Genomic DNA, 72,089 nt, shown 5'->3' with positions numbered 1-72,089 from the left:
AAGAAATTCCCCTATACCGGTAAGTTGTCCCACATTGAGGTTATGAATTGAATTAATACCAATTCCTTTTCCCGCAGTCGAAAAAGCCGTACCCTACCAGGTGAAGGTCGAAATCGATCGTCCAGTGCCAGTGTACAAGGAGGTTAAATTCGCCATCACCAAGGAGGTCCCGGTACCGGTCAAGGAGAAAGTATATGTGCCAGTTCCTGTCCAGCCGGAACATCATCAGCACAGCTTCCATGAAGAACCGAAATATCAGCACCAGCAGACGCAGCAGAGCGAACAGCACGTCCTGCCCGATCAGCAGCAGTTGGCTCAAAGCCACGATCAGCAGCACTTCCAGCAAGAGCAGCAACACCAGCAGCAGCAGCAGCAACAACAACAACAACATCAGCAACAGCAGCAGCAGCAGCTCCCACATCAACATCAGCAACAGCAACCTCAGCACTATCAGCAACTGCAGCAGCAGCAGCAACAGCAGCAGCAGCAGTTCCATTATGCGCAACACTAGAACTTTAGCAAATTCGCTTGCTGGCTTAGACCTAACCGACCGGAGATTTTCCTGCTTTGTGATAGCCTAATAATAGTTAATCCAACGGGAGTGAAATCACGAAAATGCTCTCGCTTCAAGAGCGAACGCTTGAAAACGCTGAAACTTTAAGGAAGATCTTGTTTCTCACCTCGGGTCGAACCAGTTAGGCAGATGTTCTTAAAGTTCAGCCTTTTCTAGTCCAACCAAAAGAAGAAAAAAACTGCCACTTTGCTACGTTTGCCAAACGAAACGAAGCCTTTGTTCGCGTTGTTGTCTAGTTATATAATTTGATTGAAATACATTTATTTGTGTAGAAAAGTAAAATCACTTTCTTTCTGTATTGTCATCTAGCAGCAGCATCCAGCAGCAGGCCTATGTTCGATGTCAAATTATCCGTTTACCGATTGGGAAATTGACCTTTGCTGGTCACCCATGCTGCGTTCCCTCTGAAAACGCACGTCGTTGTGAACAATAGCAGCAGGCAGCATCTTGGAAGCAACCGAAGGCTCGGAAAAATATCGAATCCGATCGAACGGCAGCCGGCCTGTGCTATTTGTTTTGCTGTGTAACCCTTGTCTATCACCTTTCGAAATCCCTTGGAAAGCCAATCGCTTTTCAAATCAAATCCCCGCACCAGCAGCTCGTCTCGATCAGGAGGTACAAAACCGAAGCCGGAAAAGATACGGAGAGTGCGGATGGAAATAAATAAATCTATTCCAAACGATAAGGCGTTCCTTTCTTTCCTGGTTGACCCCATGTGCGCACAGCGGAGCACAAATCAATACTCACCTCCTCCTCCTCCTCTCAGTCCAGGCTTGACAAGTTGGGCCTGTAAATGATACCGAATCAATTCTTTTTGCACTTCGGATCAGAAAAGATTACCCTTTCCTATGTAGCAGTCTGACAAAGACGGGGTTAGTTGAATCCAATAAAAAGTAATTTTATGGACAAAGTGAGGTCCTCGTTGGTTGTAAATTTGGTAAAACAATAAATTATACAAATCGTTCATCCGGTATGGTCTCGGCCTTGGGTTTGTTCGTTTCCGAATGTGCACGTGTGTGTGATTGCACTAACAGAAAATTCAAACTTGATTTATTCATAGGATTAGTGATGTTTACAAGCCTCGACATCACAGAATACGTGACATTTATTGACCGATGTTTCGATTGATGCTTGATTGAAAAGTTGTTTTTGAGTTAGGCAGCAGTGGCGTGCCCAGACATAAACGAAAGGTGGGCCACTTGGCCTCCCAGAAGAATGTTTTGGTTTGGAAAAAATGAGTATTCGTAGCATGGCGAAGTTATTATTACTAATCACAAAATACAGTCCGATTAGGTTGAAAACCCCAGACTTTCGGGTGCAACTGAAATTAGACGTGGAACTGGACTAGAAATCAAAGTTGAAATTTGATTTGAAATAGGACTTGATAAGGTCATTTAGAGCCGTGTGGTATCCGGCTTTCAAAAGAATTGATCCACGGGTTTTCCTGTTCTCTGTCGTAGAAGGCGACCAAAATAGGAGCTCCAAGCCAAGGTGTGATCCGTGCTGATGGCTGTGTGACTGGTGGAGCTTAAAATACCAGTGGCGAACGGACAATTATTGGTTCTTACCCTCGCTGTGTCACCGGGTCCCTGATACAGCGAGCTTTAATTTTACCCCCAAAATTATATCATGATGACAAATAAAATCAAGGATAGTTTATTAGTATTATCATTCACTTTTTGGTTAAACCAAGTGATATGCTTCTTAATAGATCCGTTTAAGCAAAACGGTTACTGCAGTTCAGATATTCTGAAACAGGGAATTCCTAGTAGATTCATTTGGTTTTTAACACAAATTTATTCTTTTGAGAATTGCTTCGCTCTACGCGAGTTTATACCTGTTTGGTGGAAAATCATATGCTGCTGTGCGTTTTGGGCTGGAGATGAGGTTTGTAGTATGCTGATCGATAATGGTTAGGGTACTGCAGATCAATCTCCAGCATAAACGTACAGCAACAATGAATCTATCTCGTATTTTACAAGAGGGAAAAGCAATTATTGCTTTGGTTCAAGAACCGTATTTCAAAAAAGGTAATTTTTATTCTGGCAAACTCTTGAATCCTGTTTTCCGTGTTTTTAGTAAAACAGGAATGGGAAATCCAAGGGAAATGCCACGAGCATGCATAGTTACAAATAGTGCAATAGATGTAAGCTTTCTGTCCGATCTTACAACTCGTGATATTTGTACTATCACAGTGAAGCTGACTGGTGAGCGTTCCGACAAAACCTATGTGTATTGTTCGGCTTATCTGCCCCATGATGAGCCATCGCCAACTGATGACTTCAAAAAGGTTGTGTCTTTTTGCGAGGAAAAAAACCTTCCTCTAATTGTAGGTAGTGATGTGAATGCACATCACGTTATTTGGGGTAATTCGAATATGAATTCGAGAGGCTCCGATCTAATGGAGTACTTAAGCAGTACCAATCTACATATACTCAATATGGGAAATCGGCCAACTTATGCGCATTCCGGTCGTGAGGAAGTGTTGGATATGACACTCTGTTCGCACAGAATTTCGCATGAGTTAGATAATTGGCGCGTACTAGATGAATTTGAACCATCATTGTCTGATCATAAGTATATATCTTTTGATCACATAGCTGTTTCACTAAGTATTACAACTTATCGTAATCCCAAATCAACGAATTGGGAACTCTTCAATGAAGGACTGGCAACTAAATTCCATGGCTATTTTCCGTCTATCGATTCTCCAGCTGACTTAGAAGAGGTCGTTGAGAAAACAAATTCCCTAATAATAGAAGCATATGAAGAAGCTTGTCCGCTTCGAACAGTGAGTGCTACAAGAGCTACCCCATGGTGGAACGCAGAACTTGCGAAACTTAGGAAGAAATGTCGAAGGGCTTGGAACCGACGTTACAGAGATGGTCAGGATGCCTACAAGTTAGCTCGCAAAGCTTATAAAAAGGCGCTCCGGGCCTCTGAGAGAACTGGGTGGAGAAACCTATGCTCTAATGTCTCGAGTACAAACGAAGCATCTAGAATTAATAAAATTCTCTCCAAGACGAAGGATTTTAATGTAAATTCACTAAAAACTGCAAATGGTGAATACTCATCGGATGAAGATGAAGTACTTAAGTGTTTGTTTGACACTCATTTTCCAGGTTGTACGGAGCCAACTCCAACGATTGATTGTGAAATCTTTTCAGCAAACTACGAGTCTTGGGCATTAGCCAGGAAACTCGTAACAACTGAATCGATTAAATGGGCAATCGAGAGTTTTGCTCCGTATAAAACTCCTGGAACAGACGGAATTTTCCCTGCTTTGCTTCAGAAAGGGTATGAACATTTCAAACATATTTTGAAAAAGTTCATTACATGCAGTATTGCTACTGGTTATATCCCGACACAGTGGCGGGAAATAATTGTGAAATTTATCCCCAAGGGTGGTCGCTCGTCTTATGAAGAAGCGAAAAGTTTTAGGCCTATCAGTTTGAGTTCTTTTCTTCTCAAAACTGTAGAACGAATTATTGATCACCATATTCGTGATGTTAGTTTGAGTGATTATCCACTTCATGATATGCAACATGCATATCAACGTGGTAAATCTACTGTAACGCTGTTACATAATGTCGTTTACAAGATCGAGAAAGCATTTTCTCACAAAAACTCCTGTCTAGGAGTATTTCTCGATATCGAAGGAGCTTTCGATAACGTATCTTTCAATTCTATACTGGAAGCAGCACAAAACCATAGAGTTCCATCTACTATAATAAACTGGATACGCCAAATGCTTAGCAACCGGATTCTTTGCTCATCATTGAGACTAGCAGGAATAAGGAAGCTGAGTATCTGTGGCTGCCCTCAGGGCGGTGTTCTGTCACCACTCCTATGGAACCTAGTTGCGGATAGCTTACTAAGCAAATTAAATGCTCTGGGTTATCCAACTTATGGCTTTGCGGATGATTATCATATATTGATCTCCGGTCTGTGCGAAAGTACACTGTTTGACTTAATGCAAGAAGCTTTGCATGTTGTTGAACAATGGTGTCGGGAAATCCGACTCTCAGTCAATCCGGGCAAGACTTCGATGATACTTTTTACAAATAAAAGAATAATAACTGGTATTCGTCCTCTGCAATTTTTTGACTCTGAAATCGTCATTACAGACCAAGTTAAGTACGTTGGGGTCATTCTTGACTCAAAGTTGAACTGGTCTGCTCACATCGATTCCAGAATCAAAAAAGCATGCATGGTATTTGGACAGTGCAGACGAGCATTTGGGAAAACTTGGGGTCTAAAACCCAAGTACATATACTGGATATACACAAGCATTGTTCGACCTATTTTGGCGTACGGCTGCCTAGTATGGTGGCAGAAAGGAGAAGTTGCTACCATACAGTCAAAGCTAAATCACCTTCAGAGAATGGTACTTATGGCAATGACTGGTGCTTTCACTACAACTCCAACTGCTGCTCTCGAAGCACTTTTGAGCATCAAACCTCTTCATGTTTTTCTGAAACAAGAAGCACTGTTATGTGCCTACCGTTTGCAGGTAACTGGACACTGGAATAGTAATTTATTATCTCGTAATACGAGTCATACACGTGTGTGGCCTCAATTAGTTTCCTGGGACAAATATGTTGTTGCTCCTAGTGATATTGGACTAAATTGCAGTTTTCCATATAAAACTTTTTATACTAAAATTCCTGCCCGGAGTGAATGGCAGTCTGGTTACTTAGAAAGAGAACTGGAACAACATATTGTTTGTTATACAGATGGATCACTGTTGGACGGTAGAGCAGGTGCTGGAGTCTACTGCCATGAATTGCGATTGGAAGAATCGTACCCACTTGGCAGGTACTGCACGGTATTTCAAGCTGAAATCTTTGCGATTATGTGCGGAGTACAATCGGCACTTCAACAAAACCTGTCTGGCAAAAGAATTTATTTTTGTTCTGACAGCCAGGCTGCTATCAAAGCACTAAATGCGACAAATTCTAAATCAAAAACTGTAGTTGAATGTCGGACTCAACTAGAAGTTTTGAGCAACTTAAATGCTGTTTACCTTATATGGGTTCCTGGTCATTCTGGTATATCTGGAAATGAATTGGCTGACGAATTAGCAAGAGCCGGAGCAGAAATCGACTTCATCGGTCCGGAACCGGCTTTGCCTATTTCCTGCTGTTGGATAAAGCAAAAGATTCGCTGCTGGGCTTCAGCTGAACACGCCTCCTATTGGCGAAATTCTGAAACATGTCGTCAAACTAAAGTATTTTTGGCAGAGCCTAATCTAGCGTTTTCAAAGAATTTATTAAAATTTTCTAAGCAAAATATGAAGATTCTTGTTAGAGCATTGACTGGCCATTGTAAACTCAATTATCATATGGCCACTATTCAACGTGCAGAGTATTACTCTTGTGATCTTTGTGAGTCCGATTATGGAACTTCATATCATTTGATATGTGTCTGTCCTACAAAAATGCAATTGCGTTTACGGGTCTTTGGACAACCCTATATAGAGGATCATTCTGTTAGACAGTTGAAACTAAAAGACATTCTTATGTTTTTGAACCAATGTGGGAAAGAACTTTAGTTCTCTCTGAAGTTTTTGACTCGAAAGAGAAAAACACTTCTGATATATGTATGTGCCGTCGTTTTCCTAGTCCTCACTATTCCCATATCCTTACTACCTATCCCTATCCTTCCCTTTCCATCAGGAAAATGATGAGAGAGCGCGGCAAGGCACAAATTTCCTTATAAGTATGGGGAGCGTGCCGTTTGAGCCAAAATATTCTGAGGTCCTCGTTGGTTGTAAATTTGGTAAAACAATAAATTATACAAATCGTTCATCCGGTATGGTCTCGGCCTTGGGTTTGTTCGTTTCCGAATGTGCACGTGTGTGTGATTGCACTAACAGAAAATTCAAACTTGATTTATTCATAGGATTAGTGATGTTTACAAGCCTCGACATCACAGAATACGTGACATTTATTGACCGATGTTTCGATTGATGCTTGATTGAAAAGTTGTTTTTGAGTTAGGCAGCAGTGGCGTGCCCAGACATAAACGAAAGGTGGGCCACTTGGCCTCCCAGAAGAATGTTTTGGTTTGGAAAAAATGAGTATTCGTAGCATGGCGAAGTTATTATTACTAATCACAAAATACAGTCCGATTAGGTTGAAAACCCCAGACTTTCGGGTGCAACTGAAATTAGACGTGGAACTGGACTAGAAATCAAAGTTGAAATTTGATTTGAAATAGGACTTGATAAGGTCATTTAATAGACTTGAATTTGGACTAATTTTGGTTTCAGAGTTTCACTTCAAATTAAACTGGAAATTGGGATTAAAATTGGATTTAAAATGAGACTTAAATTTGGAGTTATTAAATTAAGTTAGAATTAAATCGAACTTGCAAGTAAACAAAATATTGGACATCAAATTAAACTGAAATTAGAACTAATTTGAACTTGAAGTTTTACTTTAAACCAGATTTGGACGTGAAATTAAACATAAAATTTTACTTGAAATTTAAATTGACATTTTTCGTCTTATTTACACGTTTTACCTCTGTTCTGTTCCGCTTTTTCTCTTTTTCAATTCCGTCTTTTTTTTCTTTTTCTGTAATATTTTCTTATTTTTTGTAGTTCTCATCCGGTTTTCCCTTTTTTCTCCTGTTTCCCTTTTTTCTGTCCCGTGTTTCCTGTTTAAAGTTTTCTTTTTTTTCGATCCGGTTTTCCTTCATGCTATGCACTCATTTTTTTGTTATAATCTTTCCCGTTTTGGGTCCCCTTTTTTGCTCTTTTTCCTTCTTTCGAATTTTAGTATATTTAGTAATTTAGAAATCTATACCTACAAAAATGGATTTCTGTCTGTCTGTCGGCATGTTACTTATAGAATCGAAAACGACTAAACCGATCGGCGTGAAAATTTGCATGTAGGAGTTTTTGGGGCCGGGGAAGGTTCTTATGATAGTTAGAGACCCCTCCCCCTGAAAGGGGGAGCTTCCAAACAAATTAAACTCAAATTTCTGCATGACTAGAGAACTAATCTAGCAATTGGAACCAAATTTGGCATGTGGGTGTTTTTGGAGGCAAGAATTTTTTCTATGGTGAATTAAGACCCCTCCCTTCTTTAGAAAAGGAATTATGATTCCTCTCTCCTTTAATAGGGGGGGCTTTCATACAAATGAAATACAAATTTCCTCTTATCTCGAGAACTAATCAAGCAAATGGTACCAAATTTGGCATGTGGGGCTTGTAAGGGGGCAGAAATTTTTTCTGTGGTGAATTATAACCCCTCCCCTCTTTAGAAAGGTAATTATGATCCCTCTCTCCTTTAAGAGGGGGGGGCTCCCATACAAATGAAACACAAATTTTCTCATAACTCAAGAGCTAACCAAACAAATGGAACCTAATTTGGCAGGTGGGGGATTTTGGAGGCATGAATTTATTGTATAATGGTTTGAGACCCCTCACCCCTGTAGTAGTGGGATAAGGACTCTCATGCAAATAAAAATTTTTACGTAACTCAAAAACTAATCGAAGTCGAGAAAATTTAGACTCTTCCTTAAACATTAGTCAATAAGGCTACTACAAATATTTTATAAGGTTTTTGTCCTTTCAGTGTTGGGTAACTGAAGGGAAAGAGAATTTTTTAATCGAGCAAAAATAATGCATTTTTACCTAAAGTTTAAACGTGAAAACCAACTCTATTCTTGCTTTTCATATGTATAGTATTGTTTTCCATGCAAAACCTACGAAAAGAAAGAAAAAATGGCGATTTTTGCGAATTCTATTGTTCGAATTTCCATTTCGGTTTGGTGTTAGACGCTTTAACACTCCGTACACTCATTTTTCGTGTTCTTTAGGCTGTAGAGCCCACAGACAATTGATTTTATTTAAAAAAAATCGACTTGCAGCCCACAGATTATTTTTTGCTCTCCGATTTTTCAAGTCAATTTTAAAAACTTAAAAAATAATTCGCAATGGCTTAATAAGACCGCCAAAAACTATCTATAGTAAAACTAGATGATTCGGGGTGGGACGGCCGTAGTCCGCGAGTGTTGCACCCGCCGTCGGAAGTGCTCGCCACTGCGGGGGAGCTACCCCCACCTCAGTCTAGGTTTATTTGTTTTTCTAGGTCTACTGACCTCTATTACTTTCCTTCAGTAGGGCCCGAACGAGCGGTAACGAGTAAGGAGAGCATCACCCCTACGATATGGTACTTTCCACGAACAAGTTTTCCGTAAAATGATACATTCCGCGGAAGGTTTTTCGCGAAATGGTATTCGGCAAAATGTTATACAATCACGGCGAATACTGCTATCCGCTTTATTATCCGCTTTCCGGCTAAGCAATGGGGGGAGTTGTTTTCTACTTTATTGTGAGGAAAAATTGCAAATTTGTATATCAAACTACCCATGCTTTTATAGCCAAATGAATTATCTAAGGTTGAACTCCTCAGAAACTCAAAACTCGAGATTGTGCAAAGATCATCCGCGATTCATGATTTATGTACATTACAGTTTAATTTGTGGCAATACGAAGTTTGTCGGGTCAGCTAGTATAGTATATTTCTTTTTATTTATTTTCTCTTGTTTTTTGTCTTCGCCTGCTTCGTGTTTCTCTTTTTGCTGCTCTATTTTACCGTATTTTCTTTTGTTTTACTGTTTTGGTTCCCTTTTGTTTCCTTCCCTGTCCGATTTCCATTTTTCATCTTCCGGTTTTCGTTTTTTTTTTCTCTTACGTTCTACCTTTTTCTTTAGTTCGATTATCCGAAAAGTCCCATATTTCTCCATTCATATCCCGTTTGAACTCTTTTTCTCGTTTCCTCTTTCCGGTTTCTTTTGTCTTTTTCATTATTATTCTTTTTCCTTTTGATGTATCTTGATTTTGATTATTCTCTTGTTCTTAACTATTCTCATTTTGTCTCGTTTTTCATCTTTTTTCTCTTTCTTTCTTATTCGATGTTCCCTGTTTTCAGACCCGTTTCACTTCTTTTGCTGTTTCGTTCTTTTTGTGTCATGTTTCAACTTTTTCCGGTCCGATTTCGATTCGGTTCCAATTTTCGTTTTTTTTTTCTACTTTTAACTACTTTCTTTATTCCGTTTTTCGTCTCTTATCATGAATTCAACCTTATCTTCTATTTTCATTGATTTTTTTCTCCCCATTTCTTCTGCCCCGTTTCTCTCTTTTTTTGTGTTTTCCTTTCACGTACTCGTTTATTTTCTCCCTCTCTTTTCCTTCCTTTCTATCCTAGATTTTCTCCATTCTCCTATGTATTCTTTTCTCTTCCGTTCTTCAGCTGTTTCTGTCCAGTCTCCTCCTTTTTTGCTTCGTTTTCCGTATTTTACTATCTCATTTTCCTTTTTGCACCTTTTCCTCTCTTTTTACGTCCCGTTTTTCCACTCATGTTTTTCAATTTTCACTCATGTTTTTCCAATTTTCCTGATTCTGATTTCTAAAGTGCGTCACGTTTTTTTTGTGCTCTTTTTCGTCTCCTTCTATCTCCTTCTTTCTTTTTTGCACCTTTTTCTAGAGAGCAGCAGGAAACAACCTACTTCTAGATCCATCGATATTCCATTTGTGAGTATGTTAAGACGAAAATACGGAAAAGGAGAAAGAAAACTAAAGAGAACCCTAAAGAAAACTAATCAAATGAGGATAAAAAACTGGACAGAATAAAAGAAAAAAAAAACGGGACAACAAAAGGAAAAAATGGAATAGATAGGAAAGAAAGGCAAAGAAAAAATACGGGAGCAGGAGAATGAAGAAGCAAGAATAGAAAAATGGAAAAATGTTATAGCAAAAACATGGAGAGAAAAATTAAAATATTAAAAAGGATTGGCAAGACGTAATAAGAAGAAGAACGAGTTAAGAATCGATAAACAGGAAAGCAAATGGCAAAGAACGAAACAGGAAAAGAGGATAGATGAGCCTGGAAAGGGAGAAAAACGAAAGAAGAAAGCACGAATGAAAACGAGACAAGAAAGGGAGATCAAGAGACTAATCAAAACAAGAGAAACCAAACAGGAAAAGAAAACCTAAAGAGGGAACTAGAAGAGGTCAAGGCAAAAAGAGGTCAAACGGGACATAAATGGAGAAATTTAAAACATTTGCCATTTTACTGTTTATATGGGACAGAAAAAAGAGAAAAGTAATAAGGAAAAGGAAAAACGAACTAAATAAAAAGGTGAAACGGTAGCTAAAAAGATCAAAATCGGAAGGTTAAAGATGAAAACCTTAAACAGTATAAAAAACAGAAAAGACGAAAAAACGGAACGGAAACGAAAACCGAGTAGAAAAGGAGTTAAGAAGAAGAGAAGGAGACACGTGACAGGAAAAAAGGAAAACGATAACTGAAAAGTACAAAAATCAAGAAACCAGTGTCTCTTTTCTTGTCCCGCATTTTCTCTTTTTTGTCCATTTTGTAGCCATTTTCTCCGTTTTCTTTAGCATTCTTTTCCCTCCTTTGCTGTCATTTTCTATTTTTCTCTCCGTTCTTCAACTTTTTCTGTCGAGACTCCTCTTTTTGTCTCGTTTTATTTTTCCACATTTTTTTCTCTTTTTGAGTCCCTTTTTCCCTTCCATTCTATCACCTTTTTTCTTTCGTTTTTCACGTTTTTTGCATCATTTTTCGAATTAACACGGTTTTTTCAGCGATTTTTAAATTCGAGTGACTTTTTCGGTTATTTTTGAATTGACGCGGTTTTTAACGACGATTTTTGAATTAACGCTGTTTTTTTTACAACATTTTTCTAATTAACGCGGTTTTTTACAACATTTTTCGAATTGACGCGGTTTTTTTACACGGCACATATCCCCCGTGTAAAAAAGACTTGAGTATATTACCAAGGTGGGCATGAAACTAGACGTGAAATTAGATTTGAAAAAATTAAAGTGGAATGAAGAACAGAAAACCGAAGAAAAAACGTAAGAAAAAAAAGAGAGCATGGGAGAAAAAGACGGAAAACGAGGAGACAGTAAAATAATGAAAAACGGAAATGAAAAGCCAAAAATGAGATAAAAGAAGGAAGAACCGTAAAGAAAAGGAATAAATTTTAGTCAAATTGGACAGAAAACCAGTAAAACGGGACAAGAAAGAAGAAAAGAGGATAGAAAAGGATAGAAAAGGGGGAACAAGAGGAGAAAATACTAGAACTGCTGAATGTAGAAACGGGAATGACAATAGAGAAAAACAAGACAGAGAAGAAAATAAAATGGGGAGAAAAATGAAAACAGAAAACAAAAGGGATAGGGCAGGACATAATAAGAGGAGGAACAGAATAGACGAACAAAACGAACAACAAACGAAAACCGGAATAAAAAAGGAATTAAAAATTGAAAAACGACTATAATCTGTACCAAAAAAATAATTAAAATAGGACGGAGAAAAAACGGGCCCGAAAGCGAGGAAAAACGGAAAAAGAAAAATAGAGAGATAATGTGTCAAGAAAAGGAAGGGAAGAACAGAAAACAAGAGTAATTAAAAAGGAAGAATAACGAGAGAGAGAAAAGATAAAACCGGAAACGAGGAAAAGGTATTAAAAGGGATATGAATGGAAAAATATGGGACAAAGGTAAAAGAAAGAGGTAAAACGTATAACAAAGTTAATAGTACAATAAAGGTGCATAAAAGTACTGGAAATGAAAAAGAAAAACCGGAGGAAAGGAAGAGAAATGTGGGCAATGGACATGAAATTGAACTATAAATATAACTTAAAGTAGGAATTGAAATTGGATTCAAATTTCACCTAAAATTGTGCTCAGAATTGGACTTGAAACTAGACTTCAAATTGGACTTGAAATTGAAAACTTGGCATGAAATTTGAATTGAATTTGAACTTGAAATTGAGTTTAGATTAGGATTGGAACTAAACTTGAAATTTAATTTTAAACTGAAATTGACATCGGTCTACAAACTGGTCGGGTAAATGCAAAAATGAAAACTTTTGGGATACAAAAATTATTTTGTTTTACGATAAATTTTACAGAGAAGGGGGGACACGTGCCTCAGTGTATCCCAGCTTGGACAGGCGTTTCTTCAAACGAAATTCGATTTCAGCATAGGACTCTTTTCTTATTTTATTTTTGTTCCGTTCATATTTATTTTATAGTGCAATTTTTGATATATCGTTATCCAAAAAGACATATTTACGGATAGGAACAGAGGCGAATACCAAAGTTAGGTACTAAAAAATACGAATAGGAAAATGTGCCTTCCAAAAAAGACAGCTTTCAAGTCCATTTCAACGATAAACGAAAACGATAAGCGAGAATGCTCTTAGAAAAAATTTTCACCTTAAGATAAGTATTGAATTGAATCAAAATTGAAATCAAATAACACTAACGTTAATTTAATTCAAATTCATTCCGCCAAAACAATCTAAATATTCAAACAATGAGATAACTATTTATTGTTTTCGCTGCTTATTGGACCTTAACCCTCTTACTCGCCGCCGGAGGGCTAAAAGGTGCTAGCCAATGCGGAACAGCATCTTATCTGTCGGCAACAAGCGAACCAGCAGCGATAGACCTTTCAAAATCACTGACCCATATGGCATCAGTCTGGTGCCTTAAGCGTACACACTCGGCTAGACGATCAAAGCTGTCCTTTCGTTGGGCTTCAATTGGCCGTACAGGGACGTCTCGTAGCCCCTTTCAAGTCGCTCCCACCGTTGTTATTGCTTTGCTCCTTATCCTTTGAATCTTTGATTCCCATTCAGAAGACGCCGGCCGTTAACTTCTAGTCTACCAACCTTAGAAGAAGCATCTTAGAAATTTGTTTGAAAAGTTCTTACCGAAAGCATGGTTGTATTCACTGCTTCCACCCAGTACCAATTAAATGAGCAATAGTTTTTCCCTGTATAAAACTCTGTTTGCAGTAAAACATATCAACGTGAAGCGTCGGCTGCTGCAGCATGGCACTAAAAACCATTTGGCTTAATTAACTTTAATAATTTGTTTTGAATTTCAAGTTTCACGTGAAGAAGCGTCAGCAAAAGCTCAGCTGAGAACTGAGCATAACTGCAGAAACCATATACATATTAACCGGAGAAACACATAAATTTGGCCACCCACAAAACCACTTAGGTACGTTCTGAGGGCAGCTCGGCTGAGCTGGGCTGGGAGGATTCAAAAAAGTGTCCCATTTATTATGGTCGGAAATGTTTTATGAGTCTGCAGAGGGCATCATGCAAAAAAAAGGTTGCTTCACTGAATATTTACTTCTTCCTTGAACATCCAAAGGGACACCATTAAAACCGGCATAATCTGATGGGGCGAGCATTAAAAGTGTATGCTCCAATACTATCATGAACGGTTTTTAATCCTAAAACGAGCTTTATGACTATTGCAAATATTATTAAATTGCCTTCGGTGTTAGAATAGTGGTTGCTTGCTATTAAAATGACTGTGAGCTTGATTGTCTGTTTCTACTGTGGACATTCATATAATGCCTGGCTAAAGGTAAATTTGGGCGCATAGAATAATCTACTACTCGAGACTGGAGTGTCGCAGAAAAACCCATAAATGACTGGATTGCAGTATTTTTATTCAGCTTTTAGTTCACAGTGTTACATCATTGCATTTCTCTGGTTCTGATAAAATCTAGAACTTTTTCCTTAATAGAACTCATCATACCCTGCACAGGTGAAGATGTGGCTGAATTACCATGTTTTTTCTACTTTAGAGGCATTTCTTTAGCACTGTTTACTGTCCCCCCACTTCGCAGAAGTCGTTATCTGACAATTATCCAAAATTTTCCAATGGGTCTAAACTTCGAACTATTTGGAGGGATCAAATTTTTTGGCCCGAAATCGACATCAATTGCTGCATACCACCCAGGTAACCAATGAGCACTAGTATAAATCAATCGTTTATTAGCATCCCTGGCGTTTTATACTGCAGATTGCTGTTTATCAGCCTTTTGACTGCATAACTGTTGTAAATTGGTATCCACAATTCTATTTAAATTCTTCTTGTCGGTAACTAGCTGCAAATAAGTATTGACAGCACTATAAGAGGACCAGCAGTAAAGTAGCCGCATATTTTGCCAAAATAGCATTTAAGAATCATTTAAGGCAACTTAAATGCTTATTGACTTGCATTTAAAATGCATTGGAAATGCTCATTGGTTACCTGGATACTCTAGCATCACTTTAGAGTAATAACAGCTACCGTGAACGTACCATATTCTGCGCAGTTAAGACATTTTTATGATTCTTCCGCTATTCTAAGTATTCTAGATTTAAATTAACAACGTAGATAGCAGCAACGTGTAGTGCTACGATCTATAATATCTGGTAAAAAATTTAGGAATTATAAGTCGACTAACAATTGAGTATATTTTTCGTCCATGTTCCTAATTCTGCGCATGTTTGCTCCTAATTCTGCGCACCCAAAAAGTGAAAAAAAAATACTCCTGCCACACTGTTTATGTCGTTATACGCTGAAATCACACCAAAAAATCCGGCATTAGCTATTACCATAAATAGATCCATGATCCGGTCTTCTTGTGCTGTCCGGGTAGCAAAGGAATATATGTTTGAGTTGAGATTTTGATTGCCTCATTTTAAATATTTTATTATCGATAATGTTAAGGGCGAATTGATTCGGGTTTTCTGCATACTTAACATAACACTTTAGATTAATACTAAAAATTGTGTTTTCATATAAAAAACCACTTCCCCACTCTCTGACAGCCCCATGAGGTTGGACATTAAAAAAAAGAAGACATGGTTTCATGAATTGGCGCTCGTAGGTTCGGACCCCGAGACACAGCACAGGATTCCAATCAATGCAAGCTAAAGATTCTACTTGAATTTTCATGCCTCTATACCTCAGCCATTTGGGTGCGGTTGCGTATTCTTTCGTAATTTCTTTGTAGGATACATTACTGCGCAGAATTTGGCACATGCATAAAAAATCTGTGCCTAAGTCTGCGCATTATTGCATCGCATTTTTCTAAGGAAAGCAATGCATGCAATCACTCTTGTTGTCTAAAACATGACTAAAACTAATTATTCTTTCTAATTATGCTGGCTAATTTGATCATTGCAAAGAATTTCGATCAAAAATTTGTTAATTTTCTAGAAGGATATTCTTAGCGTTGCTGCTAACGACGATGTTTTGTGCCATATAAAATACTATCAGTTTCACGTTAAATTATTTCGCTCTCAAATATTATGGCCCGTTTGTGAATAATGGCGTAATATTCAACAGACATTTATAAAGAAAATAACGCAATGATCACAGTTATGCACAATGCTAAAAAATACTTATATAAAGCAAAATGTGCAGAATTAGGAGCTGCGCAAAATTAGGTGCGGTCACGGTAGTTAAATCAGGCTTAACCTTCAGTTCACAGCACATATTCCTTGCCAGATCATGGTCTTCTTTGCGAATTTGCGTAACACGAACTTATACTTGCCTGGCACATTGCCACGCCCAGTTTTAATGTTACATTTTTGACCAGGAAGTTGCTTGAAATCCGTTTTCACGTAGGTTTCGTCGTCCATTAAAATACATTAGTTTAATTACGTCATAACTTGCACGTACAAATGCCTAGCACGCTTCTTGGCTACCAAATTCTGATTCAAGTGTCGATTCGGATGTGTTGCAACACGGCAGCCTCCTGTTAAAGGAGGCTGGCTGACAGACCTTTGGCCTGATGTTTGTAAAGTGAGCAGGCTGACAGACCCTTGGTCTGACGATCAAAATCATGTACTGAGGAACGAAAAAATGTAAACAAAGTGATCGGGAAAATTAAAGCATCATTGCACTCGATTAGAATTAAAGGTTTAGTGTAAAGAAAAGAATAGTTTAATGAGAACAGTCAGTAAAATAATAAAAATTAGGCCATTACAAATATTTTATAAAGTTTTTGTTCTTCTGGTGTTGGGCAACTGAAGGGGGGGCGAAAAAAACAAAGAGATTTTTTTGTTCGACCCAAAAAAATATGCTTTTTAAGCATTTTTATTTAAAGTTTAAATGTGAAAACCAAATCTATTCTTGATATTCATATAGACGTTATAATTTTTTTTGCAAAAACCTACAAAAAGAAAGACAAAAATGAAAGAATTTCTTTTGCCGTTTTTCAGAAATTCCATTGTTCGAATTTACATTTCTATTTCGTATAAGAAGCGTTAACTCCACTTAAACACTCTTTTTTCGAGTTTTTTTAGGCTGTAGAGCCCACAGGCAATTGATTTTATAAAGAAAATTTAGCGTATATCCTACATATTATGTTGTTGACCTGCTACAATGTACACTGAAATTGCTTTTTACGCAGGTTTTTTTACGCGTTTTTTCGCGACTATTTTTACGTTTTGATTTACGCGGGACGTATCCTTCGCGTAAAAAGCGATTTGAGTGTACTTCGTTTTGGCGGTGTTAATGGTAAGTTCTAATCTCGCCGCTACCCTTTTAAAAGGCCTGAAGGCCTCTTCCACTGCTCTACGGTTGATTCCGATGATATCGACGTCATCCGCAAAACCAAGAAGCATGTGAGATTTCGTGACGATAGTTCCATTCCTTTCCACGTTTGCCCTTCGTAATGCACCTTCCAAGGCAATGTTGAATAGCAGGTTAGAGAGTGCAGCCCCTTGCTCCAGTCCATCCAACGTCACGAAAGCACCTGAGGTCTCACCCGCTATTTTAACGCATGATTTGGATTCGTCCAACGTCGCACGAATCAGCGTAACTAGTTTCGTCGGAAAACCATGTTCTAGCATTATCTGCCACAGCTCATTTCGTTTAACTGAATCGTACGCCGCTTTAAAGTCCAGAAACAGATGGTGTGTCTGCAAGTTGCACTCCCGGAACTTGCCTAGCAATACGCAGGGTAAACATCTGATCCATCGTGGAGCGACTCTCAAGAAAACCAGCTCCGACGAAGGACTCCGCAAACGGTCTCAGTCTACAGAACAGGATACGGGAAAGCACCTTGTAAGCAGAATTGAGCAATGTAATTCCTCGATAGTTTTTACACTCCAGTCGATGCCCCTTTTTGAAAATTGGGCAAATGAGGCCATCCTACCACTACTCCGGCATTTGTTCTTCCTCCCAGATCCTGACAATGATCCGGTGGATTGCTTCGTACAGCCGCTCGTTCCCCGCTTTTGGAAGTTCAGCCGGGATACCGTCCTTCCCAGCAGCCTTACCGTTTTTCAGCTCACTGATTGCCTTCCTAACCTCCTCCTGTGTTGGTGGCTCCACAGCTTTTCCATCACTTACAATTCCTATCCTATCCCTGCTGATCTCCGCGTTTACCTCTCCATTCAACAGTGTCTAGAAGTGCTCCTTCCACCTGGCTGCTACCGCCGTTTTGTCGGTAATCAGGCTGCCAGCACTATCATTGCACATTACAGGTATGGCAAAATTCCGGCATCTTATCATTTTATATAAGCTCCGTGTGCCATTGCTGGCGTATCGCTCTTCTGGGCCAGCGAGCACGTGCTCCTCGTACTCGCGTTTCTTTAGACGATGGATTCTTTTTTCCGCAGCTCTAGTCTCTCTATACCTCTCTCTCTGTTTTGACGCGTTGCCGCAGTGAGCATGCGACTCCTGGCCTGGTTCTTTTCATCTGTCACTCTCTGGCATTCGGCATCAAACCAGCCGTTACGCTGTCTTCCACGCGTCGTGCCTACCACCTCTCTCGCAGCTGTTTCGATGGCACCATGGATGTTCCTCACAACCCATTTATATCTTCTCCTTCTATCTGCTATTCTGCGATTCGTTGGTCAAGCTTCCTGGCGTACTCCACTGCTACGCTGTCTGCCGTTAACCGCTGGATGTTGAAACGCAGCGTCCTCTCATTACGAGCTTTCGCCGTGTTCGACAGTCCTGCGCGAATTTTACTCACTACGAGATAGTGGCCAGAGTCGATATTTGGTCCCGAACAGGCCGTACATCGATAACATTGATCGAAATTGGATCTTCCAATGACTGGACGGAAGAATTCCTCTCATTTACATCTCCGATGATGATTTTCACGTCGTGTTTTGGGCACTCTCCGTAGGTCCTCTCAAGCCTGTCGTAAAACTCGTTCTTAGCATCATCGGATTTATCATTTGTCGGTGCGTATCAGTTGATTAGGCTGTAGTTGAAGAATTTGCCCTTAATCCTCAACACGCATTACGACCATTACCTAGTAGCACGCATTCTGACCATTACCTAGTAGCAGTACATGTGTGCTCAAAGCTGTCCACCGTATACCGGACACGTCAAAATCGCCCTCCTCGGCTGAACATCAGGCAGCTAGATAACCCACAAGCTGCCGAGAACTACGCGCGAGTACTGAATGAGGCACTGCCTTCTTCCGAGGAGTTAGGTGCTTCAAACCTCGAAGACGGTTGGGGCAGAATACGCTCGGCCATCGGAGAGGCCACTACCGCGGCACTAGGTATTGAGCCTCGGAGTACACAAAATGATTGGTTTGATGGGGAATGCCAACAAGCGGTGGAGGAGAAAAAAATGCTTGGAAAAATTATGTAAGTATTGCCACTAGAGAGAACCTGGCCAAATACCGACGAGCTAGGAACAAGTTGACCACGATCCTGAGGAGAAAAAAGCGCCAAAAGGAGGACAGAGATCGTGAAGAATTGGAGCAACTATTCCGAGCTAATGACACGCGCAAGTTTTATGAGAAGGTGAACCAAACTCGGAAGGGCTACACACCGAAACCTGACGTGTGTAGGGACGAGGGAGGGAATCTAATTACAAACGAGCGCGAGGTGGTCGACAGGTGGAAGCAGTTCTTCGATGAACACCTCAATGGCGAAGTCGCAGAAGGAGGCGGAACGGAAATTAACCTAGGAGCGCCCATGGAAGATAGTGATGTCCTAGCACCTGATCTCCAAGAAGTCAAACGAGAAATCAGGTTGCTGAAGACCAATAAAGCCGCTGGGAAGGACCGCTTACCGGCAGAGCTTTATAAACATGGCGGAGAAACGCTAGCAAAGGCTCTACACTGGGTTATTTCGAGGATTTGGGAGGAGGAAAAGCTACCGGAGGAATGGATGGAAGGAGTGGTTTGTCCCATCTACAAAAAGGGTGATCGGCTAGACTGCTGCAACTATCGTGGTATTACGCTGGTAAACGCCGCCTAAAGGTACTCTCCCAGATCCTGTTACGCCGGCTGCCACCGATAGCACAAGGTTTCGTAGGGAATTATCAGGCGGGTTTCATGGGGGCTCGCGCAACTACGGGCCAAATTTTTACTATCCGACAGATCTTGCAGAAATGTCGGGAGTACAACGTGCCCACGCATCACATCTTTATTGATTTCAAAGCAGCATACAATATAGTCGATCGAGACAAGCTATGGCAGATAATGCACGAATACGGTTTTCCGGACAAACTAATGCGACTGATCAGAGCTACATTGGATCGAGTGATGTGTTTCGTACACATCTCTGGGACACTCTCGAGTCCCTTCGAGACGCGACGAAGGCTGAGACAAGGTGACGGTCTATCCCACATGCTGTTCAACATCGTTCTTGAGGGGGTGATCCGAGGAGCGGGCATCGAAACGAGAGGCACGATTTTTACCAAGAGTAGCCAACTTCTAGGTTTTGCAGATGACTTCGATATCATTGCCAGGAACTTTGCGACGGCGGAGGCAATCTACGCCAGACTGAAAGCGGAGTCTAGGAGAATTGGGCTAAAAATAAATGCGTCGAAGACCAAATACATGAAAGGAAGAGGCTCAAAGGAAACAAACGCGCGTCTCTCACGGATGGTAACCGTTGACGGCGACGAACTAGAAGTGGTAGAGGAGTTCGTGTATTTGGAATCGCTGGTGATCACGGACAACAACACTAGTAAGGAGATCCAGTGGCGCATCCAAGCGGGAAATCGGGCTTACTTTGCCCTTCGTAAAACGCTACGATCAGGAAGCATACGCCGCCGCACGAAGCTAACAATGTACAAAACTGTTATTAGACCGGTAGTTCTTTATGGACTTGAAGCCGTGACGCTGCTTACGGAGGACATACGCGCCCTTGCCGTGTTTGAGCGGAAAGTGCTGCGGACGATATTTGGCGGAGTACAAGCTGAAAGCGGAGAGTGGCGGAGGCGTATGAATCACGAGCTACAGGCACTGCTTGGGGAGACTCCCATCGTACATCTAGCGAAAGTTAGCAGGCTACGGTGGGCCGGACACGTCGTAAGGATGCCGGACGATAGTGCGACGAAAATAGTCCTCTTCAACAACCCCACCGGCACCAGGAACAGGGGGGCCCAACGTGCACGATGGCTCGACCAGGTCGAAAGCGATTTGCGACTTCTGAGACGACTAGGAAATTGGCGACGAGTGAACCAAGCCGAGATGAATGGAGACGAGTGCTTGAAACAGCACGAGCCACCCCGGCTCTATGCTGCTGCTGAAGAAGAAGTAGTAGATGTGGTACATGAAAGAAGTGCCTGCAATAGGATCTACTGCACGGAACTCCCTTTCTCCGGAATTTGGCCACCGAACTTCCTGAGTTGATGCAGCTCTCGAGCAAGCAAGTCAGCCCGTGCCGGTTCATGGAGAGTTCGGACATTCCAGGTACCAAGTTTCCCATCATTATACCTTAATCGTTTCCCTGTCCCTTGCCGTGTCCTATGCCGATTGTTCCGTCCTGAATTTCTTTATTCGTTGTTCGTGGTAATTGAGTTTTTCGGTATACTACCTCACCGGGGTCGCGATGCCTAGGTATAGCTTGCGGGATACCGCAGTTCATATTCAGCCGTCCGTTTGGAGACGGACGCTGTGTGAATCGCCCTTCACCTGGAGAACAGGCGCTCTAGTTCGCACCTTCTAGCTTAACTGCTTCAGTAAGTACATAAAGCATTTCCGGGTAAGGCCATCGACCGTCATCATTTGACGTAGATCTGCGTGGAGGCGCTAGGTGGGAGTCTGAGAGAGCCAGAGCTATGTTTGACGCTCCTTCCAGGTAACTCTCTCTGTTTCATACTCAGTAAGTAGTAAAGTTAAATTGAATGGTTCAACGGTGACACGTTTGCATTGCTTAATTGCAATACTGAACGTGTTAGATTAGTGTCGATTCCCATTAATGCAAAATGATTTTTAATGCGCTTTATGAACATAAATAGGAACGTATACATCTAGTCGCATTATTGTACTTTACATAACATTTATTTACATGACTGTATTAAAAATTCTATTAATAACCCAGCGAACATGTCAAACTGTACTAGATACAATATAATATATCAGCACAAAGAAATACAGATAAAAAATTTCTCCTAAATATGTTGTCAAAACACTGCATCTTGTAACCTTTTCGCATGTTATTACAAATTTATTTGAAAATTTCACAATATTTTTAATTCAGCAAAATTCCACTATGAACCGATGGTGCTCCTGTATTAACATAGGCCTATTTGACTGAACTGTCGAAGGTTGATATGTGGCAAGCTTTCACACCGGGTGTTGTGCGCTACGAATGTGCTTCGGCGCGATGACAATAACAATAATTATTGTTATTACTGTATGTTGCACATCGGCGCGGCATGGCCGTCTGGTCCGGCGTGGTTTAGCTCTCTGTTTGCAGCCCCTGGATGATGATAGCACGAAATTTAGATTAATGTGCACATGCAAATAAACTGCATATTCAATGACGCGTTGAAAATAATCAAATTTATGCATGAAAAATTTGTTATTTAGATTGGCTCCGGCTGTTGCCGTCGTCGCCGTCGCAGTGCACCATTGAGTGCAATTTGTACCAATTCGATGTCGGATTTAGCAGTCAGCAAGGACATTTGTTTTCGGGGGTCCTGGGGAGTTGTGTGTAAATCTTCCTGTTTTTTAACGGCCTAATTGATATCCCGTGAGAATTTAGAGTACGTTTCGGTCGGAAAACATGCTTTTTATGTTGTGACAGATAATCAGAAATATTGTAGCCATTTACAGGGGGTGAGTGCGGAACGGATGGTACCGGTCTAATCCAGAGTTGATGAAATGACGCTGGGTTTGCGGTGAGTACCTCCCCTTTACTGTTTCTATGCGCTATGATACTGTCACCTAACGAAGCCTGTTGGGAATGCTGCATTGTTTTGGGAGTTAGAGGGAAATTTTCCACCTAATTAGATTAGTTAATTTAAATTTTCGATTTGGAATGAACTTGCAGCCTAATGAGAGGCTAAATATGCATTGGAATTATATCTTTGGATTATCCAGGTGAACATGACTAGATACCGCATTCGTAGAATTTAGAGTTTTGCATTATAAACCATATATATCGAAATACGAAAACTTCCCCAAATATTTAATGATTCACATATTTTCAACAACGGCTGTTTGTTGTTTAATCTTAAACTTGAAATCGGTTCGAGCCTATCGAACGATGCAAAAATGGGTGTAAATAAACGGGAAACTGAAGGGCCAAACACATCTAGCTTCCTGTGGTTAATGATTTCCGCCTCGGAAATGCTTTAGATTTGTTGCATTGAAGTGCCTGATGTACACTGTACCTTCGTATGCACACACACACTCACATATCTACCAATACGAGCATGGCAAAAAACAAGTACCAGTCTTTCTTTCCGTTTTCTGATGTTTCCCGCTCTGGATCTAAAGTGTGCATGAAAATTAATAGCCTGTGGAGCAGGAAAAAGCAAAGTTGATGCCTGAGGTGAACCAGCCAGCAGACGTGTATTAAGTACATCTACCTCAAGAGAAAGAAATTGCAGGCATGTGAGCTGGAAGGTAAAGCGAACGAGTAAATTCTCATGTGGTACACATAAAGGATCATTACAGGTTCATGGCTCTAACTAGGCTGTTTCACGAAAATAATGATATAGGATTATTTGAGGTAAGTTAAGCCAGTACTTCAAAAACATATTTGCGGAAAAGTTTCTCAACAGCTATTTTTATATTTTTAAGGTTTGCTGCAAGTGCTAAATCATCTTAATGTTACTTCAAGCTTTTGCACATATCAACATGGACCTACTGCTATGCATCAGCATGGAAAGTAGAAAAACTATGCAACGTCATTACTTACGGAAAAGCATTCCTCTAAACTTAGTCGTTTGATAAGTTAGTTCCAGGAAGAATCTAAGGAAAAAAGTAGTCTAGAATACTGATTAAGTACCATTTTCCATCTGCAGCATTCGACCTCATACCGGTTGGCATGTACTGCCAATCAATTGGCCATTATATATAGGACAGATTATTGACACCCCATCCAACACCTGGCGAGCAATAGTCGGAATATAATGAAATTAATTATTTGTCTCCCGGAATACCAAATGATGCGGCCGTTTTTGATCAACGAACAGCGCAGCTGAGTGCTCGCAATTGTACGCTTCTCACGTACTCTTATGTGCTTTTCATTGCCAATTGAATCGATAGGATGCAATCATGATGCTGCCAAGCGGAGTATGATGGGTATTTGTCAAAGAAAGCTGCTCGTACTGCTGCTGCTGCATGCTGCTGTTTGTCGAAGTTTACTTTTTCCGTTCAGCATTCCGACGTATTTGCACAATTTATGACTGATAAATATCGCCGGCTAGGATAGGCGAATCGATGTTATTTGAATGTTCCGCTCTAATAACGGAGAAAAAATATCCGTCGATGATGAATTCAAAACAATGAAACTAAAACGCGTATGTCCTGCATGATGGACAGTGATGGAAAAAATGAAATGTCACTCGCGTACCTACAATGGCTGCATTTTAGCTTTTTATCACTTAGAAAAATCGAAGCAATTACCATTCAGGTTGACATTCCGCTCGATATCGCTGCCTTTTGCGTTGGTAAAATTCAATTTACTGAACATGTGGCAGAGAACTAAAGCCAACATTTGAATGAAGCAATTGGATTTGTTTCTAAACGTGCATTCCAGTTTACGAATGCAATAAAGACCCGATTTTATCACCCCCATGATGAATTTAGATTTGTCAGACACGAATCAATGACAAAATTGGGAAATATTTCTATTTCTTTACGTTAACAACTTTGAATGGATTGATGCTCCAGTTGCTCATATTAATGCATTTTTTAATTTGGGCCACACAAGTTTAATGTTGTGTACGAAATGGCAAGTGACGATGATCGCCTTGGAAAATATATACAAGAATATACCAAAATACAAGAATTGCCAAAGAGTTGGCGTTCGTAATATGGAACTATTTGAATCCCTTCAAAACATTGGTAAAAACGAATACCTATATGCGTGATTTTGGATTGAAACCGTCACCAACAATTTTCATATCATTTCATGAATTTATTTTCATGAATTTTTTATTACCACTGCAATTCCACTGGTAGTCATAATGCTAAAAGATACCATCTCCATCTCTCCTCAGCATCTCCAATTAAAGCGTAGATCCATTAGAAATAGGGCACTTTTCGTAAGATTGCGGTTCAGCGATTCAACTAGCCTCTCCCAGCTGCCACCCACATGCGGGGCTATCGGCAAGTTAAATCGTCAGGAAGTCGTAGCGGTAGCGGACCCCTTCGCCATTACTCGTTCACAGCTCGCATACTTACCTACTTTACTTTTTCAGTGAAATTTAGGAAATCAGGAGCCGTCTCTACATTTCTCGGTCTTGCGCTGCTGCTCTCCAGTCGTCCCGCTGCTCTAGCATCCACGTCAACAGCGCTCATCCAATGGGTACGGGGTCTGCCTCGAAGTCGTCAGTCTCCGTCGGGTTCTCTGCTAAATATTGTTTTCGTTGATCTCTCATCCGGCATCCTTGCTATGTGTCCGGCCAGCCCATCGTAACCTGCCGTGTTTTAATGAATCACGTGCCTACGAAACACTTCTTCGTCTAATATACCGCCAAGAATTGATCGTAGGATCTCACGCTCAAAAATACCAAGAGCTCGTCGGTCGCTATTTGCCAACGTCCACGCTTCGTGGGCGTGGGGTACCACCGGGAGAATTAGCGTCTCATAGAGCTCGAGTTTTGTACGGAGTTGTAGGCTACGGGATCTCAGCTGGCTACGTAATCCGTAGAAGACTCTGTTGCCAGCCGCTATCCGCCTTTTTACTTCACAGCTCACTTCGTTGTCACATGTCACTAACGTACTAAGGTAACCAAATTCGTCGACCACTTCAAAAGTATCTCAATCTATCACCACCGCAGTTCCAACACCCGAAGGACTACCACGCTATCTATCAGCCACGATCTACTTTGTTTTAGTAGAATTTATGATAAGCCCTATCCTCGTAGCTTCCTCCATAAGATGCGTGTACGTTTCTTCCACAGCTCTACGGTTAATACCGATGATATCGATGTCGTCCGCGAAGCCTAGCAGCATATGAGATTTCGTGATGATGGTACCGCTTCTCTGCACGCCTGCCCTTCGAATACCAGCTTCCAATGCAATGTTGAACAGCAAATTCGATAGCCCATCACCTTGCTTCAAACCAACTAACGTCACAAACGAGTCCAATGTCTCACTCGCTATCCTGACACTTGATTTTGAACCATCAAGGGTAGCACATATCAGCCTAGTCAGTTTTACAGGAAAACCATGTTCAAGCATATTCTGCCACAGCTCATTTCGTTTAACTGAATCGTACGCCGCCTTGAAGTCTATAAACAAATGGTGAGTCTGCAAGTTGAATTCCCGGAATTTATCGGGGATTTGTCGCAAGAGAAACATTTGGTCCATTGCAGAGGGTCTTTCTCGAAAACCGCACTGGTATTCGCCAACAAAGGATTCCTGCAACGGCCTCAGTCTGAAAAACAGGATGCGGGAGAGAATTTTGTATGCAGAATTGAGGAGAGTAATGCCTCGATAATTGCTGCATTCGAGTTGATGGCCCTTTTTGTATATAGGGCATATGAGACCTTCCAACCAGTCCGTAGGTAATTCCTTCTCAGTCCATACCTTTAGCATTACCTCAATACAGCCATTCGCTTCCAACTTTCAAAAGTTCATGTTCAAGCTGGTACATGCACCTCATTTTAACTTTCTGTCTGTACAAAAACAAATTTACGTTACTCGCATAACTGTCCCATTTATATAGGAAACACCATAGAAAATGGGAATGTTATGCCAGAAGCGGCAGTGTACCTTAGGGTCAATTTGCTCTCAAAATTCAAATTGCCATATATCAGTAAAATCTTAACGGGTTTTTGAAATTTTAGATGAAAACAATTAAATTGATTAAATAATAATATTATGAGGAGTCTTAAAAATAGGTCAAAGAGTTGTTTTTTTTTTATATTTATGACGATTATATCACGGAATACTTACCACCTAGAACGATGCTTCTGTAAAAACATACGCGAAGATCTTCAAAGTTCTGAGTGGTATTTAATAAGATTTGTTCGCTAGGTGGCGTTTATCCGAGAAAAATTGATCTTCTTTGATCATAAAATTTTTGGGATCTACTCATGCAAATCGTTCTTGTTCTCAGAAAACTTGACCAGATAGACTAGATAAGCAGTAAACATGGTCCAGTGATAAATAAAATCTTTGTGAACTGTTCAGAATTCATCCACCAGGTGGTTATTTGTAGTACCCATCTAAACAAATTGACTAACAGAAGATCTCTAACGGTGGCAGAGTTAACCACAACCACAGTACGTTGGGCATACTTCCGGAAGGAAATACGACACTAGCACCCCCTAACGAGTGGATTTGGCACCAAAGTATTCAGTATAGAGTGTGATCTTGACCATCATTTGAACAATTCTGCCGAAAATAAAGGTAACACAAAGAATGTACCCAACTGAATCTTGTGATCCAACCTAGGAAAAAATTGTTAGTATTTTGAGCATGAAAACAAACTAACTTCTCCTTCTGTCTTGCAACAAAGCAAAAAATTAACGTTTCATCGTAAACCCCCGGTGAATGAGGAAAGATCCACTGGGTATTTACGTCTTCCAAACTCACTGTTTAAAGCCCAGTAGTAACAAGAAAACATTTCATTTCTCAGATCAAAGCAAGCATTGGATTTGAACCTTAACGCATAAAGATATTTAAAGCAAATCACGAGAAAACATTATAGTTACCTTGGCAAAAATGTGCAATTACAAACAATTTAACAAAATCATGACCAAAGCTACAGTTGTCCTGTTACCTTACAGAAATTGAAAATTGTTTTTGTTGCCAACCCTTCCCCACGTTGAAGACCAATTTTAACAATTCTATTCGTTCATTTTTATCAATAGCACATCCTTGCCACAACAGGACACATTCTGTTGTCACTACTCGTCCAATGTGCATATTAATGGAATTCTCGTGTAACTTTTCAAAAGGACCTAAGTAACGGCGTCCCTCTCTTCTGATTATTACGGCGACATAAATGCATTCTCTGCATACAAGTCTCTCTCTCTCTCTCTCTCTCTCTCTCTCTCTCTCTCTCTCTCTCTCTCTCTCTCTCTCTCTCTCTCTCTCTCTCTCTCTCTCTATTCCTTATCAACCTTGCTCTCTCCTTTCTCTCCATCTCTATGTGTCTTCTCTCTCTTTCACCTCTTCTCTCTCTTCCTATCTGTCTCTTTTTTTCATTTCTCCAGGTAAAACAAAACCTAAATGTGCACATGTGAACGTGAATATGCATATATGTTTCGCCATAACCCCGAAACGCCTGGATCGGTCTTCACCAGGCGTGGCATACGTATTCCTTGACATGGGAAATCAGCGCTGAAGATCTCACCAATAGAGGGGGGTGGCCCCTGTCAAGGGGGCGTTCAAAATATATAAAAGAGTGGTTCTTTGGCACTCCAATCGATAACAGTTCTATAAGTGACTAGAAGACACAAGGGGAGAGAAATTTAAAATGGCGAGGCTCACCAAGAGCGGTAGTCAAAATAGAGCGACAAGATTTTATTTATCTTTCATTACAGAGATTTCCGGAAATATAACAGAACAGAGTTGGTTCTAGCTGGCCCATTTTATCAATTCTTCTGTTCATATTCCCCACTGTCAAGGAACGTGTACTTGGTTCCTTTACAGTGGGGAATATGAACAGAAGACTTGATAAAATGGGCCAACTAGAACCAACTCGTATATCAATGTACGAAAATTATCGTTAATATCTCTTAACAAATACGAAATCGTAACTAAAGCTGGATAAAACGGGCCCAAGTTGATTTTCTATCGTATATAATGTTAATAACTGACATACATACGATTTTCAGCACAAAATCGTATAGCAGTACGATGCGAGTCGCGCTTAGTAGGATATTATCGTATAGGTATAAATACTAATATAGTCGTAACCCTTAAAATTATTGCTAATCACGGATATACGGATATGCCAATTTTGCGCATCACATACGATTTATTAGCATGTATATCTGTACGTAATACTAATTTTTATCTTTTATATACGTATGAAAATGTTAGCTGGGGGGTCCTTAAACTGGCCTTCATTTGTCTTGTATCATGCGAATTTAAGGATCGGTAACAGATATACTGGCTGGAGAAGAAGAGCTGTGTCTGTAAACATCGTTAGTAGGGCGGCCATTGAGGAAAATAAAACTCAAATGAGGAAAACAGCTTTGTTTGATAGGGTTTGCCGTTAAGAAAACAGATGTATGTAAGTGGCTGGAGGATAGAAGGAGAAGTCGTACAATAGGAACGGAACATCCAGAAGAAGAAGCGAGGTTTTGTTTCTTGCATTACAGGAATTAGCATCACGCTTACAGATGAACATGTGACTGGTAATCTAAGGAGCTCCAAATAAGAACGGGCATTCAATTATTTGATCATGAAAACTGCAACTACCTCTCTCTTCCCCTCTTTCTCTTCGCTTCCTCTTCGCTCTCCATTGTCTCATTCACTCATCTCTCTACCTCTCTCACTGTTCTCTCCCTCTCTATCTGTTCCCTTTCTCTCTCCCATCTCTGTTCTCTACTCTTCTCGGTCTCCATAATCTTTTTCTGTTTCAAATGCAAAAAGTTGAAATGCAAAAACCTCAATGCCCTCTCTCAGACATTATAACTCAGAAAACCCAACAGGGACACGCTGTCATGCAGTGTTGCGAAGCCCGCACTCGAGTGGTCTAATTTTTTCACACACTCGTTCTCGTTCGAACGAACACATTGACATAAGTACTTCTCTCGGACTCCATTTTTTTATTTTTTTACGCCCTGCGAAAAGTGATTGCGAGTGTGTATTTAGCTATCAGTCACGCTTATCATTTCAACCCGAGCAGTTAATACAAAGCAGTAAAATGGAAAATAAAAGAAGAAGTTAAGCAATATCTGCAGTCATACATCCCACTCACTTCCGCAGGTTGTTGACAGCTCTCAAGCTATTCGTTTCGAGAGCGGGCTACGCAGAACGGTGCTACGAAGCTATGACTTAAAAAATAATCATACAGCACTAACGCTTGCGTCAGTAGAGTATGCGTTGGATGCTATGCTTCTCTCATTCGTTCGCATATTAGTCGGTATCGTTTGCTTCTCGCTTGATCTGCAACATTGTTGTCATGGATCCAGTGCATTGCAATCGATATGCATAGGGCATTGATTGGTAGATACTATATGTATTAGATTCTTAGCACCTTCCACCACCGATTTGAAACAGTGTTCGTTAGTAAAAGCAGGAGTCAATATGTTATAATCTGATACTATATTACTATCTTCAAATGTCCAGCTTAATTGAATCAGTTTTGTGCGCGTGTAATGCAAAGTAAAGTGTGTGTTACATCAAATTACACCACGGGAGAAACGCTGTAGAAAATTACCTAATTGACCGATCCTTTTCAAACTTTCAAGTAAGCTTTTGTCATATTTGTTTCATTCAACTTCAATACCATAACCGTATGCTCGCACCGTACGCTTAACTCCACTCAAAAAGTTTTGTACAACCTAGCTGCAGCTTCATCTGTACGGAAATCCACTTTTTCTTCATGTCTTCCTCAGACTTGACCTCCTTGGGATGCTTCCGTAGTGCCTGCTTCATAATAGCCTAGTATTTTTCGATGGGCCTTAGTTCCGGTGCGTTGGAGGCGTTCATGTCCTTGGGTACGAAAGTGACTCCGTTGGCTTCGTACCACTCCAATACATCCTTTGAATATTGGCACGAAGGTAGATCCGGCCAGAAGATCATAGGGCCCTCGTGTTGCTTCGATAAAGGAATCAGATGCTTCTGTGGACACACTTTGAGGTAGATCTGCCCGTTTACAGTCCCGGTAGTCACGAACGGCGCACTCCGTTTGCCACATGATGTATTTCTTGGCCAAATCATGTATTTCTTTGCAAACTATGAAAGTTTCTGTATCCTTACTTCCTCCGAAATATCAAACTTTTGCTGGGCGGTGAAGTATAGTAGCTACAGAAGCTGCCGGAAGTCCGCCTTGACGTATGTCTCATCATTCATAAGAGTTGAGGATTTTCCAGGTGCTTGCGCAAAATAAATTTGCGACCTTGCTTTTCGGGTGACGCCATTTTTTCCAATTTTCGAAAAACTGACCGCGATAAAAATGTAAACAATACACTCTAAACTACTTCTACTCAAATTTTCAAGAAAAAATACCCAATGGGTAATTTTCTACAGCGTTTCTTCCGTGGTGCAATTTGCTGTGGCACACCCTTTAATTGTAGGTACCAGTTGGGGTAGAATAATATCCGGCTCCAGGGGGGTTATATAAAGAGACAGTGTTGCTTCCTTGCGGTACATCTGATAAAATCATCAGGCTGAATAATTTTTTGAGCAGTCATATGCTGCTTTTAAATCTGTTTGTATAAAGTTTTCCCACAGTTATTCAAAAAATATGATTTTTTTAGATATACATGTTTGTTTGGACACGCCACCCGTACTGCGGTCGGTATCACTGTTGTCACTCGTGAGTGACCTGCAAGAAAGCCACGCTATGTTCTCCCGCTTCCCTCAGAAGTATAAGCTTTGAGGCGCCTCACGTTATTGTTACTAAAAGCTACATAAACCAGCTCAGATGCTTTCAGATTATCGATTTTCAGATTATTGTTCATTAACATTCAGTATTGTTCAGTACTTTCAGTAGTCCTGTTGCTACTTGTCTCTGTTGCCATCACTGTTACGTGGCTAGATTAGTACGAAATGTAGTTAACATAGTACCACTGCCAGCGTGTCGCCAGTATTCTACAATTGTTACTCTTTACAATACACCTTACTTAACTTAACCTACTTAACCCAGTGTACTATTCAGTAACTAAACGTAACGAAACCCCATGCTTCAGTGATCTAAATTCACCAGGCCTTAATTGCCCGGTCCAGTTGATGACAATTGGCAGAGGCCAGGAAGGAAAATTAGAATACACAACACAGGGCCTTCCACAACGGACGAACAATGTTTTTCGGAGAACTTGACAGCTTTCATTACATCCTGTGTAGTTAGGATTCGAAACAGTTCTTAAAGCTTTTTACAGCACAGCTAAGAAGTTGCAAATTATTTATTTTAGGTTTGCTCTGTATTGTATGTTGCAGATTGTGGATTGTTTATTCATTTTCAACTTCAACATGTTCATGAAAATTTTCGCTGAGATGGCAAAAGTAGTATCTAAAACTAAACTGATCAAGTATTGAGTATATGAGTAATTGCCCAAAATAAACAGCAACTCAATTAAACTAATGGTTGGTAAAATATCACAATAAATTGAGTTAAGTCTACATTGCAGTAAATGCAATCAATATTTTTCCTATGTGTGCTGCAAAAGAACGATACGCAACCTTCAACCAGTGATTGTAGGTAGAAAATTTTGTTCTATATTGTATTCCCTTTAATCGGTAATCAGTAGTTTAACTTGCATTCCATTCGAAATCCACATTCCGGTTAGAATAAATTTTTCGATGAAGTCCTTCCGGTGATGATATCTCATACTTGCATCTAAAAAGACCAACCCAGAATAAGCAGTTAAAAATTATATCATCTCTCTTTGCAAAATCGACCGGGAGGAAACAGGATAGGATCGTCCTGTCGTCGGTGTCGGGTTTGGTCATTCAATTTGACACTATTCATTGCCAAGTGTGAGATGAACGAAGAGCAAGTTGAGTGTTTCAGCAAGGATATATGCAGCTCCGTGCTCGCTGCGAAATCCCGACGAGGAACAGAACGTGCTTAATTATTCATGGCATCTTGCAGTAATCCTCAATGTTACTGGAAATACATACATGTGGTTGCCTTGTGCCTCCCGACATGCTCCGGGATGCCCGATTGCAAAGCTTGAGATTTACTATCGCGTAGAACTGTGTAGCCGCTATGATATGCTTTAATTTTTCATCCTACTCTTCAACACACTTACATTCATTACAAGTGTACTATACAAATAGTGTGAAAGAAATCTCTCGGTAATATATCGCAACTAAGTACTACTCGAGCTCATACTAGAACTATTCATGATTGAGCTCAAGCGTCGATACTCGATACGTTTTGTGCAAAAAATTCTACAGTAAGCGTATGAAAAACTTTGTGTTTGATAATTTATCGGTTTTCAAATGTAGAGCAATTGTCCCAGGTTATGCTCAGGCCGCTCGTCCATATCTGATGCAAGCAAGTAGGTCAGAGTGCGTCTATTTTTGTACGGCGAAACTGTTGCAATCGAGCCATCCTCCGAAGGCCGGTGCCGGAGTGATGCTCAAAAATCCGACTTTTCCATTCGTTCATATAAATAATTCGGTGTGGTTTATAAAACATTCCGAAGTTGAATAAATTGTATTCATAGTCAGGTGTAGATAAATTAAAACACTTATGCATCCCAACTGCTAAGCATACAGAATGCACGATGCTACCAGAACTGAATGGCCCCGGATTTTTTATTACCCGGAATCTCTTCTAGCATTTGAGTTTATTTTTTCCACGTCTAAAAACACTAGCGTACTCGTTTCACTACTGATGGCAAATGATTTGGCCATGAGGAGCAAATCCTACCGGTGCGGTGCGGCGGCGGTGTGGTGGTGCGACTCCAGCGGACTGAGCTTGTGGGAGGCACTTCCACACTGGACCAGCAGCTGAACAGTCAGTGAAGGTATACTGCTTGGCAGGACGAGCAGCACCGGCAGGCAGCAGGGCATGACTTCCATTTTTCTTCTCGACGAACAGCGTGCAAAAAAGCACTGCCTCTGCCACTGCTGCTGAGGGAGACGAAGCAAAAAAGTTGCACTTTTATTCAATTGGCGTCCTTGTGGCCTTCCCTCCGGTATTTATCACTCGACGGCTGTGTGCTATGAAAATGGTGACCGGCGTGAGGAAAACATCTACAGCAATAAGCAGCAGTGATGGGAAAACCGCTCCAGAAGAAAGAAGGTCTGTACTTTGCAGAGTTTTCCTCCGCCAATGTGCCAGTTTTCTTTAATTGAAATAATATAACAGTGGAATGTTATGGTTTCGAGATAGAATAACTATGTGCGGCGGCATCAGTAGTGTGATGCAGGGATGGTGGCAGTGTCAAATGTATATTGCAATTGCTTTCCTGCTATTAGAAATGTGCCATTTCGATAGTCTACTGAGTGACATTTCAGAGCACGTTCGACTGGAAGCGAGACTGAATGCAGGACAAACGATTTGGAGCGGATGTCAAGAATCACGTTTACGGAAAAGTTTATAGCAGTTTGCAGTTTGTCGAGTAAATTGGCGTGAGAGGAAAAAATTCGGAGAAGTTGATTTTCCTCCTACGTGCTTAAGATAAAAATGTGCACCTCTTGTGGTAGCCCAGTCTTAAAATACTGCAATCCAAGTGCGTGTGTGTGTCAAATATCGCTCTAAATGTGACTCTCTAGGCAAACAAAGTTATGATTGAGCTCAGCTGGTGTTTCCGGAAGCTGCTACTTTATGAACTTGTTTGATATTGCACTTCTGCAGCACATTTTTCCTTCTGGCTTCCGAAATACTCATCACTCAAATAAAATTCCTAGCAAATGATGAAATGTGATAAATTATTAAAATCAATTTAGGCTGTCCGAAAATAGGATCAGGAATAGAGAATAGACCGATTTTCCACATACTACCGACACACACGTGTACATTTGGATGTACACTACAGAACCGAGAAGACAGCTCTTCTGTTGCGCTGGATGAAATATTAACGCACGATAGTTGAATTCAATGACATGAATGGGTTTTCGGGTGACTGAAGAATAAAAGTTGTAGGCCACCGAAGAACATCCCTAAAGAAATCCAATTTTATTCCTTATCTTATTGGATTTGCGATTATCATCTTTTTGCCACGAACAATTTATGGTCGAAAAAAACAACTCTGAAAAGATACTCATTCGAAACCTATAGAAACAGTTAACCATATCTCTATCGACTCTATCTGAGGCTATACTGAAATGCAATGACTTAAGTATTCTAGTAGCCTCCGACCTTCCCACCGCATTTCAGTCATTCCAGTCTTGTGCGTTTGTAGCGGGAACGAGGAACGGGGCTCCCAAATTTCTAGACCAGCAAAGTGCGATAATTGTTATAATAATTTTTACGATGATGCAGTACCCGTTTCCAGCTTTGTGTTTGATCCGCAACGTAACTCCTACAATTCACTGCTGATTTTACTCTCAGAACGTACGTGGACTACGAACCAAAATCGATGATTTTATTATTTCGATCCTTCAATCACCTTGTAATGCATCTGGGGAATTCATTTCACACCGGAAATACTTTAAATAGTGGTAGGCACATTAAGAGAGAGTGGAGCTGCGCGTGCACTTGTCGTTTTTGAACGAAGGGTGTTGCAGACTATTTTTGACGGAGTACAAACGGATAACGAAAAGTGCCGTAGGCGTATGAACCACGAGTTGCAGGTAGTACATGAAGAGATGCGCATCGTACACCTGGCGAAAGTTGAGAGACTACGATGGGGCGGCCACGTCGCAAGGATGCCGGACGACTGTGCAGTGAAATCCGTTCTCTTCAAGAACCCCGCTGGCACCAGGAATAGAGGTGACCAACGCACTAGATGGCTCGATCAAGTTGAAACCGACTTGCGTGTGTCGAGACGTTCAACGAATTGGCGACGAGTAGCCCAGGACCAAGTACAATGGAGAGGAATTCTTGATACGACACGAGCTACCACGTGCTCTCGGCTGGTAAAGCAAAAGCATTGACTCAGCTGGAGCTACTGGAACTTACCGGACAGCCAGTCCAGTCCGGTTTACTGTGAAGGATTACCCTAGCAGCGCTTCTGCGGCTTGTACCAAGCTTCCTAGATCTAATAATTGCTAATGATCCCACTTGTTCGTTCTCACTCAATTGGCATTTGGCAATCCTTGATATTTTCTCACGATATTGACACCACTGTTGATCAATTTATTCGCACTATGAACAATTGGATCACCGATTATATTCCCATACGCCGAATATTTCTATGCTCACAATCCTCCAATGCACATCTTTGTCGAATGAAACATGCACTGCTTCTGCTCTGCGATAAATGCAGCTTATTTGCGACACACTTCAGGCTGGAGGCTTATAATAGTTTGCCTGCTTTCGCGAAACAAATTGCCTCAGCTGTTGTAAGTATCGAGCAACGGGGTAACAAACTGACAGCTCCCATATATAAGAAACGTACCTCGAAATGCTGGTTCCTGGTTCCGCTACTAACCTTTGAGTGTGGTGAATAACTCGAAATGATAACATTGCATGAATTTTCATGCAATACGCGTGCAAATTTAGTCTTTCAGTATACTATTTAGGAACTATTGTTTCACTCAAGACCGTGTAAAAATGTCGGCATGGACTGACAATCCCAAATTCATCGTCGTAAAAGTTGATCTACCTTTTCATTCTACTTTTTTCGTTGAAATCTGCGTAAACAGATACAGAACGTTTGAAGCTTGAACCTACAAAAAGGCATTTGTGCAAACAAAAACCAAAACAAGTAAAAGATTGTTTTTCTACGTATGCTGGCTGGTACTGCAAAAAATTTCCACTCGATTTGTTTATGTTTGTATATTTGCCGTGTGATGGATTAAGTAAATCTTATTTGCTACGACTTTCATCTTAATTACATAGTTATAAACAAAGAATAAAAGCTATCGATTTACAATCAGCAAGATAAATGTGCAATTTTGTAATACGCGCATTTCAAATATAACGCAAGATGAGTTTTTGCTTCCATAATTGATGCTACAAAAGTGAACATTTTCCTATAAAAATAATGCATCACTTATTATGGACGGTTCGAAAATGCGATTGCAGCGCCGCTCACAACACTGGTAGCAGTTACGGGAAACATGCTCTGAACTGTAATTATAATAGGGGGTAGATATCGAGTCATCAACCTTCGCATTTTTCAAAAAATTACACAAGCAACATGCTCACCGTTGAAAGTTCGAAATGCTTCGCAACCTTTGAGCGCCATTTGTGATTGTGGATGGATGGATGGATGGATGGATGGATGGATGGATGGATGGATGGATGGATGGATGGATGGATGGATGGATGGATGGATGGATGGATGGATGGATGGATGGATGGATGGATGGATGGATGGATGGATGGATGGATGGATGGATGGATGGATGGATGGATGGATGGATGGATGGATGGATGGATGGATGGATGGATGGATGGATGGATGGATGGATGGATGGATGGATGGATGGATGGATGGATGGATGGATGGATGGATGGATGGATGGATGGATGGATGGATGGATGGATGGATGGATGGATGGATGGATGGATGGATGGATGGATGGATGGATGGATGGATGGATGGATGGATGGATGGATGGATGGATGGATGGATGGATGGATGGATGGATGGATGGATGGATGGATGGATGGATGGATGGATGGATGGATGGATGGATGGATGGATGGATGGATGGATGGATGGATGGATGGATGGATGGATGGATGGATGGATGGATGGATGGATGGATGGATGGATGGATGGATGGATGGATGGATGGATGGATGGATGGATGGATGGATGGATGGATGGATGGATGGATGGATGGATGGATGGATGGATGGATGGATGGATGGATGGATGGATGGATGGATGGATGGATGGATGGATGGATGGATGGATGGATGGATGGATGGATGGATGGATGGATGGATGGATGGATGGATGGATGGATGGATGGATGGATGGATGGATGGATGGATGGATGGATGGATGGATGGATGGATGGATGGATGGATGGATGGATGGATGGATGGATGGATGGATGGATGGATGGATGGATGGATGGATGGATGGATGGATGGATGGATGGATGGATGGATGGATGGATGGATGGATGGATGGATGGATGGATGGATGGATGGATGGATGGATGGATGGATGGATGGATGGATGGATGGATGGATGGATGGATGGATGGATGGATGGATGGATGGATGGATGGATGGATGGATGGATGGATGGATGGATGGATGGATGGATGGATGGATGGATGGATGGATCTCAACTGGCTGTCTTAGTTTTTTATCGCCATCCGAAAAAAGTTCATTTTTTGTGATACATACGTTATTGTAACTTCTTGGCTTTAACTTTCTTTAATTTGCTTCCGGCCTTGCTTTTTCATTCTTTCAATTATTTTTCTCTCTTTCTTAGGTAAAACCCTTTAATATAAAGTATAGCAATAAGATAATGCGCTGCATCAATCTGTTAAAGCGCGTTAGTATGCAATTATCGAATAAAATGGCTTCTACAATGTTTTGTCTTGGAACCCTACCGGATTTTATTGAATTCTGCATAGATTTTTTTAGCCTTATAGGGTGAACTGTAAGTAAGAGGTTCACTTAATGTTTGATTCGAGCATGTAGACTTACCGTTTTCTCCCAGGGGGCTTCCTATCTAACCGATGTAAAACGAGTAGAACTTTCCCCGGACGCGCATTGGCTGCTTGGCGGGCACGGGACCGTTGTTCTGGGGGAGGGAACTCTTCTTAGGTGAACGTTAGGGACACGAGGCTATCGCCTGTGGTGTAAATTTTCTTATTGGAGGATTTTCCACACTGGTAGCGCTCTGACTGCCACTTAGTCCGTCCACTATAGTGTCTACCACGTGCCCGGGTACATTTTTCTGGAATGGAGTCCTTGCACTGACTCACCCGCCGGTATTTTACGGAAACGGGTTATCGAGATAGCAGTTATTATTTTCGCGGACACACCTCACTTCAGGGTACACGGACTCTTCCTTCTCTACTCGGCGTTTACACGGACCTCGCCCGAAAAGGCAGATCGACACTAAATTGTGTAATGCGGTTGATTTAAGTAGCGGAGGTTTTTCCCAGGATACGCACAGCACTTTACCGAACACGGTCGATACGAACTTCCTTCTTAATACCGCCACGTGGATACCGCATGGGAGTAGTAACTCTTTACTCCCACTCTTAGGCACGTCCGATCGCCTTGCTTGCCAGAACAAAAAGCCCCGATCTCATTGCCGATTGCCTGCAACTCCCCCTTGCAGGCTTAAGCGGAACTACCTTGCGTTACGGCAGAACTCCTCTGCTCTCGGTCGGATCGTGCGATGGAGTCAGTGGTAGCCGCGGCGTCTCGATAAGGGGATTTTATTTAATAAATTAACAATTTTTTCCCTTACTCCTAACATGCAAAACAAAATACAATTTTTACAACTATTTACATTTACTATGGGACATGGTCACATGTTACAGAACCTAACGCACCTTACATTACTTTATCTATATTAGTTTGGACTTTTTTGGACTGCTGCACTGACAGTGGTAATTGGTGGGTAAGTGGACTTATTCACGTGCAAGATGGCGCGCTCAGTTCATCTGGAAATCGCTAACAGTCTATCCACAAGTTCCAACATTAAGTGTATTGGGTGATTCATCGGCCATCGAGGTTCTCCCCTTCGATTTTTTTCGGATAACGACACAGACTTTTAACTTTCAACCAAACTGCTAGATGAACAATATGAACAGCTAGCTGTAAAATTCACAGGAACTTCTATCATATGGATCTTTAACCCTCCTAGCGCTTCACATATGGGCGGAGCATGGGAGCAGATAGTGCGCACAGTTAAGACTGCTGTAGAGATGGCGTGGCAACAACAATAACAACAACAATAACCGTCAACTGAATGACGAGGCGTTGGAAACAATTATGGTGAAGGTAAAGGCAATCGTAAACAGCCAACCCCTGATGTACTTGCCCATTTCTTCGGTGGAGTATGAAGCCGTGACACCGAACTATTTTGTTTTTGGTAATTCAAGTAGCATTGGTCAATCGGTTATTGAAGCAACAACTTAGACGGATACCTTGCGATCATCATGATATCGAATAAAGTATCATCTGGACATCTTCTAACGCACCAGTGGACAAAACAATATCTGCCAATACTGACTGAGCATCTAAAGTGGTGCGGTAAAACGGAACCGATAGCGGAAGGCTGGTTTTAGTGCTGATTGTCGGTGAAGGCAAAAGGAACGAGTAAACAAGGGGTCCTATCGAAGAAGTTATCAAGGGAGTAGACTTTAGAATACAGAAAATAATAGTACAGACTGCGAAAGGCTTGATGCGTAAGCCGGCGGCAAAGTTGGTGGTCCTTTAAGGTAAAAGTGTGAAGCTGAAGCTAGTGGGCGTTTTTATGGGGAAGAAAGTGTTAGTACTGGCAGCACTTCTGATCACACTAATGTAACAAAGGTTATTGATAGGTAAGAGAACATTAGCTTCCTGCGACAGGCATAGAACAAACGTTTAAGGCACGTGCAAACCGCGTTTGGCTGCTCTAAGAAATGCATCCCTCTATAAACGTGTAAAATGCATTCTTTCGTTTGATGAAAATGAACTCTTTGGCTAAAAGTTTACTACTTGGTGTCCACGGTAAAATTGCAACACTCTCAAATTGAGCTATAACTTTTGAACCGTTGGGTAAAATTAATTGATATTTTGCATGGAGAAAGTTCAAAGTGCATTGTTTACACTAGGTAAGTCTTTTCATCAGGTGTGCAAAGCTCTGAAAAATAGCGTTAGTAACCGGCCTACCCTAACGATGATCCCGAACAGAATTTTTTCTCAGCTTTCCAATGGTGGTCTTAAAAAGAAAATCGGTTAGAGAACTCATGGTGAAAACGATCATTTTTTGATAAAATCCAAGATGGCAGCCAAAATTTTTTTTTCTCCATCTGAAAGCCCTGTTCTTCTTCTTTACAGAATCGGTCATTTGTTAGTTGTTTCATGGCAAATTTATGAAATATCACATGATATAAATCTCAAGGTTTGCTCCAAATTCAACTTTTTTTTTAAACTGTTAGGCCCCTTGGCGAGCGGGGGGTCCACTATTTCGAGGTATCAAAAGTGTAATTCTTAACCATTTTCAACCAATTAAGCGCAAAAGTTCCAATATTTGAAGACCTCGTGTCAGAGTGGCCCCGTTTCAGCGAGAATTACTCAAATTGGCTATGGACGACGCGACCTACGAGAAAGCGGACTATAACCAGACTACGGCGAACTAGTATTTCAATGTAAAGGATAAGTTTGATGTTCCAGATAATCTCCGAAAACTAAAGATGTCGAAGTTTGACGAGAAATTCTTGATTTGGCAGGCAATTTGTTCATGTGGACAGCGGAGTACACTTTCGTGACCACAGATATCTTGAATGAACCGGTGTGTTTGAAAGAGTGTCCCCAAAAGCGACTTTTGTCTGCCTCGTCTGAAGTCTCACTACTGTCCTACGATCTTCTGGTAGGATTTGGCTTCATGCCATTACGTAAAGGACGTGCTGGAGTGACATAAGGCAAATAATGTCGATTTCATGCCGAAAGATCATAACCTCTCAAATACACCGGTGCCGCGGCCAATCGAAAAATACTGTGCTATTATGCAACAGAATCTTCGGAAACATCCAAAAGTAGTCAAAACAATTGAAGAATTAAGAAAGTGTGGATAAATATGCAAAATATGTCGATTTTGAGATCGTGCAAAATCTAATGGGTGGGGTTTTGGCCAGAGTACGGGCATTCTGATTCGGAGGCGAAATTTACTAAAATAAAGACGTTAAAACCTAGCTTAATTGTTTCATATGATGACCTAAAAGTTTGACAGCAATCTGATAAAAACTCGAATTTTGCGGATTAATTTTGTGTGTTGCAATTTTACCGTGGACACCCTTTAATTTCAATCTGAAACAGTTACAAAAGCTCCTATGTTTTGTTCTGCCACTTTTCTACGGAGAGTTATTCGGCAGTCAATTGTACAGTTTTTGTGCATTATAAGAAAGCTCGTTACCAAGCAATGGTAACTAATGCTGAAAAAATTCCATTGAAATTCATACGCGTTTAACCGCAACCGATAATTACGGATCAAGATAAGACATAACCTCATTCCTATTCCTATATCGATTCAATTCACAAAAATAGACTAGCAATCTTCAATCTTGACATGAATTAATCATGTCAGCTACACGCACATTCAATTCAATCCCATATTAAATCATACACGAAATTCCACTCCATCAATGATTAACGAATGAAAAAATGAGAAAATTATTCCAATTTTAATACACCATTTGGAATGCCTTTTCCGTGTGGTTTGAAATATTCCCACGATAGCCCGATGCTCCGCTACCTGCGCGGTCCACCCTGGCGAGTCCCCTTTCTTGATCCTGACCTATACCTGTTGTACAGTGCCCGACTGGATATAGTCCTGTAGCCCAGGAAAACAATCAGTGTGTGCATACCGATGTTAATGAAAATCTTTCTGTGGCATATGATATTGGTTAACCTTAATTGGAATTGCCGAAGGACGAACGATGCAAAATTAAAAACAGATTGATGCTCGAAACAGATTCAGACTCAGACCGGAGAAGGGGTTTTGCTTGGCTTCAATTTAATGTTTAAATTACTGTTGCGCTTTTTGGTTTAAATATCGGTTTTTATTTCGTCAAATGATTAAACTAGAGTACAAAAATTTAATTGGAAAAATACTGAAAACCACTTGATTGATTTACCTTCACGTGTCCTCATGTCGTATATAATTTAGATTGGTATTTATTCACATAAAATCCGGCCTTAATCAGCGTAACGTAAAACTATGGTTTGAAAACTAAAATCCTTATCGCTACTAGCTGAGTTCTATTTTCTGTTTCACTTTCAGACAAAACCTTTTCGTATTGAACAACCAACGCTTCTCGCATTTCCGGTTGCTTTTTACTGTGGCGTACCTAAGGGTTTCTCACTCAAACCTACAAACTGTCACGCGGTCCTTACTCTTACAATGTCCTGCGATCAGTCTTGAAGTAGCACAGTAGCGTAAAAAATAGTAAAATCAAACTTAGTAAACCCTAAGGAGCAAAAAAAGAGAGAGACAATGAATGGGAACAGCGAGCGATTTATCCTAGAGCACAATAAATTACTTAAATTTAAAAGATATCTTACACAGCTAAGTACCACGCGTCTCCACACAACCAATCCTTCTGAAGGAGGGGGCTGGCTGGTAACGGATTTACGTGTTCAGTTTGTATTTTTCTTCCCTCCTACCGTAGTATCGTTGTGAGGTTTTCGTTTTGCTTCACATTCTCGTTAAAATGGAGATTTCATTAGCAGCTACCGCGGTTTCACCAGTTTTCGGTTTTGTTCATTTTCTCGAAATACCCATGTAGGTAGGTACCTCTATGCATGTCGATGCGGTGAAATGAGTTGACTCAGGTTCCGTCGCCTCAGGCCGGGTAGGTGCCTCAAGTAGCTCGACCGCCACTACTGTTGTACAGTATTGTAACGAGTGCTTCTATAGAGCTACATTTTCCGTTCGTCACTCCATGGCTGCTGGTCACATTTACGTTCATGGAACGTCTTTTTTACGGCTGCTGGTTGGGCTTTTCTTTTACTCCTCGAATGGGGTTCGTCTCTCGGTTAAACGGAACTATTTTTAAATCGAATTTCAATTATTTTCCCTGTATATATTGGGTGTGAAATAGCAAATCCCACAGCTTCAGAATCTAAACCTAATAAAACGCAAGCACCACCCCAGCTCAGAAATTTTAACTTTTGCCATGCGGAGCTGCGGAGAATTCTCGTTCGTCGTACATAGAATCACATTTTTTTCAAATCCTCGGAGGATGCCTTCCTCCGTGCAGGTTTTTCCCCAGGTTTCCCATCACCATATCTCGCTCGCTCGTTCGTTCGTTCGTTCGTGTCCACTCGCCGTTCGTCCGTCGTTCGTTCGCAATCATTCCGTTCCCAAAAATTCACATCACAATGCACACAATTACGCCACTTGCTGCTGGTGGCTGGCTCGTTGGTTGGCTGGCTTCGGACCAACCTTTCGGCAGACATTCGTTTGTTGCTGCAGCAGAATCTCGTTGTTGTTTTTTTTATTATTATTATGATTCAAAGCGCATACTGGCCCTGACCACCGTTTCTACCATTGTGTTATTTTTATTATCATTTTGGTTGTTAAATCCCCGGCTACCGCCATCGTTGGTTCCGCCATGGCCGGCGTCGACACTACCGACATCAGTCTCGCCTGCAACATTGTCATCCGAACGGTGCCGATTGCCGACGCCATCGAGCCCTGCAGCGCCACTTTTATTTGCATTCATTAATTTTAAATTCGGGCTCGTTTCGCTCCGACCACCGACGGTGGCGACGGCGGCGGCGGCCGTGTCGGCATTGGCTGCCACGGCAGGCTGCGAGTCGGCGGTAAGCAGCAACGGTGGCTGATTATCAGCTGCTAACGAGCCGCTGGTGGCTTTCGTCGTCGGGCGGCGCTGTAGCTTAATTTTCGGTCGGAAGTTCTTGATGCCGGAGTTGGATTTGGCCGGCAGCAAGGTAACCAGCCCGGACGGACCGGCGGCCGTTGTCGTAGCGTAACGGACCGCCCCCGGGGGAGTTGTCGTCGACAGCAGCTGGAGCATTTCGTCGTACTTGTTCGGATCGATGACCTCTACTTCCGCCTGACCTACGTACTGCTCCGAGGAGTACTCCGATGTTGGTGATATCATAACCGGAACCACGTCCATCAAGTCGTCGCTGGTGATGGTCGGGATCGGTTTGGCGAACGGAGTGGTGTCGTAGATTGGGGTGGGAGTCGTGGACGTTGTGGTTGTTGTGCTGGTCGTTGAAGTTCTTCTGGTGTTTTTGTTCTTCTTTCGCTTCGGGCGAGTCGTAATGCGGGTTCGATTCTTGGACGAGGTTCGAGTGGCTGAGTTTTTATGCTGGTTTTTGATTTTAGAAAGCGATGAGAATGGTGGCTTACTGGATGATTCCGTTTGGATGCCTAACTTTGAAGCTAGCGTGTCGAAAATTGACGAAAGATTTTGAAGGTTGGTGGTGTTCCGTTTCAATCCTGCAATTCTGACGCTGGGCATCGTCGTCGTTAGTTGGATGTTTTCGACTACCAAAGCTTGCAGAGTTTCGTTGTAGACTTTTCGGGTGGAATGGCTGCTAGGAGGTGTCACCCGAGTACCATTTACAAATTCCCACTTGTTTTTGATGGGGAAAAGTTCCGGAAGTGTAACCATAACTGTCGGCATACTTGTAGTTGGTGTGTACTTCAGCGTTTCCACCTCGATAAACGTCGTCCGCTTACTGGTACTGGTTTTAGGCTGCTCGGTTGATGTTTCCGTGCTTGTGACCAATAGCTCCGTTGTTGGCATCATCGTCGTGAAATCCTCCGGTTGCTCAGTAACTGTCAGCAAAGTTTCGCTTGAACCGGACTCAAATGACATTTCGGTTAGATTTTCTACGCTACCTCCCGCATCCATGGTCGTAGTCATGATATTTTCTGTCGTAAGCCCATCATCACCATCATCCGGACTGATCCGTGACTCAATACCCAGCACATAGTCCAGCATAGTATCGTTGAACTCCTCGCTGTTCACAACTGTAGTCATCTCCGTATAATTCAAACCATCCACCATATAGTACTCCACAAAATCTTCCGTCGAATTAACCACATTCTCGCTACTGCTGGTCACATAAACTGGAGTCACCGTATAGACACTGGTTTTTGCACTCTCGGTGGTGGTCTTCAAAGGTGGAACCTTATTTTCCGGCTTTTTAGCAATCACTCCTCCACCCAAGTGTTCGAATTTTTTATCATCCAGCGTGTAATTTAATACCTTTTCACCGACACTGATGGCCGTCGGGGTCATCAGTTTAAAGTCCGGAACGGGCTCGATGCTGATCTTGTCCACCGGCAGCGGATAGGGTTTGACATCGACCACACCTAGTGGTTCGATTCCCAGCGTCGAAGAACCGAAGCTAGGATTGGTAAAGCTCTGGTAGTAGATCTGTCCGGCCGGGCTTTCGGTGTACAGTGCACTCTCGATGTCACTGATTTTGTTTCGATAGAGAATCTCCTCCGCCAGGGACGGTTTCTTTTTCGGCGCTTTCGTTGAGGCAAACTTGTGCAGAGGAATCTCTTTCGGAGCCATCGGGCGAATCGGCTGCCACGGTTGTTTGTCCAGGATTGGCGCACTAGTGAACAGGGCAACGTCCAGCTTGGGAATGTTTTCATCCATTCGGTTCTGAGCGGCCATCAACTCCTCCGGCAGACTGTCGTTAATGATGGCCTGCAAAAAATTCTCCAATAGTGTATCATTCCGATCGTCAGCGGAAGACTCGGTCAGCAGCTCATACTCTTCATACAGGCTAGTTTTTGTGGCAGATTTGACCGTAGAAACTGGTGTTGTTGTGGCACTGGTCGTACTCTTTAATGTCGTCCTGGTCGTTGTTGTGGTGGAAGGGGTTGTCGCTGTTGTGGTGAACATCGTCGTAGTTGTTAGCGGAGTGGTTGTGGTACTGGATGTAGTTCGCCTCGTGCCCATTGAGCCTGTTGACGTGCCTCGACTACCGCCGCTGGAATTAGTTTTAATTTTCTTCGTTGTCGCACCATGTTTGTCAGTCTTTTCAATCTTGGCCGTTCCCGTTTCATATTTTAGTCTAGCTCCTGCGCTGGGGCGCATCGTTGATGAGGATGATGTTGCATTTTCCTCCGCATACGAGGTTTTAACGTTGTCATGTGGCTTTTTGTCACTGGTCCGTACCTTTAGCTGGGCCGGACTGACGGCGAACGGTTTTAGCGTAGACACGGGTTGCGATGGCATCCCGACAGTTCCTCCCCCACCGCTAGCGGCCTTCTTCTGGGTGATATCCGCATCTGTTTTCGTGATTTCAAATGACCCTTGTATAACCGGTAAATTATCCATGTCAATGTCAGATTCTCCGTCAACCTGCTGGTGCTGCTGCGGCTGATCCGGTGGCTGCTTCTTCTCAAAAACCGACGGGACGGTCGACGAGGCGACTTTTGCCGTGAACTTGTGAATGGTTTTCTCAATTATCCCGGTCTTTTTCGCCGGTCCAAAGCGGTCCTCCAGTGGTTTGATTGGCATCGGTAAAGGCTGCAAAAAATAGACGCTTTAATTAATATTCGATCTCACCCGTTAACTCGCATTGGCAAAAGATTTTCACTTTCCACGATAATGTAATACAAATCAAAGCAAAATTATCATTACCTCTTCCTTGGTGAAGAATGCCGTTCGCAGAACGGCCTTATCCAGCAACCGTTTAATTTCAATCGAATCGGGATCCACTCTGATGTTCCGGAACAGCGAATGCGGATTGGCCAGCTCGCTGAGCACCGCCTGACGGATGTGTTCCTCCACGTTATTAATAGTTCTGCAGGCAAGAAGCAAGCAAAAAAAACAAAAACAGAAAACCATGAAACACGAGTAAATTATGCCACCCGAGCACGGCAGCAGCCGTTTCTTACATTTTAATCTTCCTCATGTCGAGAAACACGCGAAAGCTCAGCACTATCGTTGGCCCGTCGCCAAAGTCCATGATTTCCGTGCGGGACACCGTGAGGCCGCTCTGCTCCAGCGACGTGCCGATGAGCCGCTCGTAGAAGGCCGACTTCTGCCGGAAGACCGATGTGTGGTTCGAGCGCAGCCCGGTCGTGTAAATGTCCCCCCGGGTTACCCGGAACGTGCAGTCGAAAACGAGAATCGCTGAAAGGAACGAGAATCGACACCGGGCCACACAAGTCAGTGTGAAAATTAGTAAACCTTTGTTTGATGTCATTGTCGGAGGAGCGAATTTGGTCTTTCCCGCTTTTACGTAACCCGGCGCTCGGACCGCTTGGGAAAATAATTTAATTAGCGAAACCTGACTCAACGACCGGGAAGGCCACCGCAACCAGCAGCTGCCGGTTTTTTGGGTCACGTGTGCTGGGCCATTCGGCAGCAGTGGTGTTGGGTTAAGAAAATTACCGTTAAAGTGAATTGGGACTCGGTTACTACCGGTAAAGGTGTGCACATTTGACAACGTGCTATAAGTAGGTAGCCCAAAAGCTTGCTATAATTTGAATACGTATATGTAAAATTACGATGTTAGAGATACAAACAGGAAACGATGAAGTGAACAAATAATTAAAATATCAAATGTTCGTTGGACATAACATAATAATCATAACTAATCTAATATATTTTATCGCCGAATTTTTCAATAGATTGCTACCGCTGTTCTGAATTGTTTGGATATAATTATTTGGATGTGATAATAGCTTTACAAAAGTTTAAGCTTTTATAAATAAACATATAAAGCATTAATATTTAACGGGTGACAACTAAATTTTTGGAGAAGCTTCCTTTTGATGTCCGAATAAAAGCGTTGTACGGCCGTCATGTCAATTTTGCGGATGCATCTCTTGATTCTACCAATCAACTGTTTGCAATTCGTGGCTCTCCAGTTATTTTTGTACACCAAGGAACTCAAAATCCCGAAGAAATCTTCGATTGGGCGCACTGAGACAGATTTTACGGGTCGTGGTTTTTGGGTACAAATAGGAACGAATGGGTATTCAGGAGCGATTGTGTTTTTTGGCGTAATGCGATGATATTCTATCCGGTCAAAACAAGTATTATCCATATGCATGAGACACATTCCAGCGTTACGGGACACTATTAGCAACCAGTGTTACCGTGTGAATCGTCTCCTGTTTCACCAATTTTTTGGTAAATACGTTTAAAAATAGTTGTTTAAAGAATACTTTATCTTCCACTAGAATGCCAGGGATTTGATGAAACAGGAACCGATCTGCATAGCAGGGATAGTGTCCCGCAACACTGGAATGTGTCATGATGTTTTTGTAACGGGTGGCAACTAAAATTTTGGAATTTTTTCACGACCCTTATGTTCAACAACAAACGAGCTCAGAGAGAAATGAGATTATGTATGTGTTTCTCTCTCCGCTTTTTGTTAATATTTTTTGTTTTGTTTACGCTTGCCCAGTTTTGCTAAAAATGGCGCCTAAACAAGAAGCATTTCGGGAGCGCGTTGTACACTGCTACGAACTGCAACAGAAATCTCGGCAAAACGTATACGGTACAACATTTAAAAAGCAAATATGTTGCGGCTTTGACTGTTTACCATATGCTACGATGCCCAACAACTATTCACAAACAAGGTAGTGGAAGACCAGCAAAAATTTTAGACGCAGAAGAACATCGTTCTCTTTCTCGTTTTTTCATCAACAAGCCCTATGGTTTGGCTATCAATCAAGATGCACCAGACGAATGTTTGAAGAAAATGTTGATCCCGTTTCTTCAAAAACATCATGCAGATGGACAATACGTGTTTTGGCCGGATAGAGCATCATCGCATTACGCCAAAAAAAAAATGGTTCCTGAATACCCATTCGATCCAATTTTTACCCAAAAACCACCACCCAAAAAATCTGTCTCAGTGCGCCCAATTGAAGATTTCTTCGAGATTTGGAGTTCCTTGGTGTACAAAAATAACTGGAGAGCCACGAATTGCAAACAGTTGGTTGATAGAATCAAGAGAAGCATTCGCAAAGTTGACATGACGGTCGTACAACGCTCCTATTCGGACATCAAACGGAAGCTTCGCCGAACAGCCGTTTACGGACCGTTTTCAAATGTACTCTCACTTTTTTTTAACAATGGATAATGTATCTTTAATTTCGGTATATCAGATCTTCTTCGTGCATCTTTTGTCTTTTTTTGACAGCTTGAGAAAAAAATTCCAAAAATTTAGTTGCCACCCGTTAGAAACAAGATCAAAATTTTCTTCAATCATTCATCTGGTGCACATCTTAATTGATAGCCAAACCAGATGGTTTTGTACAAGAAAGAGAACGACGTCCTTCTGCGTCCAGAATTTTGGCTGGTCTTCCATTACTACTTGCTTGCGAATAGTTGTTAGGCATCTTAAGATATGGTTAACAGTAGAAGCCGCTACATATTCGCTTTTTAAATGTTGTACTGTATACATTTTGCCGAGATTTCTGTAGCAGTTCGTAAAAGTGTACAACGGGCTCCCGACATGCTTCTTGCTTCGACGTCATTTTAAGCAAAATTGGGTAAGCATAAACGAAACAAAGAATATTGACAAAAACAGGAGAGAGAGAGAGAGAGAGAGGGAGAGAGGGAGAGAGAGAGAGAGGGAGAGGGAGAGGGAGAGAGAGAGAGAGAGAGAGAGAGAGAGAGAGAGAGAGAGAGAGAGAGAGAGAGAGAGAGAGAGAGAGAGAGAGAGAGAGAGAGAGAGAGAGAGAGAGAGAGAGAGAACACATATGCATACTCTCATTTTCCTTTGAGCTCGTTTGTTGTTGAGTTTAGGGACCTCGAAAAAATTCCAAAATTTTATTTACCATCCGTTATGTGTAGGTATATTTTTGATAATTACAATGATTCTTTGCGGTCAATTTGATTTTTAAAGCTATTTTCGATTCGTTTTTTTGTCAAACTTTATGTCTTCCGCTGTAAGTCTCAGCGTTTATGATGCTTTCCCGATCAGGAGGACTTTACAAAATTATAACAGATCATGTTATTTTGTTATTTCTTGTTATTAACCTTTCTAGCAGCGGTTGTTACTAATTAGATAAATTAGAACAACCGCTGTTATAAATTAGCCTCCATAAGCGGTTAAAATAACAAAAAATATAACTAAACTTCCTTCAATTAATACTTGATTTGCAACAAAACTTGTAATGCTTTTATCTAAATTGTAACACATTGTGTAAAAGGTTAATTGTTAACATTACCAGATATTCCAAAAATAAGCTAGCAAATAAAGATATATACAAGTAAGCAAGTATTAGTAACTGTTAAGTAACGTATTTAATATAGTTTTAAAATAACTCAATGTGTCACTTCTATCTGAATCTATACCTATAAAAAAGGATTTCTGTCTGTCTGTCCCTATGTTCCTTATAGAATCGAAAACTACTGAACCGATCGGCGTGAAAATTTGCATGTAGAGGTTTTCGGTAGTAGGGAAGGTTCTCTCGATGGCAAAAGACCCGTTCCCCCAACTAAGAGGGGGGGCTCCCATACAAATCTATACCTCTAAAAATGGATTTCTGTTTGTCTGCCCGTATGTTCCTTATAGAATCGAAAACTACTGAACCGATCGGCGTGAAAATTTGCATGTAGAGGTTTTCGGTACTAGGGAAGGTTCTCTCGATGGCAAAAGACCCCTTCCCCAACTAAGAGGAGGGGCTCCCATACAAATCTATGCTTATAAAAATGGATTTCTGTCTGCTCTATGTTCCTTATAGAATCGAAAACTACTGAACCGATCGTCGTGAAAATTTGCATATAAGGGTTTTTGGTGCCAGGGAAAGTTCTTATGATGGTTAGAGATCCTTCCCCCCACTAAGAGGGCAGCACCCATACAAATGAAACACAAATTTCTGCATAACGCGAGAACTAATCAAGCGAATGGAACAAAATTTTACATGTGGGTATTTCTGAAGACAAGAATTTTTCCTATGGTGAATTATGACCCCTGCCCACTTTAGGAGAAGGGGGGGCTCCCATACAAATGAAATACAAAATTTCCTCATAACTCCAGAACTAATCAAGCAAATGGAACCATATTTGGCATGTGGGTGTTTTAAGAGGCATGAATTTTTCTATGGTGAATTGAGAACCTTCCCCTCTTTAGAAGGGAAATTATGTCCTCTCTCCCTTTTAATAGGGGGAGCGGGGGGCTTCCATACAAATGAAATACAAATTTCCTCATAACTCGAGAACCAAACAAGTAAATGGAACCAAATTTGACATGTGGGTGTTTTTGGAAACAAGAATTTTTTCTATGGTAAATTGAAACCTCTCTCAACTTTAGGAGGGGGGGCTTCTATACAAATGAAATACAAATTTCCTCATAACTCGAGAACTAATTAATCAAATGGAACCATATTTGGCATGTGGGTGTTTTTGGAGGCATGAATTTTTTCTATGATGAATTAGGACCCCTTACCTTTTTAGGAAGGGGGGCTCCCATACAAAAGAAAAATAAATTTCCGCATAACTTCAGAACTAATCAAGCGAATGGAACCAAATTTAGCATGTGGGTGTTTTTGTAGGCAATTTTTTTTCTATGGTGAATTGAGATTCCTCCCCTCTATAGGAGGGGAATAATGAACCCTCTCCCTTTTAAGAGGGGGGCTTTCACACAAATGAAATACAAATTTCCTCATAACTCGAAAACTAATCAAGCAAATGGAACCAAATTTGACATGTGGGTGTTTTTGGAGACAAGAATGTTTTCTATGATGAATTGAAACCTCTCCCTGCTTTAGGAGGGGGGGCTTCTATACAAATGAAATACAAATTTTCTCACATGTCTAGAAGTTGGGGGAGTTGTTTTCTACTTTACTGTGAGGAAAATTTGTATATTAAAACACCCATGAACTCCTCAGAAACTTGCAAAACTCGAGATTGTGGCAAAGGTCATCCGAGATTCACGATTTAAGTACAACACAGTATAATTTGTGGCAATACGAAGTTTGTCAGGTCAGCTAGTCTGTTATAAACTTGATTTATTTATTTTTTTGCTTCCTAATTAGTTTTTTTTTCGATTTGTAACATTATGTGTTATGGATATCAGAATGTGTTATAAAACAGACATAATCTTGTTATGGCCTCCTGATCGGGTTCAGATTATTTATTTAATTTTTGCAAATTTATGCGATTTCAATGGGATTGCACTGTGGTCGAAAAGGGCGAGAAATGGAATTATTTTCCTAACGATGCATTTTAGCAATATAGCGTCTTCGAAACTGCAATTGCTACACCGTTGGTAGCCAAATGAGCGCTCTTTTTGCTACCAACGCAATCGCATAGCGCCGTAAATACAAAAGATAGAACTATACTTTCTTCAACAATAATGTATAAAATAATTAGCTCTACGATTGCCCTTTACACTACTTTTTCAAATTCTGTTTACTTGAGGCGCTGCAGTCAAATGAGCAAAAAACCGAGAATGAAGCCTGCCTATAACTTTTTTATTTTTCAAGCAATCAGTTCAAAACTTTCCGGAAATATACCTTATTCTTAGACCTTTGCAACGATGTATTTAGATTTCGAAAATTCCTTTTGAAACGAAAATTATGGGCGAATTCCAAAACGTGGCCCAATCACGACGACACTCCCCTATTTATTCGAGACAAGATTTTTATACCAGTTGATAGAATATAATTTACTAGATATCGGCGTGTATTTTGGTCTTAATGAAACGCTACTGAATTTGAGTTACAGTCGCGAGAAATGATGAAGTAGCTGCGGCTTAATTGGACCCATTTTCTATAGTGGTGTCTGTGTTTTTTAAATCCGACCGGTTGAAATAGCCTGCACAGGGATTAGATGCTTTGCAAAAACAGATCAAAAGAGAGACCGATGAATAACGTGTCGCTATTGCCTACATTCCGGGCTCATTGAAGAGAATTAGTTTTGCACTGGCGCTAGTGTATCATTGAATCGTTCATATGCATTAGCACCAGAAGCTAGTGGTTGTCACTCAAATACTAGCTATGTCAACACGATAGAAGCGTTTCAGGCGTTTCAGGCCTCACATATTGGTAGTAGTGTAAATAACACACCAAATGCTGGAATTAAAAACAAAATGCTGCTAATGGCTAGTGAATGAAAATTGATTTATATTTTCATATCAGAGAGGAATTTTTTGTTCTTCCGTGATAAAAAGAAGTAAGATTGTTCTGTGATAGCATATTCACAGCTGTTTAGTTTCTAGAATAAGTGAACGTGGTCATAATTGTGTGTTTTCCAAGCCATCATCAAGAGCGGATACGCGTAACCGATTGCTGCTGGTTTTTTCAGCCTGGTTACGTACTAGTGGAAAACAGTGATTTTGATGTTTATTGAATAAAATTTAGCAAATTACTTACATTTTTATGAAAATTGTTATGACACATTAAAGCCTATGAGTGCTACATTCATTTCAGTATTGTTATATAGCGGGAAAGTTTTTATTTGGGAAAGTGTAACCAAAAAGGTAACATGCCGAAGTTAGAAGCGTGCTGGGAATACCCTCCTGTACCCTAACTACCAGCTAGATTTTTGTGAAATTTGTTATAAAAATCGACCATACATTTGTTTACGGATGAACCAAATTATTATCATCCGATAGATCTTGCAGAAATATCAGGAGTTTTCCATGTGCCCATGCAACACATCTTTAATGATTTCAAAGCAGCATTCGAAACAGTCGATCGTGACCAGCTATGGCAGATAATGCACGTACATGGTCTTCGGACTAACTTCTGTGATTGTTCTGTGATACTCGAGAGAAAATAACGTTCGCCTCCCACGAACAATGACGGTGATGAACTTGAAGTGGTTGATGGGTTCATATATTTAGTATCTTTGGTCGTGTCGACCATGACAATAATACGTGTATGGAGGGTCAGCACCGCATTCAAATTATAGATTGGGCCTACTTTTCCCTCTGCGAAGCTTGCAGGACGTTCCAATCAAGTAGTATACGCCGCCGCACAAAATTGACGATGTACAAAATGGGAATTTGAACGAAACTGTTGAGAACTATTTTTGGTGAAGCATAAACAAAAAGCGAAAAATGACGCAGGTGCATGAACCAGGAGCTGCAGGCACTACTTGGAGAGGTTCGCTTTGCAGAAAAGAAAAGCCTTATGTTATAAACGTCTTTCGGACTTAACCCTTCTTTATCGACAGACTTCACAAGCTGGTTACTAGATTACAGGACAATTACGAGGCTAATGCAACGATCCCTTTGCAACGACTTTAGCAGCACCACGAAACCGAAATTCGCACTTATGACGACCGGCTCGTTAGACCAGCATCATACTTCGAAGCTAACTGAGCGGTTGTACATAACTGAGCAGAATCCCATCGCGCATCTAGTGAAAATCGGGAAACCACGGTGAGCCGGAACCCTACTAGCATAGTTGTGACAAAGCAGTTGTAACAACCGATTTACGACTAATTTCAGTCATAAATAAGTTTCTGCAATCATAAATGCGAAAAGTGTGCTACTTGGGAAGAATGCCAGACGACTGTGTAACGAAATATGCTCTCTTCAATAACCCAAACGACACCAGGAATAGAAAGGGCCAGCATTCTTGATGGCTCGACCGGGTTGCAACTGATTTGCGAGTGTCGAAATGGAGACAAGTAGTTGATACATCACAAGCCATCCCGGCTACAAGCTACCATTGGCGTAGCTAGACGGGGTGCCCACTGCGCAGATATTTTCTTTCTCACTTGGCATCGCATACGCGTAATTGTCGTCGTCATTAGTAGCCTAGTAACCACCCCGGGTCATGCTGTTTCAAGCAGTCGTCTCCATTCAACTCCATCTTGGGCCACTCGTCGCCAATTTTCCAGTCTCAGAAGTCGCAAGTCACTATCGACCTGGTCGACCCATCTGGCACTTTGAGCCTCCCTGTTCCTGATACTGGTGCAGTTGTTAACAGGAAACTAGCAGCAAACTAGCAGTTTTTCAGCCCAAAAGCGGGATTCTATTCATAAAAATGTAAATACTGCACCTTCTTGCCAATCTGAGCACAGCAAATATATTTTAATGGACAGAATTTTCAAACAAAAAACTGCTTTTGGAATTGGCAGAATCAATTACGACTAATTTCACCTTAAACTGTTTTCGTCGCACTGTAGCCTACTGACTTACACCAGCTGAAAATGGCAATCTCTCCAAACAGGGCTTGCAGCTCGTGATTGCATATGGCTCCGCTACTCTTCGCTTTTAGTTTGTACTCCACCATATATCGTCCGCAGTACTTTCCCGCTCGAACATGGCAAGGGCGCGTACCGTCCGCGGGAAGCACGCGTTTGTTTCCTTTGAGTATCTTTCTTTCATGTATTTTGTCTTCAACGCATTTATGTTTATCCCACTCCTCTTAGACTTCGCTTTCATCGGATCACACCCTCTAGTGCGATACCGTCACCTAGTCGCAAACTTCGCCATGTCTCAAAGGAACTCGAAAGTATCACCGAGATGCACACGAAACACATCACTCGATCCAAAGCTCTGGTCAGTTGTGGCAAGTGTTTGTGCATTATCTGCCATAGCTGGTCTAGATCGACTGTATCGTATGTTGCTTTGAAATCAATAAAGATGTGATGGATGCGTGAATACGTTGTACTCCCAACATTTCTGCAAGATCTGTGGTAAACATCTGGTCCGTAATTCCGCGGGCCCTCATGAAGCCCGCCTGGTATTTCCCTACAAAACTTTGTGCTATCGGTGATAGCCGGAGTAACAAGATGAATGAAATTTTTTTTAGAAGGCACCCCCTAGGCCCCCTCCAAGGAAATTTCCTAGCTACGCCAATGCAAGCTACTAGAGGAAGAAGAGGAGTGTTATGTCACAAGTTTTGAAGCAAGGTATCATTCTGGTAGGAATTTCCTAGAGGAGGAGAAAAGTTTACCTTGAGCACATGGACATCCGATAATAAATGCGGAAGTTTTATACCATTAGGCCAATAAAAAATGCGTAGATAATTACTATTGAATTAATATTGAATTGTGTTATGTCAGATGCAGAACATAAAGAAGGCATTGTTGGAGTGATAGCTGTCAACAGGTCAAAATAATTATAACAATATTTTATACCTATTTTAGATGCCGAATTTCTATAGAACACCACTATAACCTTAAGCAATTCCGTCAAATTTGCCCAAAGCACAGGTCACATCCTTGCTATCTACTGAATTTTGCTGTGAATTTGCTACCAACAGTGAAACCTCATGCCTGATCAAGTTTATAAGAGTGGTACTGGCTTAAGATGAGTAATTCTGGACCGCTGTAGCCTACCGACTTTCGTCAGATGTACGATGGGAATCTTTCCAAGCAGTGCCTGTAGCTCGTGATTTACAGTACTGGACAATATAAAGTACACACCCGTTCTCATACTATATAACGCGCGGTATCTTTTTTATTGTCAAACATATGAACTCGGTATATTTGGACAAATTGTAGTATTTTCAATGCTTTAAACGATTTATGTATCGTTAAATATAAACATTAGCTATTTTGGTCGAGCTATTGTATAGTTCTAGAAAAAGTCAATTTTTAGTTGGTCATAATAGTACGCACTACTAATATAATGACTGCACAACGCTGCCTACTGCATACGAATAGTTTCCTCGCCATCACACTGCAGCGAAGTGTCAAAACAAATTGTTTGTGAATGATTTTTCATTACTGGTGCGCGTTTTTATCTGGTACGATGGCAAAAAAGCAAATTTGTGAGGATATCCGTAAACTTATCGTTAAAAATCGTAAGAAAGGTTTCTCGAATAGAGAAATTGCTCGAAGATATGAAATTAGTGAGGCATGAGTACGAAAAACATTGAAAAAATATGAGGAACTTGGAAGCGTGAAAGACCGGACTGAAAGAGGAAGAAAGCGGAGGACTACAACCAGTGATGATCGCCTGATTCGTCGAAAAGTGGCTAAAGATCCGGTCTCTACCAGCCGAGTAATCCGAGAAAATACGAACTTAAATATTTCCGAACGAACTGTTCGTAGAAGACTGAAGGAAATGGGATTTAAAAATGGATTTGCTCAACGAAGGCCATTTATCCGAAATGTTACAGGTTTGTTTGTTTCATATTCAATATTTGTTTTTGAGTAATATTAATTTGTATAGGATCAAACGTCTTAAATTTGCTCAAAAATATATCGACAAACCTCTGGAGTATAAAGCCTCTGTATAAAACATCTTCTGAAAGTACATCTATAAAGCTAATTTTTGTTCGATCACTATGAATAGTTATCTACTATAAATAATGAGAAAAGCATGAAAGTTTCAAGACGTGGTAAGTGCGTACTTTATTTTGTCCAGTACTGTATACGCCTCCACTACTCTTCGCTTTCAGTTTATACTCTGCCAAATATCGTCTGCAGCACTTTCTTGAGCTCTTTCTCGAGCTCGAACACCCCAAGCAACAATGTGAGTTTTATTGTACTCTTATGGTGGTCTTCAAGACCAATTTTGGTCTTAAATCCCATCATAAGAGTATAATAAAACTCAAATTGTTACTTGGGACGGCAATGGCGCGTATATCCGCCGTGAACAGTGCCCTGGCTTCAACTCAGTAAAGAACTACCGAACTTATAATGATTTTGTACATTGTCAGATTCGAACGGCGGCGATCGTAGCTTCATCGTCGTAGGGTTTTACGTCGCAAAGTTGTTGCCTAGGAGTTGGCTACCCTTGGTAAAATTTGTGCCTCATGTTTAGATACCCGCTCGTCGGATCACTCCTTCAAGTGCGATATTGAACATCATACACTCATACAGGATAAGACGTTACCTTGTCTCAACACTCACTGCGTCTCGAAGGGATTCGAGAGTGTCTCTGAGATGCGCACGAAGCACGAACTCGATTATATGTACCTCTGATCAGTCCCATCAGTTTATATCGAAAACCGTGTACGTGCATTATCTGTCACAAAGCGGTTTGTTTACCACATGGTTGCTTATTTTTTAATGACGTTTTATAAATGTCTAATTCGACGGACACACACTGTTGAAGCCACCTATTACCAAACAGTGGAAACCTAAATAGTTGAGCCAGGTGCTTTGAAAATTTTACTGTTAACATTAATTTGAATTCAACTGCTTTAAAAAATTGTCTCACACGAGATTACTCTTTCTCAATACAATAAACGTTATTTTTGTGCCAATTAGCTCAATATCAAGACGGTTTATTTATGATCCAATTTACTCCAAAGTAGCGGCATTTTGAATCACAAAGCATCAGTTGCAATTACCTACATTTTGTTACGATCATTCATTAATGACTAGAATTAACCGTGAACGGGCTAATGCAATCAAGTATAACGGAAATGTGCTTCTCGAGCAATACAATTTACAAAACCGTTCTAAAAATTCCTTTAAAATTGCAGGATAATTAAAATAGTTACGTAAATTCTCAGCCAAATCACGGACAACCGGCTGGAAATTCTAGTTTCTTAACGTACACCGTAGAACGTACCAAGTTATGGCTTTCCATTTTCCCATCTTCAAACGGAATCCAGTCCTGTAAAAGAAAGCTGAAATACGATCAGCCATTCCCTTTTTAAGTACATGCATCAAGCCATTACTTTCGCCGTCACCGTCGCCGACGCTGCTGCTAGAACGTTCCAAGTTCATGGTTCATTTGACCGAAATGTGCATGCTGTGACATGTGATGTTATGTCGGCAAATCGCCTGCTGGCAGTATCATTTCATTGCTCCATTAAAGGAAAACTGAAGTTTTATAGCTACATGATGTTCCCGTCCCGGTGGCAACGACAGCCAATAACTAACCACCGCGCGACAGCGGCGGCGGCGCTGCTGATGTAAGTGTAAGGAGGAGGCAGGATCTTTAGCGAGAACGCAGTGAGATAGAAAAGCATATTTTTAGAAGCAAGCCAAGCACGTAAGATAAATCATTTGTCATACCAATAAAACTCGGAAAAGCGGACTGTTATTTATGAAAGCACACCATTTTTTTTTTACTTCCTGCCCATCAGCCCCGAGAAAGATTCCGTTCGTTTGCCGCTAGAAGCCCGAATGGTGTGTGGTTTAATAACTTTCTGGATGTTCGTGCCACCACCAAATGATGTGACCGAGACAGTGACAACTTTTCGGTGTGGCAACATGTGGCAGTTTGCGTCGGCAAACACGGATAGTCTGCCGCCGGAATTTCCAACCCAACAGAACCCTAAAAATCCCTAACATATTTTCGTTACATCTCGCAGTCGGAGGGAATTTACGGATCCCACCACGGGGAGTGTTTCCGTGTCTGGAAATCAACTCGAAGCCGTAACAATATCAATTTCCTCTGACAAGAAGGAAGCCCTGTCACGTTGTTCCGTGCGGTCGCTGAGTTGCCTATACCTTATGCGGGACGAAAATGGAACAAATATAAACGGAAAATGATACTCACATTCGCTGAGGTCCGACTTGAATGCGCTCAGATAGAAAGCCAGCCCAACCACGCACAGTATGGCGAGGACCACTATGAAGGCAGCGGACAGCAGCAGTACGGAAACCGATCTGAAGTTCTTCTGCTTTTTGCCGTACATCGACGAAGACAGATTCCGATTGTCGCGCCATAAACCCCAGGAAGTGTATCCGTAATGGCTGCTCAGACTCATATCCGTCGGGTAGGAGTACTTGCTCATATGGGTGTAGGGAGCGCCACCGCCTCCGCCGCCCATCAGCGTTGACCGCCGCCCCATGGTGTTGTGGTAAGTGGAGTAATCCGCCGCCTGCAAACAACATCAAATAGATAAAAGAAGTCAGTGAAAAGGTGTCATTAATTTAATGTGTACCAGTATAACGAATTTGTTGCGCGTTTTTACAACCACTAACTGATGAAATTACAAGAGCTAGCTTTTATTATTTATGTTCCTATCGAATGTAATTAAACTGCAGTTCAACTTCAATAACCAATAAACATAAATGCATGAAACAAAATCGTATTGCAATTCGATTTATTTCAAAACACGTTTGTAAAAATTGGTCCAACTACAGAATAATACCACATTTCCAAACGAATCAATACATAATAAAATATTAATTCGATTCACAACTCCTATGACTGTGCATTGCGCCTAACATTTGAACTGCGGTTGTGCCGTTGGCAGCGATCATTTCCCTGCACTCGAAATGATTTCGAACCGTCAATTTATTTACGCATTGTCAGATCCACACAATACCGTGTACAACACACCGCGTTACACATTTACGTGTAGTTCGCAACTGCCAGGCCAGGACCTCTAGCCGTTACCCGCCGAACCGATCACGAGCGGTATCAATTGCAAAAGTTTTTCAATTACATACTGCAACACTCTGCATGGAAACCGATTCCGATGCACATTGCCGCTGCGAACCGCAAACTTCCGGATAATTGATTTAGCGTAAACTTCATCTCCAAAAACTAAATTAGTACTCATTGCTGCCGCAAAGCCACTCGCACAGTCAGCCAGGTTGGTTTGGAGGCCTTTACTGCTGCTGCTGCTGTCTGCCTGCCTTCCTGCAAGAACCGTAGACTGCGCCGTATAATTGATCAGTTCACTGAAGCGTACGTAACGTTTGCGATAATATGTATGTGTTATATCCGGTATCCTGCTGAAGACAGCAAAACCATAGTTTCGGTTGCTGCGGCACTCAACCGGCACGGAGTGCAATTTAGAGCTACGGAAGAGCAATGCAATGCAACATCACCTCCGAACAAGAGCGCGTAAAGGATAACATTTGTTCTTCGATCCGGACCAGTACACACAACATCAGGCGGATTGTGTAACCACGTCTTCCGGTGGAGGAGGAAGATACCGAACGCAGAGCTTGCCAGAGCTTTACACGTAGCACACAGAGGGCACAGAAAGAGAGAGGTAAATGACAGCTACTACTGGCAACCAAACGCAGTCGGTGCATTGTAGTTTTCCTGCTATACGGCTGGGGTTGGGATGGGAAACCTAAGCCGTAGCACCCCGTGTCGTCGTCGTAGCACGAATGCATATGCCGAAGTTTGTTCACGCGCGAAAAGGAACCACCCACAAAAAGGTAGCCGATTGGGATTCTTCACGAAAAATTTTTCTTTAAAAAAGTTTTTTATCAAGGAAATGAGTCCAAAAACTAAGTTTAAATTGATCATACAATGATGATTAATATACAATAATTCGCAGTGACTAGTGCTTTTCAAACTATTTTTTGTCAAACATTGATCAATATTTGTCTTTAATGAAAGTACAAACACTATTCATTTGAGGACTGGTATGTTGCTCGAAAAAAATATTTGGAAACAATGATCATAAATCGTTGTTTGTTTTATTGTTACCAGGGCTGTCCTTTTCTTTGTGATCCGATTTCACTTATTTACGCGTACCACTTCAGTCAAGTTAAGTTTGAAAATATTATGTATGGGTCATTTATAATGCTTATAATTATCTACACAATCTTTTGTATTTACGGCGCAATCTATAGGTTGGCATTACACATGCTACACAAAGAACACTCTTTGTACACCAATGAACTGGAAATGCACCGTAAATACATAAGATAGAACAAAACTTAGTTTAGCATTTTTATAGCTCCAGGGTTTATTTCTAATTCCCGTCGTAGTAAGTAAAGCCACTCTAATTTTCATCATTTCTTGGATGGATTTATTGAATTCTCTAAAAGTTCATGTGCTGATTTGACTCAAACACACTTGCCTTCCCATCCGTGCACTTTGAATTCACTAAAAAGCGATTATCAAAGCACTTTATTGAAATTACGCAACTGATTTCTTAAATTTGTTGTACTGTTTTAAAATCCGTCCATCAAAATTTTTCATCGTCCGAACTAAAAGTCACAACAATGTTTGTAAAATTAGCGCGCATGTATTTGTGTAGGACTGCATGACAAATGTTATTCTGCAAAAATTTCTGCTGGTCCTGCAGGTTTTCCCGGCTGTAGAATAACGACAATACGTTGCGCGATTCAATTTCATTTTATGAATGACGGAAATTGAAACGATTAGTCGACATTTTCTTCTTCGTCGCATGAAAAAACGTAGGAAGTTTGGCTGGTAGGAATTTTTTTAATGAAAAAAAGCATTTAAACAGATCTTAGCTCACTTTTATTGATCGCATATGATAATCAACAAACTAAAATATCAGGGAATAACTAACTTCGCATTGTGTGTCATAGAAAACGCTGATATTTTTAATAATTTGTATTGGATAGGACGGGAATAGGCAATTACGACGAAGCAGTAACATACCCTACTAGCTGACCCGACAAGCTTCGTATTGCCACAAATTCACTATGTTGCACATAAATCGTGAATTTCGGATGACCTTAGTCACAATCTCGAGTTTTGCAAGTTTCTGAGGAGTTCAACCTTCGATGATTCATTTTGGCAGTTACGTAACTATAAAACCATCCCAGGTAACCAATAAGCATCACCAATGCTATTCAAATGCAAGCCAATAAGCATTTAAGTCGCCTTAAATGCTACTTAAATGCTATTTTGGCAAAATACACAGCTACTTTACTGCTAACCTTCTTATAGTGCTGACAACGCTAATTTGCAGCCAATTACCGACACGTAGAAATTGAATAGAATTTTGGATGCCAATTTACAACACCTACGCAGCCAAAAAACTAATATACATCAACGTGCAGTATAAAATGCCAGATATGCTGATTTGCTGCTCACGTTAATGCTTATTGGTTACCTGGGATGGGTAGTTTAATACACAAATTTGCAATTTTTCCTCACAGTAAAGTAGAAAACAACTCCCCTGCTTAGCCAGAAAGCGGATAGCAATATTCGCCGTGATTGTACAACATTTCGCCGAATACCATTTCGAGACAAACCTTAAGCAGAATGTATCATTTCACGGAAAACTTTTTCGTGGAAAGTACCATTTCGCAGGGGTGACCTTCTTCTTACTCGCTATCGCTCGTTCGAACCCAACTGAAGGAAAGTAATAGAGGTCAGTAGACCTAGGAAAACAAATAAACCTAGACAGTGGTGATTCCTGCGGGGCAGTAGATGAACCCCCCCCCCCAGTGGCCGGTGTGGCGCCAGTTCCATTTACTAGATTAGTTCTCGAGTTATGAGAAAATTTGTATTTCATTTGTATGGGAGTCCCCCCTCTTAAAAAGAAGAGGGGTCATAATTCGCCATAGAAAAAAATGTTGCCCCCACATGCCAAATTTGGTTCCATTCGCTTGGTTAGTTCTCGAGATAAAAGGACATTTGTATTTTATTCGCATGGAAGTCCCCCCCCTTAAAGGGTAAAGGGGTCATAATTACCTTCCTAAAGAGGGGAGGGGTCTCAATTCACCATAGAAAAAATTCTTGCCTCCAAAAACACCCACATGCCAAATTTGGTTCCAATTGCTTGATTAGTTCTCGAGTTATGCAAAAATTTGTGTTTCATTTGTATGGGAGCCCCCCCCCCACTTAGGGAGAGGGGTCTCTAACTATCATAAGAACCTTCCTCGGCCCCAAAAACCCCTACATGCAAATTATCACGCCGATCGATTTACTAGTTTTCGATTCTATGAGGAACATACCGACAGGCAGACAGACAGACAGAAATCCATTATGTTTACTCATTATGTTTACCTGCTATCAGTAAAACATGTACTTTTACGTAAAGCCTGTGGCCAAAATATCATTTATAGAAATGTGCGTCAAACTTATAACGCAAAATGAAAATAACGCTCAAATTTACTTTTACGTAAAGCCTGTGGCCAAAATATCATTTATAGAAATGTGCGTCAAACTTATAACGCAAAATGAAAATAACGCTCAAATTTAAAGTCCAATTTTGGTGTTTGGAATGCCTGTTATAATCTATAATTTTAATACATGCGTTTGAGTCGTATCTTTCATTTCTAGAAAGGTTCGGTTGGAGAAAATGAGGTTGAAGAGAGTTATGAACTTCGTTCCTATTTACCCCGTGTTCCCACTTGCCCCAGGGTACCTTATAGAAGATAAATATTCCATACAAAACTTTGTTAAATTTTGTTTGGTTGAAGTACACAAAGTAAGATAAATGCACAAAGGGTAGGACAGCCCTGATTGCCACAACTCAAGGCACTTTTTTACAATGTATTTTTTTTCGATGCATACACTTCTAATCGAACACTATTAAACATTGAAATAATTGTTAGCCTTCTTTCCACAAGATATTTTATGTTGTATTGACAAGTACTGTTTTTGTTTACGGTTAACAGTCGCAATCAAAGTCACATTCTTGAGTATACAAAAGAAAGCCAGACAGTCGTTTGTATGTCGGCTTGACAACCGTAAAAGTTAAAAAGAAAGCGTAGAAGTAGCTAAACCCTACACCGTTTGGGCCTCAATCATTAGCATCGAGAAACATATGCAGAACTACTGGAATTTACCCGTTGAACCCTTTTTGTGTACTGCTGACAATTCCAGGTGAAGTCGACAATATTCAGAAGAAAAGGAATACGTCTTGGTCAAAGGGTATTCGAGGTGAATGCGTGCGTGACGACACGCAACAAAGAACCATACTCAGAAATGCAAAATAATTGCATTGAAAGTTGGTCAGCGTGTTAATTTGAATGTCTTACATCATCAACAACAACAAAAAAAACTCTTCTGTCGGACACAAGCTCGGAGCAAACCAAATGGTCGCAAAGCATCTTGAAGTGTATTATATTTCTGCCACTAATTGACGAGATGTATAATTATTATTGGAATCATACAATATCAAACTTCTTTGTCGTGACATGCTAAAACCGAATAAAAGACTGATAAGACATAAAAAACGCTATGAAAAACAATTAGACCCCGTTTCTGGACCTAGGCTTGAACATCTCCTTTTTCTTCACATTATTCAAAGAAAATTTTACAGTAACTTTGGTATTCAAACTACAAGTTATGACAATAATTTCTATGTTTTCATATTTGAAAACTCCCAATTCGAATTAAAAGTTAGCTTCGGTCCTAATTTATATATAATGTCAACTCCAATTTTATGACAATTTACAGTTTAGTTTCAAGTCCAGTGATGAGCCAAGACTGGGTCCACTGCCTTACATTCTCATTAATAAAAGCAAAGGATTGGTACACCATTTTGTTATGGAAACTTTATCTTCTGTTTTTATACGACAGACTTCGCAGCCAGCTATTAGAGTACAGGACAATTGCAGGGCCAGTTGCTACGATCCTATTCGCTCTAATAGCCTCACATTCTCAATAACATTTAATGTAAAAAATATTCATGATGTAACTCGTAAGCTCGGAAGATTTGGTTAAAAATAGATTCGCCATTCTACTTGAGTATTTGATTCTTCCAGACCAACATATGCTTTTAAAAGATCGGTAGCCTTGGTCAATTGAATAAAGAAGATGGCAGTCTCACTGTTACTACTAGGGAAACGTTGGAGATTCTTATGAATATGCATTTCCCTGGTTCGACAGTGTCCACTGGAAGCGACGTTAGTGCGCAGCAGCAAGTTGAGTCATCACGCAATGTGTCAAACGACTCGGTTCTACTTGCACGTCGACTGTTTACGGAGGCTTCAATCAGTTGGGCACTCAGCTCCTTTGAACCAATGAAGTCTACGGGTCCGGATGGCATATTACCCATCTTCTTACACAAAGCGGACGAGATTATAATGTCCGAGTTCATCAACCTCTTTCGTGCCAGCTTTACGTTGGGACATGTCCCGGCAAGCTAGCGAAAGGTCAGGGTGCCCAAGTAACAATTCCAAGTTTTATTACGTTCGTATAGCTGTTTTCATGACAAATTTCATAAAACCGCTAATAAGAGTATGAGCTCCACCAGAACTTTCTAATGACCGCTATAAAACTGCCTTCTGACTAAGTGGCCCACTCTTCAGAAGGTTTTCATAACCGCTATAAGAATCAGGTCATAAGCTCAAGTAGTCGTATCACGCTCTGCTGAAAGCAGCAATAAAACCGGTTAAGTTTTCGCTGCTTGACAGCCATCGCCATAATTTAATAAAGCTTTTCGTTTTTCGTCTCTGGTGAAAGCTAAATAAGTTCGCCAGTATTATCAACTTGAAAATGCAAGCGTGAGCAGCAAAGTTATAGTTTTGCTGTCAGATTATTCATATCGATTTGGTTTAGGTACAGCCATAGCGACCATAATAAAATATCCCATAGAATATTTATTAAATTTTAAGCAATTTCGTTGATTTGCAGCATGTGCGCATTTAATATCATCGTGCATATTGAAACGATAGGTGGATAAAATCAACGCGCCACTAAAATTTTGCAATTTTCGAAAACTGGTGGTTTTGAAAAAATAAATATATTCAGTTTGTCAATCTCAATTTCTAGCAAAAATCATTTTAGTTGCTTCCTGTGGCTGAAAAACCGATTGATAATAACTTTCTTTCGGCAAAACACTTTGCTTTGATGAATTTTGGTTTGCGAGCTAAAACAAAATACTATAATATGGCAATATAGACTCGCATACAAAAATGATTTTGGTGTTGGACTGCGGTATTCTTCATAATAGCAGCAAAAAAATTGTTTGGTTAGGGTGCTACCGATTTAATAGCTCTATAAAACTAACAGATTCATTGCGGTTTGACAAGCAACCGCGATAAGATCAATTTTGATTGGTGCGCCATTTTGTATTACTACGCCCCACTTATGGCAAGTTTATAAAAGACTTGGTGCAACCAACAAGTTTTAACGTGGTAATATAAGCAACCACAATAAATTTGCTTTAACAGTTTTATTATGGTTTTATAGCTAGCTATAAGTGTGTTTGGACTCGTATCCTCTTGGTGTTGCGCAATACCACAATAAAACCAGAGGTAATGATTAACACCGCAATAAATCCTTTATAAAACTCAAGTAAAACCAAGTGGCTTTAGAATTGTTACTTGGGTGGTGTTCATACCTAAGGCAGGCAAAATAGATAAAACCGTGCCAAAAGCTTTCAGACCAGTTAGTCCGACATCAACGCTTCTCAAGTTGATGGAAAAAATTTCGGATAATCACATCCGTAATGACTTTTTAAAGAACTCTGCTCTGCATGGCAATCAGCATGCTTACCAACGCGGTAAATCTATGGAAACCGCACTTCATTGCCTAACGACGCTGATTGAAAAGTCACTTTAATACCAAGAGACGGCACTTTGTACTTTTCTTGACATTGAAGGCGCTTTCGACTACACGTCCTTCGCTTCAACTAATACAGCTCTTCCTAATAAAGGAACTGATCAACCGACAATGAGCTGGATTCAAGCAATGGTGTCAAACAGGGAAATCACAGCCTCATTGAGAGATACGTCGATCACAATCTCAGCGATCAACGGATGTCCTCAAAGAGGAGTTCTCTCCCCCTTGCTTTGGTCACTGATGGACGCACTCTTGAACAAGCTGTTACAGCATGGTTATGAGATCATTGCGTACGCCGACGACGTAGTACTTATTGTAAGAGATAAATTTGACTCAGCCAGGTTTCCCTCTTCGTCCCTACATATGTCAGGCTTTGATGTGGATCCTTGTGCGTCTCGTTAGCCCGGAATAATTGTTCTAACACTTCGCTATATCTGCTTTCCTTTTGGAGCTTTTACCTCCTCAGGATCGTAGTCAACTCACTCCACGCTCGTCGATACTTGGCCAAATTCTGCCTCGTGCCAATGCTTAGAAAGTTTTTCGAAGTTCTCTTTTCCTCTCCATCGCTTGTTGATATTCGCCATCAAACCGATCATTTCGTGTGCTCGAGGTTTCTTCATTGACAACAGAACGCATCCTGCTCCGTCCGTCTTCGAGGGTCGAAGTACTTAGCTCTTCAGAGGAAGGCAGAGCTTCATCCAGTACGCGTGCGTAGCTCTGTGCAACTCGCGGGATACTTACTTTACCTTATGAACGACGGTCCGCTATGAATCCTGCGCCGAACGAATTACGGTCCTCCAGAACTGTCGGTCTTGGGCTGCCGTTCTCCAATCCTCTCGAACACCAGCTGACCGTACATCGTCCTCGACAGCGCACATCCATCGGGTGCAAAGTCTGCCCCGAACTTTACGGCCTCTTGCTAGTTCTCTGCTGAAAATAGTTTTGACTACTCTTACGTCGGGTATTCTGGCCACGTGCCCAATTCACCACAGCCTGCAACATTATACTACAAAGTCACCATTCTGTAGAGCGTCAGTTTTGTGCGAATTTGCAAATTACGGGACTTCAGCTGGCTACGTAATCCGTAGAAAACCCGGTTCGCAGCTGCACTTCATCGTTTCACTTTGCGGCTTACATCGTTGCCACATGTCACAAGCGTACCAAGATATATGAATTCATCCACTACTTCATATCGTTCCCCATTCAGCTTTACCTCGGCATCAACACCGTTTGGACTCCCACGTTCACTATCAGCAACCATGTACTTCATTTTGGCTGTGTTAAGGGATAATATCCCAATAAATGATAACACAAGCAACAATGTAAGTTTTATTGTATTCTTATGGCGGTTTTCATGACTAATTTTCGTCTTAAATGCCATCACAAGAGTGTAATAAAACCCAAAATGTTACGTCGGAAGTGATAATATCCCAAAGTGACATGTCCCAATCTCGCTGCTTCCCGTTTCTCCCCAGCAAACAATTTGGTTTTTATATTTCAGTTGCAACTGAGAGATACAACATCATATCCGCACGAAAAAGTTATATTTCACATCACAGAAGAACACATAGGGCATGGGAGGGTATTTTCGGCTCATTAAGCGATGGCATCTATTTTTTCGGCTTATGGCCTAGTTCTAGTGGAAGAACAGGTGGTTTTGACGTTCTTTGAATAAAAATAGTAGATTACTTGCAGTCTTGCGAAAATAGTTATAACATATTAAAATTGTATGTCGGCAAAGTATTTTTATTGGCGAAAGAAAAGGCAAACAGGCTGCATTTAGAAACCTGCTGAAAATACCGTCCCGTATCCTAAGTACCAAAGTGGAGGCAATATACGTGCAAATATTTTGATAATTCTCTCTTGCATTCTATACAACAATTTTTGGAACACGCAACTTAATACTCCTCAATATTCGATTAAGATATAACTAAATGTTACAATCATCTATTCTGCCGTTACTCGCATAACAGTCCCATTTATTTAGGAAACTCCATAGAAAATGGAACTGTTATTCGAGTAGTGGCAGTAAACTGCTTTATAATTCACAGCCATAAGTTGTATATGACGACACACATGACTGAAAAACAACTTATTGTACACTTCGCTTTAACACACTCTAATCATTATGCAGTTCTAATTTAAAATTGACCTGCATACGACTTAATGTGGACTTTCTATTACGATCTTGTGTTATCTGGACTTCAACTGCTCTACGGTTGATTCCAATGATATCGACGTTATCCGCAAAACCAAAAAGCATGTGATATCCGGATGATAGTCCAGCTTTTTCCACGTTTTCTATCCGCATTGCACCTTTCAAGGCAATGAATGTTAAATAGCAGGTTAAAAAGTGCATCCCCTTTCTTTAGTCCATCCAACGTCACGAAAGCTGATGAGGTCTCACCCGCTATTCTGACACATGATTTTTATCCATCCAGCGTCGCACGAATCAGCGCAATTAGTTTTGTCGGAAAACCATGTTTTAACATTATCTGCCACGGCTCAATTCGTTTGACTGAATCGTACGCCGCCGTAAAATCCGCAAACAAATGATGAATCTGTAAGTTGTACTCCCGAAACTTATCTGGTGAGTATGAAATGGGGAGAGTTATCTGAAAGGAGCGTCAAATGAATCGTTTGTTTGAGAAACCCCACATCTGCGAGTGACACAATTGTAAAAAACTGATTTTCTGGAAATATTTCCAACTCTAATTAAAAGAGATTTGTGGAACTAACTTTATCTAGAATTTTAAATGAAAGTATTGGAATACTCGAGAAATCAAAACTGTCAAATCGGCAAGATAATTGACTCATGTCAAATGGCGCCTGTGGGGGTTCTCAAACAAACGCTTCAAATATAGCTCTGGTTCCCTCAAGCCCCTAACTAGCCCCCTCCTCGAAGATCTAAGTCAATGATGACGATCGGTGGCCATAGCTGGATATGCTTCATGTACATACTGGAGCAGCTAAGCTAAGAAGTGCGAACCCGCGCGCCTTTTCCCTAGGCGAGGGGCGGCTCAAACAGCGTCTGTCTCGGAGCGAGTGGCTGAATATGAAACGCTGTATCCCGTAAGCAACTCACGGGATACCGCGGGATAATTGCCGGAGAGCGCCGAATGTTTCGAACCGATTTTTTTTATTTTTCGAAGTACATATTTTTAGGTGTAGGTGTAGTCATAATTCAGTCGCCCACTTGAGATCAGATGCCATCGTGTGCCGCTCCTAACCTGGAGTACAACCGCGCACTAAGTTGAGCAATCGTCAAGCCACCAAGAGCTGCCTCTGCATTGAGAACAGACGCTCTAAGCTGACCAGGCTATTCCTCGTTGCTAGTAGACTCAACGTTCGCATGAGTGCCTCCTTTCCTGTCGGTGTATGACCTTAGTTTCCACTGGGGTAGGTAACCCGATCTCCGCTTAGTTGTGCTCGTATTTCGGCTGGTATCACGAGGAGGTAGGGATAGGAGTGGCTGAATAAGAGGCTAAGGACGCTCTGTGGGATCCATCTCCGGGGTCCAGTGAGGCACCGATGTTACGCGTCATCTAACCGTTCTCCTACAAAAAGAATAACAACACTCTTCGAAAATAAACCTGTAGATTTACGTCCTTTGACATGCACATAAATGGTACATCGTAAATCATGTAAAATCTTTTTTCACAATATAAAACATTGTAGCGCGTTTTGCATATACATAGGCTTATTTATTATCATTTGGCTTGATGGAAAAATATCTTTAAACACGGCTTTTTGCGGTTTATTTAACCAAAAAACCATATATGAAAACCAAACATATAGATTAAATCTTGAATATTAGAATAACAAGTCTCCCTTAACACTTTTGTTACAGATTTCAAACATTTCCTGTATTATGATGCAATGATCTTCAACAATGTTCCAGGAAGTACTTTTCAAACTACCTAATGGTTATCAAGTTTCGAAGTAAATTGTGTCGCATTTCACGAACCAGATTCCATGAAGTACTTTCCGGATTGACCCGTTCCGATGTCGGTCACTAAACTATGTTACGAGACGGTGGTAAGGTACTTTTCCCGGTATTTTATTAATATACTGACTCTTAGCAAATTCATTAGCTCTCGCGGCTATTTTTAAACATTAACATTCTCACATGATCATAAATACCTTGGCTTAATAATAAAAATAGCAAAAGAATTCTCTTCCCTAATAATAATTATATGAGTTTTATTGCACTATTATTGCGGCTTTATGATCAATTTCAATTACCAGGGTCGTAAAAAATGCGCACTAAAACAATCTTTTGCTTGGGTTGAACATAGTTGGGTTGTACTTACACCAATTGTGATTACACTTGTTAAACTTGTTCCCTATCTGTTCCACATTGGAAACATCACTTCAAGCATAGAGTGATTATACTGGAATTCAAACTTTTCAAATTAAAACAGTAGAACATAGTGCTTTCATTTTACTATGAAGATCCCTCCAGTGCAGTAAACTAAACCTTCAAGCTGGTAATGTCCGTTTATTATCAGTCCTTTCTTAACTACCGGAAAACGGCCATAATCTTAGTAATTTTTGTGATAAATTAAAACCACCGTCCGTGTACTGATTAGTGGTCAGATTCTTTATACATTCTTTTATCACAATTTTTATGAAAGTATTTAGATCAAACGACTTGTAGAAAAACCTAATGTTACCAAAATAATTCTAAAGATAAAATATTTTGCCAAATTTTCTAATTCACATCGTCTCATTTTTGTCGTGAACCGACCGACTAACTCTTTGGAAAGCGGTTGCACCGCTAGGCATCCAG

At 41.0% G+C, this 72,089-nt stretch overlaps 2 protein-coding genes across 2 annotated transcripts in view; one reads left to right on the top strand and one right to left on the bottom strand.

The window, feature by feature from the left end:
• LOC128740527 (titin-like) overlaps positions 1-511 on the top strand; it is a 1,876-nt gene extending 1,365 nt beyond the window's left edge. The window contains exons 3-4 of the mRNA XM_053836072.1: positions 1-19; positions 78-511. The exon at positions 1-19 is cut by the window's left edge and continues 276 nt beyond it. Coding sequence (XP_053692047.1) covers positions 1-19; positions 78-511 — 453 coding nt within the window. The remainder of the gene's footprint in view (positions 20-77) is intronic.
• A 43,220-nt stretch (positions 512-43,731) lies between these two features.
• Positions 43,732-68,567, bottom strand: LOC128740526 (mucin-5AC). Its single transcript, XM_053836071.1, has 5 exons — positions 68,433-68,567; positions 59,612-59,936; positions 47,124-47,361; positions 46,867-47,029; positions 43,732-46,752 (listed from the first exon to the last, which is right to left on the bottom strand). The coding sequence occupies exons 1-5, from the start codon at positions 68,565-68,567 to the stop codon at positions 43,732-43,734; spliced, it is 3,882 nt and encodes a 1,293-aa protein (XP_053692046.1).
• Positions 68,568-72,089: the final 3,522 nt, after the last annotated feature.

This window comes from Sabethes cyaneus, chromosome 3, assembly GCF_943734655.1.
Source record: "Sabethes cyaneus chromosome 3, idSabCyanKW18_F2, whole genome shotgun sequence".
Taxonomy (NCBI): Eukaryota; Metazoa; Arthropoda; class Insecta; order Diptera; family Culicidae; genus Sabethes; species Sabethes cyaneus.
The sequence above is the reverse complement of the archived record's forward strand: the minus strand, read 5'-3'. Positions and strand labels throughout refer to the sequence as shown.

Bases quoted from the DNA above. Each gene is read 5' to 3' on its own strand.
- LOC128740526 (XM_053836071.1), bottom strand. From the start codon at position 68,567: ATGAAGTACATGGTTGCTGATAGTGAACGTGGGAGTCCAAACGGTGTT. The intron at 47,030-47,123 runs GTAAGAAACGGC...TCTTGCCTGCAG, and splicing joins GACATGAGGAAGATTAAAAT to AACTATTAATAACGTGGAGG. The intron at 46,753-46,866 runs GTAATGATAATT...TATTTTTTGCAG, and splicing joins CATTCTTCACCAAGGAAGAG to CCTTTACCGATGCCAATCAA.